The sequence below is a fragment of the Tasmannia lanceolata genome, unplaced genomic scaffold, assembly GCF_043159265.1.
Source record: "Tasmannia lanceolata isolate RefF3 unplaced genomic scaffold, GAP_Taslan_0.1 ptg000003l, whole genome shotgun sequence".
Lineage (NCBI taxonomy): Eukaryota > Viridiplantae > Streptophyta > Magnoliopsida > Canellales > Winteraceae > Tasmannia > Tasmannia lanceolata.
In genome coordinates, this window is record NW_027518680.1 from 18,108,669 (window position 1) to 18,159,875 (window position 51,207).

Below are 51,207 nucleotides of genomic sequence, written 5' to 3' on the forward strand. Positions count from 1 at the left end.
TGGTTCACGTCCAATGCTCGGCTAATAGTGAGGTGGACCGACTAGCCCGAGCTAGGGTGAATAAGACGTCGTTGGAGTTTTTTGCTTTTCTACGGGAAGTGATATATCTGCCCCTTTTCTTTACTCGGGACAGCTAGCTCTAGTGTATCTATGACTGTAGAGGGACTGATGTACTTCATGTGGGAATGATTCAACGGGCTTGATTGTCACGAGCACTGGAGCTGGCTGTCCTTGTAAAGAAAAGGGGCGAATTTACCATTTCCCCTTTCTATCCCTTTGATGTTTGCTTTGATTTTTTCTTTTGTAATGTTCTTTTCTCTTTCGCAATTTTGACCACTTCAGTGTAGGGGTTTGCCCCTATCATTTAATAGAGAGCCTACACCATTTTAAGAAAAGGGAAATGATACCCACCCCTTTATGGTTTATGTGAGAATGGTTCACTGCTTGAGGATAAATTCACGCCCGTAACGTTTTTCTTTGCCTTTAAAACTCAACGAACCTAACGAATAACGTTAAAGAGTGGGATTTTATCAATCAGAAGGGGGCGGCGGGATATCATTCCCCTAGGAAAAATGATCATTTTGTAAGCCACCAAGTCCCTGTTCGTTTTGTATTATGGCAAACGATTGTAAGCTCAAAACCTAATATTGGACTCAAATTTAAATGTAATTTTGAGTCCAATAATAGGTTTAGGGCTGACAATATTGTCATAATCTGAAACGAACATGGCCTAAGATAGACCTATAAATACTGCTTAGACAGAAATAAGACTATCAACGTATATGTATAAATTATATGCAAATAATGTGCCCTAAAACATTCACTTTGGACGAATGAGATTTTAGAATATTAGAATCATTCAACGGGGGAGATTTTTTTTTGAGTACCAGATGAATGGTAAACCCCATAACTTTGCCCTTCGAGAAGTTAGGGCATCCCCATCTTCATTACAGACGGTGCGGAATATAAAAGTAGCGCCTTACTCTTCTTCCGCTCAACCTCTCCTAGAGGAAAAAAGAAAAAAACTTAGACAAAGGTCAGTTTCGGTTCCTTCAAACACCCACAAAACCCTAACCCTAGATCCGTTCCAGAGCCATGGCATCAAACACGCCAAACTTAGAGTGCCGAATGTACGAAGCAAGATATCCAGAAGTGGACATGGCGGTGATGATTCAAGTCAAAACCATAGCAGACATGGGAGCATATGTTTCATTGCTTGAATACAACAACATAGAAGGTATGATTTTGTTCTCCGAGCTTTCTCGTAGGCGAATTCGAAGTGTAAGTAGCCTTATAAAGGTGGGTCGTCAAGAGCCTGTTATGGTGCTTAGGGTTGATAAGGAAAAGGGTTATATTGATCTTAGTAAGAGAAGGGTTTCTGAGGAAGATATTCAGGCTTGTGAGGAAAGGTATAATAAGAGCAAGCTTGTTCATTCTATCATGCGTCATGTTGCTGAGACAATGTTGTTGGATTTGGAGGTGAGAGATTTTGTTTTTTTGTTCTTTTGGGGTTTTTTTATATGTGGGTTTTTTTTTTTTCGTTTTGATGGGAGAGAAAGTTGGGTTTTGTCTATGTTGTTACTATTGTTTGTTATTCATATCTTGTTATGCAAACCCTAGGTTCTAATATCAATTTGGTGCAAACCTAAAGATTAGCGGCTTTTGGAGCTTAATGTGTTAATCATTTCTAGGCTCTAAATTATCAACATAATGAAGTATCACTTGTTCTGAGAATTGAGAATATGTGTTTGTAAATGGTGTATTCTTGAGATTAATTGAATGTATTGGCAGATAAAACCCAATGGAAACAAAATTCATCTGACTCTGTTGAACAACATGTGATTACTGAGGCCCTGTTTGTTTTGGATTTTGAGAATCGATTGTGAGTCCATAACTGATTATTGGACTCAAAATTAAATGTAAATTTGAGTCCAATAATCAGTTTTGGACTCACAATCGGTTCTCAAAATCTAAAACAAATGGGTCTAAATCGTGAAGGGATTGATATATTGCACGTATGTTCTATTGCAAGGGAGCGTGTGTGCTGGATTTCTGTTGGGCAATGACCTATAATTAACATTTAAGCTATTGCCCTTATGTATACATTTGCAAGCACATACTCATCATTAGTTTGATCATGTATGCATGATCACTATCATAGGAATGCACACATCATAGTTGCGGCGTTCCTCTACTCGCAGAAAACATCTTTTTTTTTTTTTTTTTGAATGGTAAATCGCAGAAAACATCTTATGGAAACAAAATTCATCAACTCCATTGAGCAACATATGATTACTAAGACCCTGTTTGTTTTGGATTTTTGAGAACCCATAGTGAGTCCAAAACTGATTGTTGGACTCAATTGTGAAAGAATGTTGTTGGTCAGTTACTTGTTCAATCAGAGACTACTGGGGATTTTTGAAAAATGCTTTGTCAGTGAAATCATTCGTGTGGCATGTGCTTTCTACAAGATTCCTTTTGGGGGCCGCCCATGGTCGGGGACTCGAGGGCATTCGATCAGACGGAGGTCAGTCCGATCGAACACCTCCGTGCCCTTTTTTGTCATTTTTTGAAAACGTGTCCAGTCTAGAAAGGGTTCTTTGGAAAAGTCTGTTTTGTCTTTTCTTTAAAACGGTTTTCCTGAAAAATCAATCGGTCTCAGGAGGTCATTAATTTCTTCTTTTAGTGTTCGAGAAACACAACTCATCATCAGAGTGCTAGACTGTGTATCTGGTTCAAGTGCCCAACACTTTACGACACCAATACTTGTAGAAGATACTGCATGCATGCTTGATGCTTCTTGGTCAAATAACTATTATGATTTTGAATGGTTAGCATTGCATATCCGATATCTGCAATTATAAATTTTAGTATGCAAAACTTTTAGATGCTTTAATCAATATATGAACGATACCATCATTATTATTAAAATTTAAATCCATCTTCTACCCTAAATCTGTTTAAATTTTATAATGCTTTATTTTTATATATTGTGTCTTATTTCATGGTATTGGATACCTGTATTTATATCGTATCCTGGACTTTAGGAAAATACTGAGTTGTATCTCTGCTTCCATTTCCGTGTCCTTATCCATATCCGTACCTGGGTATCATAGGCTACTATATTAACTGAGCGTTTGATAAAATGGTCTTCTACATGCATTACTTATAAGTCAATAATGAGTGTTGGATTGTCCAGTTTTATTCTCCTCACTGATTGCCTTTTAACATGGGTTGTTTTTTCCAGGATCTGTATATCCATGTTGGTTGGCCATTGTACCGCAAATACGGACATGCTTTTGAGGTGACATTGTAGGCCAACTTTTATGATGTTGACCTTGTTGTAATCTTGCTATTGAACTTAACTTTCTACTATGAACAGGCATTCAAGTTGGTTGTAAAAGATCCTGATTCAGTTTTAAATGCCCTTACTCGTGAGGTTAAGGAAGTTGGTCCTGATGGACGAGAGGTAATGCTGCTTTGCGTAGGTTTTTATGCTGCTAGGGAACTCGTGTATTCCCATTCTCACACGTGCACATCTTAAACAGGTGACTAAGGTGGTTCCTGCTATGTCGGAGGAGGTCAAAGATGCTTTGGTTAAAAACATTAGGAGGCGAATGACTCCACAGCCGCTGAAGATACGTGCAGACATTGAAATGAAATGCTTTCAGTTTGATGGGGTTCTTCACATCAAGGTCTTTATTGCAGCATTGCCTGTCATGACTACCTACGCTTTCTTCATTGAATGTTTAACACTTTTAGGTTTTAAGTATTGGTTGAAATGCTTTATGTTTGTTGGTATTCTTTTATTTCAAAAAAAATGTTTGTTGGTATTCTTCGTATCAAGGTTTCAACTTTCAAGTGCATCATTGCCTGCCATGACATGATTTCTTCACTGATTTTTTAACACTTAAAGAATTGGTCATGAGAACATCCTAGCAAGGTTTTAAATTTCGGTTTCGGGTTGGGTCGAAAATGAAATTTTGGTGGAAATTTCAGTGAGAATGTTATAATTTCAGCCGAAATTTTTAAATTTTGGTGCCGGCCAAAATCCGAAATTTCGGTATTTCGGCCAAAATTTAAAACCATGCATACTAGTTATTTTTTTTCATCTTTGATTTTGCAGGATGCTATGAGGAGAGCAGAAGCTGCTGGGAATAATGATTGTCCAGTGAAAATTAAAATGGTTGCCCCTCCCCTTTATGTTCTTACCACACAGACACTTGACAAGGTTGGTGAAAATTTTCATAATAATTTAAAGCCATTCAATTGCATAGGATAAATATTTGTGTCTTCTCGTGTTTGAATTTGTAAAATTAAAGAGACCTGTTATTTGTCAAATATGTATAGAATCTTTATCTCACTATTATACATGGAGCTTTGAGGTATTGACCCAATAATTTTGAGGCTGTGGGCCATCCTCGTCTATTTTGTGCCAGTACTTCAGCTAGCTTCTGCCTAGCTTGTTATTTGTTCGGAGGGATTCCGAGTCTTGTCAGTGAGTAAACACCAAGAGTGGGTTTCTTGGCATTTATCCTTGAAAATAAGTGATTCTTGATGGTCCTTCTGATGAGGGGCACTTATTCTAGTATCTGATATTCATGAAAAAGCTAACAGTATTGCCTATCACCTTTCCAGCCTTCACACTTTCAGGTTATCCAAAATACAACTGCTGAGAGAAGCAATGTGGGAACTAGGCCTGTTCATCCATTTGGTCAAAATCATAGAATTAGATGTAGAGAGGAATAAACTGTCAAATTGTTTTCTCGGTGATGTTTAGAAATTGCAATATCAGTTCTCTTTCAAAAAAGAAAAGAAAGAAATTGCAATGAGTTGCTGGTTAATTAGACAAGGCGGAGTCCATGAAGTCTTCAATTCGAGCATCTTTCGTGATTTTCCATCTTCACTTTCATCTTGTATCAACTAAAGAATTACTTCCTTTGAACAAGGAACCTCTAACCCTCTAACCTTAGGCTTCCTTTGAACAAGAAACCTCTAACCTTAGGCTCAGAAGCATAATTTATTGAAGCGAAAATTGTGATTTTAGTGCTGTATTTTTCTAATTTGTAAATTTTCACACGTCAGTTTATTTCAGAAATACCCATCTTAAACCAAAACCCAAGTAGATTATGCCATTTGGCAACAAAGCTTGAATAGATCTACTTCCAAACCACTTAAATGAACCAGAAATTGTGATTTTAGTGCTGTACTTTTCTATTTTGTAAATTTTCATGTGTCAGTGTATTTCAGAAATACTCATTGTAAACCAAAACCCTAGCAAATTATTCCATCTGGCAACAAAGCTTGGATAGAGCTACTTCCAAACCATCGGTTTTAGTCTTTTAGAGTCATTTTTTTTATATTTTAATAGTTGTATTTTTGCTCTTAGTTTTCTTCTCACTTTGCTTTTGATTCCAAATCATTTGCCACCTTCTTTCCTCCCTCTTTCTTAGTATGTCGTGCATGTTTTATTCAAGGGTTTCTAAGGTGGCTCAGATTTGTTGGGATAAGATGTAGAGGGCAAGAATTCAGCTAGTTGGCAAACTTAATTTCATTCGAGATAGACGGGATATCCCATAATGTTTAGGGGTTGATTTTAAATGTCACCAGTTTTTTGAGGGATCGATCCGGGGGCTCAAGGATTAGTCGCGGTATGGTCACCTTGGGTTATTTTTGGATGCGTATTGTAGCCCAATAAGTGCATATTTGCCCATTAGAACTTTTAGGAATTTTATTTCTATGTCATTTAGTTTCTAGAATTTTTATTTCCATGTTTTAGTTTTTAGGGCTTTTATTTTCCAGTTATTTTATTTCTAAGTTATTTCAGTTGCCTATATAAGGCCCTCATGTGTTAGGGTTTTCAGATTTTGATGATGAATTATTAAAGAATTGAGAATAGATTTTTCCCCTAACTTTTTCTGTTCTTCTTCTTCTTCCCCTCTTCCTCTCTTTTCTCCTCTTTCTCCTATTTCTCCTTGCTCTAGCCACATCAATTTGGTATCAGAGCAAAAGATCCCGAGATCCCAGCTCTCTTTCTCCTTCCCTATCTCTCTTTTCTTTCTCCTTCCCCCACGATCCCAGCTCTCGTTATCTCGCTCTATCTTATTTTCTCTCCCTATCTCTACCTCTCTTTCCCTGTTTTCTTCTCTCACCAAACCCTAACCCTAGCTTAGCCAAGCCACCCGTCCTCCTTTCCAACCTTAGTGACACCATGCAACAACACCCACCTCCATCACTTAAAACACCTTCTCCTTTGCCGGTCGGATCACTCCATCCTCTCGCTTCACATTGTGCTACGTGTGGTCCACCCTCTCCGCCATTGCACCCGAAGTTGCCCCCAACGTCTGTCAACTCGTGCCGCCTTCCCGTCGCGATCTTCGCACTCCGCCTGTGTCGCTCGTACCATGCCGTGTTCAGCCACCTGTTTTTCATGCGCGTTCTCTTCTCCGTTCCTCTCTAATACCGAGTCCTAATACGGTAAGGTAAGCAGTACCTTGTAAAGGCAAGTTACCTTATCGTTCATATGAAATTCATTCCACTCTTGATATCTCCACACAATTTTTACAGCAAGTGACACATGGAGCTTACTTTAGTAGATATATGAAAGTCATATGGTATTTAGAAAGGAAAAAAACCTTGGTAAAAGTAAAAGTATTTCATGCTGGAAAGGTACTGTTTGAAACAATGACTTGCCGTTTGCCACATGATAACTTGAGCAAACAGGGGAAAGAGATAAGGCTGAGAAGATTTGTATTTGTATTTACCTATCGAAAAAAGGTTGCTAATAGGTAAGAAAGGTAATTATTTCTGGGTGATAAGTGGTCACATGACCCACAGAAAAAGCCTAGGAAGGATACATGACTACTTATAAAGTGAAAAAAAGGAGAAGAGTCCACTCCCTCTCTTTCTCCTTGGGCACCCCCTTATATTATTTGGGTAATATATTCAGAACCCCTTTTTGCCCTTGTCACCCCCCTTATATTAATTGATTCTGTTAATAGACTTTTTAAGTGAACTATAAAAGGAGAAAAGAAAAGAAAAGAAAAGAAAAGGAAAAGGAAAAAAAAGAAAGAAAAAGAAGAAAAAATCAGTTTTCTCTCTCTTTTCCTCTACACTTCTCTCTATCCTCTCCATCTCGTTTTCTCACTCTTCACTCGGCAATTTCTACTCGAAATTTGGCCTCGTCATCAACACGAAAGTTGTTTATGTCAACTTGAAGAGTTTATCAACCTATTTCCAGTAGCCAACAACGAGATCAAGCACTACTTCGAGCAACTTTCATCATCCGTCGATTTTGCTTCGATCGCTGATTTGAGCAATCTAGGAGTCTAATTTGAGATCTGCGAAAAGCGTTGTGTTCCATTCGACATGACAGACAGATCTGACTGTTGATTTTCATAGATTCCATTTGGGGGTCATGCGACATTAATTCGCCTCACAATGACTGCACCATGGATTCCATATTTCTATGGTTCTGATGCCTACTATTATCCCTACGGAAATTATGATCTTGTGTGTCTACAATGGATCACGGCTCTTGATGCATACCATAAGTACTATGGTTATGATCATCAAATGACCATTCGTCGAGTCAAGGATACAGTATGCAGAGATGCCAAGGTGAAATGGAGGCAATTCTTGCGAGAGTGCAATTGCTTAGGCATTCCTTACTTTAGTCGATGGCAAGATGTCCGTGATGAGTTCACCAAGATCTATGCTTGAAAGGCTTATTATCAATATTGTCAGAGGCAAAGACAAGTCCAACCCCGAGGAGCCTGGGAACAGCACACTCAAGCTACTTTGGATCAGCACTCAGACATGATAGCTGAAATGAAAGCAACCTTGAATCGTATCAACAAACATCTTGGGCGTAAGGCTCTCAGAGAGGCCACGAGTACTAGGAACTCATGCTCAGCCTAGCAGTCTCCTTCCCATGTTGATGAGGCTACATCTCAAGAAGGGGAGGAAGATGCCACGACCGATGTTACCGACTCCCACGACATGCCAGACGCAGTTGATGCTAGTGATGGTTTGGATGTTCTTGGTGATGAGGCTGCCACTGATGATACAGTTGCGGAGAGTACCGAGTCTGAGCCTATTGCAGAGATTGCAGACACCGAAGCCATGATGAGCATTGTGACTGAGGATGCTGATTCTACAGTAGATGAGCACAGTGACAGGATTGACTCTACAGTCGATACTCTGATCGAGATGATTGTGGAGGTTGAGTCCGAGAATTTCGGTGCACAAGATGATCATCGTGAGGATGCAGGTGATGGCTTGACACATAGATACATGTGAGGTGCATGGGGATACCGATGTAGCGGATGGTCACACTGTTACAGATGAGATTTTAGCAGACGTTGTTCATGTGGATATGGTGATGCCTGTGGATTTTACATTTGACACGGCCGAGATCTTTTATGCAGTTACCACGAGTGACCATTTGCGGTCTATGATTGACCTCAGCCGGGTTTCCATGTTTCCAATCCATCGCACTTACCTGGATGGATCTCTTTCGATGGCCTATATCAGTTGTTACTTCGGCAACCTTTTACTCCTACGGCCAGAGTGGGTCATTTACTAGAACTCGAGGCGAGCTCTTTTGAACAAGGGGAGGATGATGCGTATTGTAGGCCCAATAAGTGGCATATTTGCCAATTGAACTTTTAGGTTTTTTATTTCCATGTCATTTAGTTTCTAGAATTTTTATTTCTGTGTTTTAGTTTTTAGGGTTTTATTTTCCATGTTATTTTATTTCTAAGTTATTTCAGTTGCCTATATTAGGCCCTCATGTGTTAGGGTTTTCAGATTTTGATGATGAATTATGAAAGAACTGAGAATAGATTTCCCCCCTATCTCTTCTCTTCTTCTTGCCCTCTTCTTCTTCTTCCCCTCTTATTATTCTTTTCTTCTTCTTCTCTTTTCTCCTCATTCTCCTCTTTCTTCTTTCTCGGGCCACATCATTTTTAGAAATGAAAAAAGCCGTATTGATAGATTCCGCAGACTTTTTGACCAGGAATTTGCTAGTTGATCTTCCTTTGATCGGACCCGGTATACATGGGAATGAAACAACAAAAGCTGTATTGATAGATTCCTAATCTGTTGCCTATATATCACTTCTTTCCCAGAAACTATCCAAATTAAAATTGCCAAGAGCGCTGTCCTCTTGCATAATATTGGTTCCAAACATTCATGATCTGTATCTGAATGAGTCGAATTACTTATCCCTCGGTCTATTAGTCTTTCAAACAACGCGAAAGTCCCGCTACATAGGGTAGGCTGCTTTGCTTGAGGAGAATCTTTTCCATGATAGAATCTTTTCTTTGATCATAGGCCTATTCTTCTTGAGCCTATGCTGGGCTCTTGGGGCCTCTCTCCCTTCTACCTCGACCTAGCTTGGATTGATGAGCCTTCTTTGGTCATTAGCTGCAGATAATAGTGGTCTAAAATAGGGGGTCCGGCTGATCGACATTCAACTTGGAGATAAGATTAGCTTCGTTAAGTCCAAATTAAAATCCCAGGCTAAGGAGGTTTTTGGAGAAATAGATCAAAGAAAAGCCTCTATCCTACGCAGGCTTGAGTGCTTCATTGAAGAGAGATCGCTCCCCTCGGATTAGTCTTCGAATAGGATTTGCCTTTAGGAAGGAGTATAATCGCACAATCTTATAGAAAGAGTTGAAGTGGAGCCGGAGGCCAAGATCTGAAAGGTGATAAAACACTGCTTATTTTCATAGTATTGTTAGCGCGAGGCGTAGCAATAGAATCCTAGCCATGCGAGCGAAGGATATTAAAGATAGACGATCAAACATCCATTTCTTTGAAAATAGTTCCTTCTTTGAAAGCTGTATCCCTCAGAGGAATGATGCCTTCCAAACCTAGAAACTGTGCATGTCGCAAAATTGGGTGGCCTAGTGCACAAGGCTCCCGCCATTGCATGTTGCGGAATTGGATGAGTCCAAAATTTGTCTTCAAAGACCCTTATGAGAGAAGAAGGTCAGAGATGCCGTATTCTCTTTGAAAAGTAGATAGAGCACTTGGTCTAGATGGCTTTTGCCTAGCCTTTTTCCAAGTTGGTTGTACTCAACTCAACTCAACTCAACTCAACTAAGCCTTTGTCCTAAACTAGTTGGGGTCGGCTAATGAATCCTTTAGAAAATTTTCACGAAGAAGGTGAAAGGTTCTACCCGGCTCAAATTGACCAAGTCTAATCCTGACACTGGATGGATCATTTTCTTCCATTCTCTCCTATCCAAGGTCATTTTTTTTTTTTCAAGTTGGTTGTGATTGGATAAAAAAAATGCCTCATGCAACTCTGAGTTTCATGATGGAGGTGTGATAAACAGATATACCTGAGCCACTTTCATTGCCTTAATCCTTAAAAAAGATGGTGAGAACCGTTTGGTCGATTTTTGACTTGTCAAGTGTCAACTAGTGTTAATAAAATCCTAGCTAAATTTTGGGAAGATAGGCTTCTAGGCATATTGGGAGACATTATCATCAATGTTCAAAGTGCTTTCATCAAAGGAAGAGAAATCGTCGATAGCGCGTTAGTATCAAATGATTTTGTCAGTATTATCATAGACCTGTCAAAGCTGGAGTTCTCTGTAAGTTTGACGTGGAAAAATCCTATAACAGAGTTTAGTGAAATTGAATCGATTACCTTATGAGTAGAATGTGTTTGGTAGAAATGGAGAGCTTTGATGATGAATTGTATGCCATTGGCGTGGTGCTCGATTTTGGTTAATAGAACCCCAAAGGCTTCTTCAAGACGTCGGGGGTCGTCATCATGGAGATCCTTTTATCCCCATTCCTCTTTACTATCCCAGCGGAGGGGTTGAGTAGAATGATGGATAGGGCCAGATCAAGAGGTCTGATTGAAGGTTTTAAATTGGTCAGTCGGGGGTTGAAATTTCTCATCTTCATTATGCCAATGTCACTTTACATTTTAGGAGCCTCGATACTTAAATGCTTATGAACCTAAAGGTTGTTCTTAGATGTTTTGGAGCTATGTCGGGCTAGAGGATTAATTTTTCTAAATCTCTAGTTATTGGTGTGAGGCTGGAAGTTCAGGAGATTGAGATGTATGCTAAAATCTTGGGATGCAAAAAAAAGGAGATATTTCAAATTCTTATCTCTCTTTATATTTTTGATAGACGACTAAAAGCCTATGGGATTCGGTGCTAGGAGATATTTCAAATTCTTATCTCTCTTTATGTATTAATAGACGACTAAAAGCCTATGGGATATGGACCATATGGTGCTCGAGAGTCGAGAGAATGGAAAAAAAGTTAGCTTCTTGGAAATTGTCCATGCTTTCCCTAGGTGGTAGAATCGTTTTCTTGGTCAATCTCTGTCTTTATTTCACTTCTCTTTTTTCCTTTGCCTGGTTTCCGTAATCCATAGAATATAACAATTCCAAAGAAACTTTATATGGAACAATAAAGAACGCACCTGAAAATACCCTCCAGTAAATTGGGACGACGTATGCAAGCCATTTAAAGGAGGTCCCGATTTTAGGAAGCCAAGGTTGATGAACAAAGCCTTGCTGTGAAAATGTCTAGAAATTCGGAGACGATACAGAGCACCTTTGGAGAACTGTGATGGATGCAAAATACGGACCCAGTTTTGGAGGATGGGATCCGATAGATGGATACAAACGTAATGGTACTAAAGTGTGGAGAGATGTTTTAAAGTTTAAGCCGATTTTTTAGAAAGGGATCCAATTCAGAGTGGGAGAGGGGGAGAAGGTTAGATTCTGGCTTGATGATTGGTACGGCAATATGTCTTTAAAAGATGATTTCCCTATACTCTTTAATGTGGCTCCCCATAACGAGTGTAGTGTGGTAGACAATCTACATTGTACTTCAATTGAGATGATATAAAATCTTTTCATTCTTTTTGTTGGGACCTTAGCTGGTTATAGAAAAATAGCAAAATATTAGCCCCCATAGTTGAGACTAGTCCAATGGGACTGTGGACTGTTAAATTGATTTTTGTAGAAGCTTCCTTGATTGGGGATTAGATATATTTGCTACCTTTCTAGCGAGAATCAACTCAATCTATATTAAGAGATAGTGTTTAGACAAAAGAATTTGGAAATGGACTTCCGTAGTTCTTTCATGATGCGCTCTTTTTTCCAATACTTGTTTCATTCCAATTCTCCTTGCCTTCTAGGTTTGTTTGGAGCATCCATGCCCTGATGCAATAAATGCATTTTGTTGGACCATTTTCATCAATAGAGTCCTCATAGTTGACCATTTACATCATAGACGTAAGATTGTTAACTAATGCACGCTGTGTCTTGATGACACCGAGTTTGTCAATCACTTGTTGCGTCACTGCGTCACTGCAATTACACTCATGAGCTTTGGTACTTCATTTTTGGTATATTCGACTTTAGTGGGGTTGTCCCCAGCCACATAGCCATGCTTGCAGAGTCATGGGTTTTTATCCCTTGGCCTCCCAGAGGTAAAGATTATTTGGGGCCTTTTCTTTGCTGTTATTCTTTGACTGCTTTGCAACAAAAGAAACGAGAGATTTTTCAAAGGTGTCTCAAAGCGTTTGGGATGGTTGCGGAGGTAGATTTTCTTGATAGAGCACTGCTAGGAAAATGGGATTCCGTTTTGTGGAAAAAAAGGGCATCAACCATTAGAGCCACGTCCACTAAAAGACAAAGGAAGGGAGCACAAATCCCCATTAAAGCAATAAATACACTTTGAAAATGGTCAAATCAACAGTCATGTCACGCTTGTTTTTATTTTCAAAATGGAATCCCGTTTCCAAACTGTTTTCCTTCTTGATAGTTGTTCAGTGGGGCATCATTCATTCCTGCCTTTAGATGAATATTAGTGACTTCTTTCTATGGGTCTTGGATATAAGGACAAGTAGATGCGTCAAAGAGGGCCCATGCCCCAAGTGGGAACCACTAGACCTGGCAAACGGGTGGGCCGGACCGGGTAAAAAATGACCCGGAATTTTACGGGTCACTAATTGATGGACCCAGACCCCACCTGCACGAGCCGGTTGGACCCGCGGGTCACCCGTTTCTTTTCTAAAGAATCTAACGAATGAATGTATTTGGTCAGATTCTGTTAAATATGGATGTTTTGCGTATTGTTTTATAATGTAGGGGTACTTTGGTCATTTCTTCTGAGATAGAACCTTCACATTTATGAGACAAGTATTTTGGTTCTCTCTCTCTCTCTCTCTCCCCCGGTTTCGTCTTTATCTATTTACTTTTTCCTCATGTCCTTATTCTGTTCCTCCTTATCTCACTCTCTCTCTCCCTCTCTCTCCCCCCGTTTCGTCCTTATCTTTCCTCATTTTACACTTTAACGGCAAATGGAAAAAAGCCTAAAAAGTTAAACTTGCTTTCTTATGGGTACCCGCGGGCCCACCCGCCCCGACCCAGTTTTGACGGGCCGGGTGGACCCGCGGGTCACTTTCAAATAGCTGAACCCGTAATTTACCGGCGGGCCGGGTAGACCTGCGGGCCCGGGTCGCTTTTTGCCAGGTCTAATCTCATCCAATAACCTAATGTCATGAAGAAGTGTCTAAACCTCAGCCTCATTAGTCTTTTGATCCTACCTAACACGAATAAGCCCAAATCATCTCCCTATCAAAAGTCCTCAGCAGACCTCTACTAGCGCATGAGGGTTGTCGAGACTTGAGCTGTCAAAGTTTAGTATCAGCTTCCCAGAAAGGGGTGGTTCCTAGACCTGGCAAAAAGTGACCTAGACCTGCGGGTCCACCCCGCCCGCCCGTAAATTACGGGTCCGTGTCAATGATTGGTGACCATCACCCGGCCCGTCAAAACTGGGTCGGGTCGGGTGGACCCGCGGGTGACCGCAAAAAAACAAGTTTAACTTTTTATGCTTTTCCCCATTTGCTGTTAAAATTTAAAACGAGGAACAGATAAGGACGAGAGAGAGAGAGAGAGAGAGAGAGAGAGAGAGGAACAAAATAAGGACACGAGGAAGAAGTAAATAGATAAGGACGAAACCGGAGGGGGGAGGGTAGAGAGAGAACAAAAATGCTTGTCTCTTAAATGTGAAGATTCTATCTCATAAGAAATGACCAAAGTACCCCTGCATTATAAAGACAATACCCAAAACATCCATATTTCATAGAATCTGACAAAAAACATTCATTCGCTAGATTCTTTAAAAAAGAAACAGGTGACCCGCCGGGTTCGGGTCCACCAATTAGTGACCTGTAAAATTCCGGGTCATTTTTTACCCGGCCTGTATGACCCGGACCCGTACGGTCGGGTGAAACCCGGCCTGCCCCACCCGTTTGCCAGGTCTAGATCAGATACAACTGGATCAAATTATTATTGAGGGAGATTCAATATGGTTGGATGACTGGGAGATGATCTTAGTCACCTGTGGAGACTCGCAGGTGCCATTTAGGAGATACAAGACGCCCTGAAGGGTCACCATATGGAGATCAAACACGTTTGCTGGTCTATCTTTGATGCGGACGCTGTCACTCACTCTGGGGTTTCTAGGGAGACAACCTATCTTCTTGACCAGCCTCTTGGTGCTCCAGCTACATATTGCATTGTTCCATCTTTTGTTGTTTTTGCCTTGATTGATTTCCATTTGTATTTTCACTTTTTCCTACTTTGTTTTGTTGTATTTGACCAGCTTGGACATTGGGTTTCATAAAAAGAGATTCGGGTAGCTTGGCTTCATCCATACATGATACATCACCCATCTGCCTCACAAATGAGCTCCCCCAAACTTCTGGTATGCCTAACTGATTTTTCGATTGCGCGACTGGGGAAATTGGCTTTGTTGACAGTCATCTCTTTGCTTGATGGGTTGGTTTGCTTGCGTTAATGCGAGTTTTGCCTAGTTATTTGTTTGCCGGTTTGCCAGGTGGTTGGAGGATAGCTTGTGCATCACTTTCATCAAGAAGAGTGGAGATTGGTCAGTTATTCCATAACAATCGCTGACTTCCACATCAAAAACGAAATGATTTGCCTCATTTTCTCTTCGTCCCATTAGAAATCATAGCTTCACTAAACTTCTGGACCTAAGTACTTAAGATATTGTCGCAAACCATAGGTTGACCCCTTCAATCTACAGTCCTTCGAACCTAGTCGATTGATCGATAAAAACTCTTCTTGCATGCCTCCATGAAGAAAAGAATTAAAAACATCTAGCTGAAAGAGAGGCCAATGGAGATTAGTTGCAAGTGAAGTAATGATGCAAATAGAGCCAAGTCTGGCAAGAAGAGAAAATATCTATCTATAGCTATGATTTCTGGACACGGACACGAGTGTCATGTATCGACACGGACATGAAGTGTCAGACAGGGCAAACTCCCAAAATTTAGAAACGGGGACACGGCTAAAATTGAAAATACATATAATCATGGTTTGTGGACACAGATTCATGTGACGAGTTTTGACACGGATACTAGGTATCTGACATGGAAACCCCTAAAAATCTAGAAATAGTGGCACACTCATACACGTACATACATATAAAGTTTCTGACATGTACATACATGTAAAGTTTCTGACACTTCTAGCAGTACACGTAAAAGTGTCTAAAGGAGTGTCGACACGGGTGTCGTTTCGTGTTGGACACGACACGACACGTGTGTCTGCAATAAATTCAAAGTGTTGGCCAAATCATAGATCTATAGTCAATGCCATAAGTCTGAGAGTGACCCTTTGCAACAAGTTGAGCCTTAAGATGATTAACAGATCCAGATACTTTATTGTATACCCACCTACAATCAACAGACCATGACAGCTCCCGCATATCATTAGCATAGAGTGTAGTCATCTCTTCTTCCATTGCCAACCAAGATGATTAAGACCAAAATGTGACAATTGGGCACATAAAGATAATTGATTAATGGAATAAATTTGTAAAAAAAAAAAAAACAGGAAGCAAATGCTGAAAAGGCATGAATTGGGAAGTGAGAAAAGTTGTACAACAACGCATACTTTTTTTTCAATAAATAATAAAAGTAAAAGGAAGATCTAAGGAATGATAAAGCAGGAGAAATGTCATTAGAGTATGAATTTTGTTGTATCTTGTTCTGGTCTGGACATTCTGGCATGAGTTTCTTAGTATGTGGTCCTTTTTTCCTTGTGGTATGTACTGGCTTTTCCCTATTGCATTTTATGAATATTCCTCACTTGTTCAAAACAAAAAGGAGTTTTTGGAAGATTCATGTGAACAATAATGTTTTTTACACTTCAAGTAGATGCTAATTTTTTTTGTTCGGTTACTCCATTATGTTGTTGGGTGTTCTCACAAAGAGTTTGATGTAATATATCATGTTGATCACAATAAGATAAATATACTCTTGCACTGTCAAAGCGAAAATCACCAATATTCATTCCAAATTGGGTTTTCACATCCATATGAAATTATTTATAAAGAATAAACCACTCAGAATGATTTCTACCATGTTGATCAGAATAAGATAAATATACTCTTTTGCATTGTCAAAGCGAAAAGCACCAATGTTTATGCCAAATTGATTTTTTCACCTCAATATGAAATTATTTATAAAGAGAAAACAAATCAGAATGATTTTTCATTGAAACCCCTGTCATTCTTGAACAATCTTCAATAAACATAACAAAGTACTTAAATCTAGACAAACTGGCATGCCAGCATAGGCCCCAAACATAAGGACACAACACCCTAAATGCTTACTTAACTCACAAACTTCACAACTCTGACGAGACTGAGAAAGGAGGAGCCATGATGTCCAAACTCTTGGGAGCGGGATGACCCAATCGGCAATGTCACTGATTTGGTTAAACGTCAATGTAAAATGCAATTCCCGTAATGCCTCCATTGAAGTAGTACAAACTGCCATATTCACGACCTCCATCAATCTTTTTCTTCTTCTTTAGATCCTAAAAGAGACAATGTGATGAGTAAAATATTGCATAACAATTAAGACAATGAGTAAGGTTACTCAGACATAAGATTGAAAGGAAATTTTGAAGCAAGTAACATAGAAGATACTGACATTTTAGAATTAGGACGGACACTGACTCTAGAAACTCTAGATGTGATACCATTTGCTAGAGTGATGGGACAAGATTAAGAATACTTATTTAATAAGAACATACCCATATCACATTCTCACCAATAATATGATTTGAGGCTCCTGAGGCATTAGGAAGCTGAAGACATAGAATGGAGTAATGTAATTTGGCAAAAGTGCTAGTGGAAGATTAACGAACCTTAGGAGTCTTGTGATTTTTCACCAATCATATTCTTCTCATATGAGAGTTACTATATTTCTATTACCAGCGGAAATGGACTTATGAGAAGAGGTGGTGGTCGGCAATGCATATGTTCTCTCTTAATTATATGACCTTTTAATTGGTTAGGCCACAATGAGTATACTTTTGTGGCTTCTCTGCCATGACCTGCCCCCTGAATCACAACCCCCATGGTTTCCTCTTGTCCTCTTCCACAACCGCAAACGCCACAACCTCCAACAATAATGAGCGCAAATCTATTACTTGTAGTAACATTAGATGGAGTTCCCCCATGGGGAGTGGAGACATGAAGAAGTATTATTTAATGTGAGCATCTCTTTGCTGCCCAAATTTGAGCTTTAACAGCTTCATATTACGATTTAATATACAGAGAAATATAACTACCCTGATGGTGTGAACATAGGGGGTTCTTTAAGGAGAACTTTGGAGCATAAACTGTGTATTCTTCAATAAAATCAGTGCCAACAATCCATTAACAGATTAAACATCCAGAGAATATTAAAATCACAACTTGGCTTTTGCAAACATTGTTAGCCTTAAAGCTAATTTGTCAACAAGATAAATTCAGCCTAGTAAAAGTTTGCAAACAATTAGCTCACACCAAGGAAATCGGATTTATAAAAAGGTAGTAGTGAAATGATGTACAATTATCAATTTTAGGACCCAAAAGAAACTAAAACCAGGGTAGGGTAATCATGCTAAGATATGCGTAGGTGGAGGGTTGGTCAAGGGGGAAAATGAAACAATACGAGTGCCAATAAGCCTGCTGATGAAACGGAATGATCTCGCCTGATCATGCGTGCCTTGGCCTTGAACTCCGAAGTGTAGGAGATCCCAAGAAGAGCTGGGGCAACTGCCGCGGCCACGGTCCGTCGAGGAGCTTACTAGCCACCAATGTCGCGTGTAATGGCCGATTAAAGTGGTGGAAGTGGAGTGAGGGCAGCTACAAGGGATGGAAGTGGATGGGAGAATATGAGCATTTTTTGCCGTTGTTGCTGAAATATCAGAAAAGGAAGCAGATGACAACAACTACAAAGCCGACAATTGTGGAGAAAATGTAAGAGAAGATAGATCAGCAGGGGACTGATCTTTAGATGATTGGATGAAAAGAGAAGGGGGCTGTCGGCTTTAGCCCGTTGGCGGTGCTGGCTGACAGCTATAGGAGGGGTTAAGATCAAGGGGAGAGGGATATAGGGGAGAAGAGAGAGGAGAAGGGGGGGAGGGTCAGAAACTGCAGGTCGACAGCAATGGGAAGGAAAAACCAGCACGGAAGAAAGAGGATAATAGAAAGAGTGAAGATAGAAGAAGGAAAAAGGAAGAGAGAAGGAAGGAAAAGAGGAGAGGAGAGGAGAGGAGAGGAGAGGAAAGCGAGGAGAAGCGGCAGAAAGAGGAGGAAGGGAGAGGAGTGATACCTTGTGGCTACTAGGGGCAGAGGGGCTGCTCCACGAAAATTCCAAGATCCTCTCTTAGGGCTCTCCTTGGGGTTTTTATAAGGGGCTGGGATTTTTAAGTAGTCGGCCATATTAGGCTGCTAATAAGATAAAAGCAAAGCCACTTTAAGTGACTTGATTGGGGCATGTGTTGGCCATGGTATGGGCAAGGGTAAATGAGTGATTAAAAAAATAGACGAGGTTTGGACCCTAGGAGATGTGGACCATCCCGACATCTAGAATAGTAACGTTCTAAAAATAGCAACATGTGATAGAAACTGGTCAAAAAATTGAAACAAGTCCAAAGTTGTAACAATCCTAAGCTAATCAAGTCTCTCATGGCTGGATCACATCACCGCAACTCTTCAAGTTGGTTCCCTTGAATTGATAAATCACTTATAATAGGTTGGTGCAGATTAAGCTCCTCCCACGTTCCTCTTAGAGTAGCATAAACTCTCCTACTTTCTTCCCCATAATGTGCAACTAGTATTTCTTGTTACAATTGATAAATGCATGAAATGTTCTTATCAGACGAATACGGGTGTATACATTTCACGTAGATTGTCTCAAATTTCTTTTCCTCTATCCAAAAACATTACATTACTGCTAAGAGAGTGATGCATTCATTGTATGAGGATGTATCAAGAGAAGGTATCTCTTCTTTAAGATATTTCAATTTCCCCCTAATGTCAAGTAAAACTTGTAACATTTGAAGCCCAAAAAATCTGATGGACCAAACAATAATTTTTTTTTATTTACCCTCCATTATAACCCAAAATGAATAGGGGTAGATCGTAATATAAATAACTTTCCTCAACAAGAAGATATAACCCAATTCTTTGGAGGAGCACACACTAGTGATTGCAATTTCTTCACTTAACAATCAAACTGCAAAACTAACATCAATCACGATTTTAGCACTTGACTCCAATGGTGGACAGTCCACACACACGCACACATGATTTCTCTTTTGTAGTTGGATCAATAAAATAAAATGAAATAGGGAAATGTGTCTCACTTATGGGTGTTTGTCATCTAGCACAAGTATAGTTATGAAATTGGGAGATGGTCATCAGACAAGAGCTACATACATAGTAGCATCCTGAAGCATAAGACTTCCTTCCTTAATGTTATTCAGTACAAACTACAAAGCCTACAAAGGTGGTATAATCTTTTTTTGGAGACACCCTCAGTGTAAAGATGTGCCCCTAATGAACCTGTTTCTTGATTTATTTGCAGTGGTTAACGCCAAAGAGGCAATGGTATAAAGATGCCATGATTCATTTCAAAGGATTTCAACCTTGATGCCCTATCCGTGGCGACACTTAAGCCGCTTTACTAGGGACGGACTGAAATACCCCATCTTAGTATTCTAAGGTGCAACTATTGAACATTCTAGCTTTTCCAACTATATGGATTGCTTGAGAGTAAATAGACACGATCTTCGTCCGAGAACCTTCTCTTCCATCGCCATTTTTCTTTTGACCGGGAAATCAATTGAGTAGCGAAGCTCGTGGATTTTTTGGAGAGAAAGTTTATAAGGGATGTTGGAGAGGACAAAGGGATTTAGACTTAGAACTCTTAAGAGATGTTGCCATTCGAAAAAAAAACTCTTTAGGGATGTTCACTCTTCAATCCTTCTACCATAATTTACTGCCACGTCAGCCTGCCTTGTCAGTTAATAGGATATGGAAGAGACCTACTCCACCTAGAGTGTACGTGATGCAGCACCGTGAAGAAAAGTTGAGGAAAGGGGAGAGAAATAGACGAAAGGGGATAGAATTAGAAGAATAGTGGAAGAAGAGAAGAAGAATAGGAGAAGAGAAGTAGAAGAAGAGAGTTAAGAATAGAAATCTGGGGGAGAAGCTCTCAATCAATTGTATTAATCATCACAGTTACAAAATAAACTGCAAAGAGGCCTATATATAGGCAAATAAACAACCTAAAAGATCGAAACCTACTAAAATAAGAATTCTTAAAAATAACATGGAAAATAAAATCCTAGAAACTAATAACACAGAAATAAACTACTAGAAACTAAATAATGCGGAAATAAATCCTAATATCTGCATCAGTATGCTTTCTATTGGACGATGATTCGTAATTGTATCTTGACAGTGGATCACTTTTGAAGCGGGAACGTCAAGAATATCCATAATTGCACACGTCAAGAATATCCACCATTGCGCCTTTAGTGTAGCTACTGGGGAATGTGTCGAGTAGATTTTCATTTATTGAAGGATTGCTAAAGGTCTTCCCTCTCCACATTGAGATCTTTGAGGGGTGTCTTTTCAATCAATGGCCTTTGAGAGGCTGCGCTTTATGGACTGCTAACATCTGGACTTTTTTTTATTTTTAAATTGACATTTATTATTCCAAAGAGTGCCAAATAAGGGACAAGCTGTCCCCTAACAAGCTACAACAATACCGCCCCCTACATACAGTAGGATTAGCTTACATATCTATTATATGCTACCCATCCCCATTCCCTATTCCCCATTACATTACCCAAAGCCTGACTTGTATTGAATACAAACAAAAAGTGCCAAATTTGTGGGCCCCACCAAGACAAGATCCATGTCCGCCATATCACACAGACTTATCCACCACATTCCAGCTGGCGAATTCGATTTTCAAAAATTCCGCTCAAAGACCTTAGAGCTATTGTGCGCCTCTAGCCGTGCACGATAGCCAACAACCCATCTTCACCACCCGATCTTGGGCGGCCTCCACAGGGCAACAACACCAAGTTCCAGCGAACCCCCATTAAATATGGCAACATAGCTGTTTCCGCCACCATCCCTTGCATTTCCGACTCCCACTAACCCCAAGAAGTCAGAATCCGACGACCTCCATTACCGCTGACCACCAAGCCCAACCTTAGGCCACCTCCCATGATCTTCAGTCCGGAACCCACGGCCTCCTACAATTAAATCCGGCAACCTCATTGCTAAATCTGGCAACCCACGGCCTCCACAGCCTCCAAATCCGGCAACCCACGACCTCCACGGCCTTCCACAACTCCAGATCCGGCCTTACGGCCTCCACAGCTCCAGATCCGTCTCCACGGACCAAATCCGACGTCCACGGGAGTCACTCTGAAGATCCGGATTCCACGGCTCTAAATCCGGCCTCCACGGAGGAGCCACAGCTTTCCATGGCTCCAGTTCCGGCCAACATCACGACTGTATGTCTGTGAGAGAGAGAGAGAGAGAGAGAGAGAGAGAGCAGAAGAGAGAGGCCGACTCGCCTCCCTCGGGTTTCCGTCGCCCTAGGGGGGGGGGGGGGGGGGAGCCAAAGAGAGAGAGTGATCTTGCTCGGTTTTCTTTGTTAACGAGGTGATCTCTCTGTTCGCCTCCTTTTCTTTGTAAACATCTAGACTTTTTGGAAAGAAAGAAATAATCGAATCTTCAACAAGTTGAAGAGTGCGCAGTCTACTTTCCAAAAAGTCCATGATTTGACTATTTGATGGCCCGGTGTCCTCCCTTGCTTCCGAGAAACATTCCCTTATGTGTTCTGACATTATTGGCGAGATATTTGCTAGCAAGGTTTTAAATTTCGGTTTTTGTTTCGCTTTTGATTTCAGTCGCCACGGAAACTAAAACATTTTGGCTTTGGTTGGAAATTTTGGTGGAAATCATGGAAACATATGTAAATGATAGAAATTTAATATTAAACTTTAGGAAATACCAAAATGAGCACAAAGTCACACTGAGAAATCATCACATAAGCAAGATAGCTATCCATAATGGTTTAACAACATTGAAGAGAGGCTGTTTTCGTGACTGGGGAGGGCTAGATGTACGCAGCCTGTGACCACCAGGTCACAATGGAGCAACCTTACTGTTGCGCCAAGGCTCGCCCTCTCCTCTAGGTGAAAGAATGGGATATTAATCAATGTGGAAGGGTTGTCAAAGGATCAGGAAAGGTTATTGAATTCCTTAGAGGTGGGGTTTGGGAGGTTAAAGAGAATCAAGATTGATGGCTAATGGTTAAAGAAGCAAGATGGGATTCTTGCTAGGTAAAACAAATTTAGAAGGGCTTAAGGGGAATTGGTTGTACAAGAATTGGGTAATTCTTGGAGGTTTCAAGAAGTAGTTAAAGGATTGTTAAAGAAACTCAAGAAGAGGGGGTTCTTGGTTACACTGGAACATTGTTAATAGGTGTTGTTGGGGAGGATGTTGATCGACTAAACATAAGAGGAAAAGGAGGCCTCACGTGGTTGAAATAACAAGATGTGGATGGCTGGTTTTAAAAGAATTTTCAGCTAAAACTACAGGTGGCTAGGGACTGTTAGGGTGGAATCATGGGCTGGATTTCGAGTAGCAAAAGGGTATGGTCGACTAGGTCTTGTAAGGCTGAAAGGTAGGCGAAAATTAATAGTTGTTAAGGGAAGGTGTTGCGGCAACTCAACAGTTTGGTGACAGTCGGCTGAGAACAGTTTGGGATTTGGAGGGGCTGTTGTGTCAAAAACTAAAACCACTTTTAGTGGCCTGCTGGAATGAGAACCAGAAATATCAGATTTGAACTAAGTTTTGTGCGACACAATCAGTTTATGGCTAACAAAAGAAGTGTGAAACCAGAAACAATTCCCCCAAGGAACTCTCTCTGGAGTTCTTAATTCAAACTTGAAGATAACAAAAGAAAATATTCCTAAAAACTTGAGTACTATTTCATAAGCAAATTCAGCCATGTGTAAAAATTGTTTAAATGGAGCAATTTTATTTTTCTTCAAAAATCAAGAGATTGGCAGCATGTGGCCTTTGATATTAAGCTTGCGACTATTGCATGATCTAAGGAAAGGGCGGGCATTCCCTATTCTACCAGGGAAATATTACGCAATTGGCTATCGGTGATCAACGAACGAGGTCGGAAGCATCATATCACCTAAATGGGAACCACCTCCTGATGGATGGATTAAACTCAATTTTGATAGCAGCTCTCTTGGGAACCCAGGGCCGGCGGGTTTTGGAGGTGTCTTTCGGGGTTCGGATGGCGCCTCTACTCTACTCAACAAAGCCTTTGTCCCAAACTAGTTGGGGTCGGCTAAAATGAATCCTTTAGAAAAATTTCATGAAGAAGGTGAAAGGAATCTACCCGACTCTAATTCTTTAGAAAAACTAGGTGGCGCCTCTATGATGTCTTATTCTGGTCCTGCTGGTTCGTGCGATGCAAATGAGGCCGAAGCGAGGGCTCTTTTATTTGGTCTTCAGTGGTATGCTAAGCACAATGTCGGACCGCTCATCGTTGAAGGGGACTCGAGCAATGTCATTGCTTGGGCTAGGAACCGATGCTCGGGTCCGTGGAGACTTGTTCACATTCTGGATGAAATTTGAGATCTAATTGGGTTAATTAAGCCACAAATATGCCATAGGAGACGCTCGGCTAATATGTGTTGACGGACGGATTGGCGAAAGAGGGGACAAGCCTCGTCACCGTGCGTGTCTCCTTATTTTACCCGCCTGAGGGGGATATCAATTCATAAGATATGTCAATATCTTAGATTTTGGTTACAGTGGTTTGTTCCGATTATCCTTTGTATTGGGGACGTCTTGTCCCCTTGCACTTTTGTGATTTATTGGAATGAAATCGTTATCTTTCAAAAAAAAAAATTGTTTACACGTGCCCATATATGTAGATTTTCATGGGGAATTCATACTTCTACTCAGCCTAGAAAAAGAGAAGACAAAAATAACCTAAAAAATCTTTACAACTTATAGTCAAACTCAAACTTGCTACAAAATCTCAAAGTTCCTAATTTTTCTCTCGTATTGGACAACCAAACTAAACAATTTTCCTAATTTTTGACCAACTCTAGACTTATCCTAATTCGTGTAAATATTTTAATTCCACTATCTTCATATTACAGATAATTCTGGAAAACTAACTTCTCAATTGTGTTATATTTTGAGCTTTAGATAACTGTTGAGTGGTTTTAACTTTCTTGGCCTTCTCTTTTTCAGTATTGTAATGCTATCTTTTTCTCTTGGGCAGGAACAAGGCATATTGGTTCTAAATAATGCAATCAAAGCTTGCACTGAAGAGATAGACCGACATAAAGGAAAACTTGTGGTGAAGGAGGCACCTAGAGCTGTAAGTTTAACTTTTTTGCAGATTAACTCTCCAATTAAACATGCATTTTTATTCGCTTAGGCCATGTTTGGCAACCATGAAATATTTTTCATGGAATATTAGCATACTAAGTGTTGAGATTGAGGCGGGGGGAGTGGGAGTGGGAGTGGGAGTGGGAGTGGGAGTGGGAGAGGGAGAGAATTGCAAGGTCATCAGTGAGGAGATGATGCGGAGTGGCTGAAAATGAGGAAATCAAAGACCATTTTGGGTTGGGTTTTTCTTTTCCCTGTTTTTGTGAAAAAAATTAGGAAAACAAGAACTCTATTTCGGGTGTAGTTTTTCTTTTCCTTGGTTTTCAGCCACTTCTCACCATCTTCTCACTCATGCCTTCTCAATTCTCTCCCTCTCCTCCCCTCCTTGTTCCTCTCCCACCACTTGATAAACTAATATTCCATAGAAAAAACTTTCATCGCCGCCAAAAATGGCCTTAAATAATTTTTTTTTCCAGATGCATACATGTTTATTCGTATCATCTCCTCATGACCTCGCAATTCTTTCCCTCTGCCACTTTCCTTGCCCCTCTCCCATCACTTCATACCCTATTTTTCCATGGAGAAAACTTTCATGGCTGCCAAAAATGGCTAAATTTTTTTTTCAGACACATACATGTCTACTTGTCTAGTTTCTGTCTTCCTCTCACTTTAAAAAACATCTTTTTTATGGGGGCAAATTGGTTCATTTTGGTTGCACTGAGACTGATATATGAGCGCAGGTGAGTGAACGGGATGATAAGCTACTTGCTGAGCACATGGAAAAATTGCGCACTGCAAATGAGGAGGTCGGTGGCGATGAGGGATCCGAAGAGGAAGAAGATACAGGAATGGGTGAAATTGATTTAGACAATTCTGCTGTTGGGATAGCAGAGTAAAATTCTGGTAACTAGACTGATTTGGCACTCTATTTTACAATGTTTGAGAGAGGTTGTATAGAAACGGTTTAACCGTTTTTTCGAGCTGGAAATATCCACATTTTTCCAAATTTATTTGGAGGATACTTCATCTTGTTATGAACAATTTTGCTGCTACTTTAAAATTTGAAGTATTGAGAAAAATCTTGACCTTTTGAGAATAATGTGGAAAAATATGAGGGTATAAGTTCAAGTGGGACCTATTTGTTCCATGATCCAAGCCGTTCATCTGTTTCACCTTGATATGGATGGGCCATGCAGCAAAATCAACTCCCATTCATAACAATGCCTAAAAGATGGAGGGTTTGGATCATAGAACAGCCCACTTGTATTTCTACCCGCTCATGTTTGCTCTTGTGCATCCATCAGGCAACCTCTCACTAAGATGGGTATTGGGTATTCGAAGATGTAGGGACCAAAATTTATTTATAAGAGTGAGACCTTGGAAATGTAGAGTTTTCTTTGGCTATTTAAAACTTTATAAATAAAACGTAAATTTCTTTATAGCTATTAAATATCTCATTCAGGTAAATTTGTCTTAGGGAAATGATGTCACCACTACCTGATGTTGATGATGGCACTCCTCACATTATTAAAAGGTTCTGTATGGCCCGCACCATAGGATGATCCAAACTGTTCATTAGATGGGCCACAGCCTAAATAGGTAGTGCCCCCCAAATCAGTTCCATAGGTTGATCCTAACCCTCCAATAGAGGGACTGTGTCTTAGAGGGTTAGGATCAACCTATGGAAGTGATTTTTGGGGCATAAGCTATTTAGGCTGTGGCCCATCTAATGGACGGTTTGGATCATCCTATGGTGCAGGCCATACCGTACTTTTTAATAATGTGAGTGCGATCATCAAAATATGGTAGTGGTGATATTGTTTCCCTTGTCTTATGGGGGTTAATGTGCGGACATTAATGTGTGGACTTCTCTATATTGTCTATGACTCTTCAGGGACTTGGACTTTAATGTGCAGACACTTGGGATTGGGACTTTCGGGACTCTGGTGGGGACTTTTTAGAGTGATGCAGACATTAAAATCACCCGTTAGTCATCAACAAATACATGAATTTGAAGTCCTAGAGTTTTAATAATCAATTTTTACAATGATCTCATGGATTTGTGGGCTCTACTAAAATATATAAGTAATATTGTGTATTTTTGGGTCTTGCTAAAGTAGTCATTTCACTTTGGATAGGGTTATAGGCTCATCTGTGTAGGCAAATAATAAGTTATTTTTTAGATTGATCTGAGCCGTCCACTTGATAGGGCTTGGTTTGGATCTCCTATAGCCCCAAAATCAAGCCAACTTTGCCGGCAATCTAAACTGCCCACTTGATAGGGTTGCTTTGGATCTCCTATGGAGGCCACAAGAGATCCAAAGCAAGACTTATCAAATGGATAGCCGGATCATTCCAAGGTGGGACACACAATACCTTTGTGGATGTGCCCTACCACATTTATAGAGTAAATCAAATATTATGACAAACTTATAACAACCAAATTATGAGGGTCTTAACTTCAATTAAAATTGTAGAAGACCCATCAAAATGATGTTTTAACAACTCATTAAAACCCATTTCTATAAAAGCTACAAAAACAATCATATGTGCATACAACCCATTTCTTTGGTGGGAGTGAAATGCCCACAACAATGAGAATGAGAGAGAGAGAGAGAGATGGCTGCTCTGCACAGTATAAAGTTGGGTGGGGAATCGACTCACACTATTGACGCATACTTTTTGAAGTAACACCTGTTCAAGCGTGACATTTTCTTGCTTGTTTACACTTGTAACGTGAACTCTAAGGTCCCGTCACGCTAAAGTACGCAGATTTGTGACTAATGGGTTATTTTGAAATTCCTCTGAAAAGTCACGCGCCACTAACGCGTTACTCTTCAAGTCACGCGGAGGTCGCGTGAATCCTTCCCAACTAAAAAACACGTATTTTGAAATTCCTCGAAGAAAGCACGTATTTTCCACTTGACTATATGACTAGAAAACAAGTGTTACCATGAGCAACTCTAGAATATTTAACACCATTGGAAATTTATATTTTATAAAATGGGAAAACTTGGGTTTTCCCAAGCTTTTTAAAGCCATAAAAGTGTAATTTTTTTTAATTATTACGTAGTTTTTATTTGAAATGAACTATTACATAACTTACAAAGGATTTGCTAGCATCCATCGCAAAAGACATTTCGTGTAGCGTGATGCATGTGAGAACAGCAACCTCACGAATAAAGACAAAATCTGTTGGAAAGTGGGCCTCTGTGGCTGCTCTCACATGCAACAAACATTCTCTGCGAAATGCCTTTTGCGATGGACGCTAGCAAATCCCACTTATAAATTTAAAGTGGGACGCTAGCAAATCCCTCTTATAGACATTAGAAAACTGTGCATAGTTCGCTATGCGGTGACACTATTCTACAAAAAATATATGTTTTTTTACTGGGATTTGCTAGTGAGACCATCGCAGAAGGCATTTCGCAGCTAGGCTGTTGCATGTGAGAGCAGTCACATAGGCTCACATTTTGTCTTATTCATTTAATTCATCCGAGGTGGCTGCTCTCACATGCAATAGCCCAGCCGCAAAATGCCTTCTGCGATGGTCTCTAGCAAATCCCTTGTAATAAATATCTTACATGTTCTCGCATATTACTTTTTTTACATAAAGGTCCTTTTAAGGAGATTTTGTTAAAGTTAGTGTCTGTATAACTAGGAGATTTTTTTAAAAAAGGGAAAATGATCATAAAAATGTTCTTTTTGCCTGAAATTGTCAGAAAAGGGGGCTGTTTTCTAAATTACAGAAGAAGGAAGGAGGGGGAAAACTTAGCCCATTTCCGGACGAGAATACCCCCCCCTTCCCTCTTGAAGTTTCCTCATCCAATCATCCCTTATGAATGTTTGCCAAAAGTCACATTTTTAACTTGTTGTCATGATTGCTTACTTTTTACCTTCTTCAACCTCTTCTCAAAGGCAAAAACCTTGTATCCTCTTCTCACACTGGCATGAAAAATCCATTTTAGTGTTCTTTCATTCGGCATCAAACCCATTTGTACTACCTTCTTCAATCTCTTCTTAAAGCCATATTTAAAAACCTTGTATTGCTCATCTTCTCAAAGTCCCATGAAAAACCCATTTTAGTGTCTTCTTGCATTTGGCATCAAACCCATTTGTACTTTTTGCCTTCTTCAACATCTTCTCATTTGCATGCTTTATTCCACGTAGGGAGGGGTTTTGGTTCCATTTGGCATCAAATTTAGGGTATTCTCTCCCTCTTAACTTTGTTCTTTGAACATAGATGTTTGAAGTGCTAAATAGTGGTTCGGAGTGCTAAATGGTGGTTCCCTAATGTTAAAGCAGTTGTTGGGAGTGCTAAATAGTGGGTCTAACTATCAGTGGTTTGGAGTGCTAAATAGTCGTTCTTTAGTGTTAAAACAATGGCTCTTTATGTTAAATAGTGGTTCTTTAGTATTAAAACAGTGCTTGAGAGTGTTAAATAGTGGTTCTAATTAACTAAATAGTGGTTCTTAGTGTTAAAATAGTGGTTTTGAGTGCTAAAAAGTGGTTCTTAGTGTTCAAATAGTGGTTTGGAGTGTAAAACAATGGTTCTTTGTGTTAAATAATGGTTCTTTATTGTTAAAACAGTAGTTGGGAGTGTTAAATAGTGGTTCTTAGTGTTAAATAATGGTTATTTAGGGTTAAAACAATGCTTGGGAGTGTTAAATAGTGGTTCTTGGTGTTTTTGAGTGCTAAGTAGTGGTTCTTAGTATTTAAATAGTGGTTCTTAGTGTTTTTTAGTGCTAAGTAGTGGTTCTTAGTGTTTAAATAGTGATTCTTAGTGTTTTTTAGTACTAAGTAGTGGTTCTTGGTGTATAGATAGTGGTTTGGACTGCTAAATAGGGGTTCTTTACAGTTAAAACAGTGGTTTGGACTGTTAAATAATAGTTCTTAGTTTTAAATAATGGTTCTGTAGTGTCAAAACAGTGGTTGGGAATGTTAAATAGTGGTTCTAATTAACTAATATTGGTTCTTAGCGCTAAAATAGTGGTTTTGAGTGCTACATATAGGATCTAATTAACTAAATAGTGGTTCTTAGTGTTAACATTGGTTTTGAGTGTTAAATAGTGGTTCTTGGTGTTTAAATAGAGGTTAGGAGTGGTAAATAGGGGTTCTTTAGTGTTAAAACAGTGGTTTCGAGTGTTAAATAGTGGTTCTAAATGTTTAAATAGTGGTTTGGAGTGCTAAATAGTGGTTCTTAGTGTTAAAACAATAGTACTTAGGGTTAAAACAATGGTTCTTAGTGTTAAAACAGTGCTTGGGATTGTTAAATAGTGGTTCTAAGTAACTAAATTGTGCTTATTAGTGTTGAAATAGAGGTTCAAAGTAACTAAATAGTAGATCAGAGTAACTAAATAGTGGTTCTTATTGTTAAAATAGTAGTTCACTCATTCCTATCTTATCCTTGCAGGGTTTGTAAATATGGTAGAGCGAAGGGCTTCCTTTCTTATCCTTTCACTGTAATTACAACTTGATGAGCTAAAACGTAAAGAGGTCGACTTGTAGGTCGACATGTTCAGTGCCATTACAATCTGATGAGCTAAGAAGTAAGGAGGTTGACTTGTAGGTCGACCTGTTCAATGTAATTACAACCTGATGAGCTAAGACGGAAAGAGGTCGACTTGTAGGTCGATCTGTTCCCAAAAAAAAATTCACATTGATGTGTCTCACTTAATTTGACATCAATGGCAAGGGACAAAGAATGAAACAGACAAAGATGAAAGGGAGAAATATATGCCAAAAATAGATCCCACAAATAGGTGCCACACATTTACATTAACTAACTTTAGAGATCGCCTTTCATTTACATTATTTATATATCTTCAAATCACCACCACCAACACCATCACCACACTGACTACTCCATATACTCTCCTTTCGTTTACAATCAGAACATCTCTTCTACTTAGTATTTACTCTCCCATATACTCTATCTAAGATTAGTGCTACATCCCTCACTTGAAAGGGTACCTTCCCACCTATTAAGAATGAATTGCTTTTACGTTGCTAGGAATGTAACAAAGTGGTCAAAATTGCCTTGTGCAATTTGACACCTTCTAGGTTAAGCAAATGACGAAATGAGCTTCTTTGTATCCATTTCTCATGGGCCTTCTTAAGATTCAAGGACTGGATGCAGTTGTGAAACTTGGAAGGACAAAATCTAGATATAACGTAACTTGGCTGCACAAAAAGGAATTATTATAAAAACAGAAAAATTTACCAAAGACTTAAAATGAATGAAAACTAATGCATTAGGATCCAAGTTACTCACCATGATCACTAGATGGTGAAAGATCACGGTCCGTACTGATAAGTTTCTGCCTTTCTCTACAAAAAAAAAAGTATGTTAAAAGATGTGAAATCAAATTATCAGAATATGAATTCAATTTGAAAGTAACTAAGACACTAAATTTCAACTATCTCCTCTTCTCGCTATTTAGATGGAATCAAACCCAATGAAAATAAATTACACCTATTTAGATTGAATCCAATCCAGTGAAAACAAATTAGAACCTATTTAGATGGAATCCAACCCAATGAAACCAAATTACACCTATTTAGATTGAATCCAACCCAATAAATCCAAATTAGACCTATTTAGATGGAATCAGATCAAATGAAAACAAATTAGACCTATTTAGGTGGAATCCAATCCAGAGAATACAAATTAGACCTATTTACATGGAATCCAATCCAATCAATCCAAATTATAACCTATTTAGATGGAATCCAAGCCAATGAATCCAAATTAGACCTATCTAGATGGAATCCAACCCAATGAATCCAATCCAATGAATCCAATGTTTGAACCACTATTGAGACCCTCTAAACCATTAACAGACCCTCTGAACCACAATTACTCCCTTGGACCACCATTAAACCCTCTCAACCACTATTTACAATGTGTGAACCATTGTTGAGGCCCTTTGAACCACTATTACACCCTTGGAACTACCGTTACCCTCTCAACCACTATTTACAATGTTTGAACCATTATTGAGGCCCTTTGAACTACTACTATATCCTAGGAACCACTGTTAGACATAATTACAGTGTTTCAACCACTATTGAAACCTATGAACCACTATTGGACCCTTGGAATAACTATTGAGGCCCTCTTAACAACTATTAGACACTTGGAACCACTATTACACCCTTGGAACCACAATTCAGGCCCTCTAAACCACTATTAGACATTAGGAACCACTCTTGAGAGGTTTGAACCTCTAATTACAATGTCAGAACCATGGTTGAGGCCATTTGAACTACTATTATACCAAAGGAACCACTATTAGACACTGGGAACCAACTCTTAGACCCTTGGAACCATTGTTGAGAGGTTAAGAACCTCTATTACACCCTTGGAACCACAGTTGAAACATCTATTACACCCTTGCAACCACTATTACACCCATGGAAACACTATTTAGGCATTTTGAACCACTATTAGACATTTATTACACATTTGGAACCACTATTAGACATTTGGAACAACTGTTGAACCACTATTGAGGCTTTCTGAACAACTATTGACTTTCAGAACCACTATTAGTGGCTTTCTAGACTACTATTGAGTTTCAAAACCACTATTACACCCTTGGAACCACTATTGCAACCCTCTAAATAGTGGTTCAGAGGGTGTTTATAATGGTTCCAAGTGTGTCAATAGTGGTTCCGAGAGCTCAATGGTGGTTCTGAACCAGAAATAGTGGTTCCGAGCCAGAGGAAATAAAAAAAACGACACAAAAAAATATGTTTGTTGAGAACCAGAAGAAGGAGGTGAACATGGAGATGGAGGGTCTCAAATTTCACCATAAACCCAAAAGAACCCTAAACCCATATGGAAAAACGAATAAATTGGAGAAAATATAAAATGAGAAGGGACTAACCTCAACTTCGATCGCTCCAGGGGGTGGTTCTCGTTGCTGTTGTTGCCGCCGTTGCCGATGGGAAACGGAGAAGACAAGGCAAGCTACAGTGAAAATGGAGTTGGAGAAGATGAGGTAAAAAGATGAAAGATGAAAAAGTAAAAAAATACATTAAGGCTATAAAGGGCATTCTCGTTCGGAAATGGGCTAAGTTTTCTCCCTCCTCCCTTCTTTGGTAATTTAGAAAATAGCCCCCTTTTCTGACAATTTCAGTTAAAAGGTACATTTTTCATTTAAAAAAATGATAGGGAGACCAACCTTGTTCGAAGTTCCAAACCATTCATTTGGATCAACCCAATGTAAACAGGTTGAGCCCCAAAAACCATCTTCAAAGGACGATTCTAAGTTTCTAACCCTCTTATCTGTAGAAGGACGACACATTATATAACTCTACCCAGCACAGTTATTTGGAAGCCTTTAAGATTTATTTACATTTAATCTTACAGGAAAATGTTTTTGGATTTAAATATGATTAATTGCAAATGATATTTATAATAGTTTTAAATATGATATAGCTAATGACTTCCAAAGAGACCTCAATGTCTCATTTGTAAATAAGATTAAATCAAATCAATCTTATTACAAGAGAAAAACCACTTTTGGGGGCATCCCAAGAAGCACTTACTCTCCTAATCTTATTACAAGAAAAAAAGAAATAAGAAAAGGAAAAGGAAAAAAAAAGGAAATGGAATATTATAACAACTAAGGGCCACTTTTGTTGGCATCCAAAGATGCCCTTATTCTCCTAATCACAACCTATATTTCTTATAGGGTGCTGATAAATTTGCCCTCTATCTTTTACCCATTCACCCCCTTTTAACCATTTTACCTGTTGTGAAGCCCACCACAGCCATTTCACAGCCTCTACTCTCTCTCTCTCTCTCTCTCTCTCTCTCTCTCTCTCTCTCTCTCTCTCTCCGTCCAGTGTAGTTAGTGCACCGTGTGTAGGGGTGTGCGTGTACGTGTGTATGATGCGCAAGTGTGCCAGCCTCTTTGGAGACAAAGATTGGAAACTCAATTCTAGGGGTCGACGACCAAAATGGTTCCGTGCCCGTACCATGGGATTGGATTTCAGGCCATCCAATCCCAGGAGATGGAAACATTTTCTGCTCGAGGTCAAATATCAGTAACCTCCACTGGACGTCCCTGTTAGAAAATAGTATTGTAATCTGTAATTTTTTGGATACGAAATATACAAATATAGCTCCACAGAAGATGAACAGATGGTAGAAACCAGCAATAATTAATCTGCAGACAAAACAAAAGAAGAAATGACTTATCGAGTTGAGGCACGAAGGATCTTCGCTGTCCTTAAGGCAAATCTTGCCCCACTATGAAGAATCAACGGTGCAGATGGGCGTCTCGACGTATGCCTCCAAGATACAACAACTCTCGCTCCAGGGGTGTGCACTCACACAACCCGGATGCCTTAGAACTCGCTTATTAGTGCCAAAAATGCCTTGATCAGAAAGCTTTGGGGAAAAACAACAGTTGCAGAAAGCAGAAAGGGAGAAGAACGAGAAGAGGAAGACTTTCCGCTTGGGATAGATTTTCCTCTCTCTAAATCCGATTTTTATAGAAAGGAAAGAATCTGTTGGAAATCGAAACGTTGCAATACTTATTGCGTAATTAATGTTTCCTAAACGGCCCACTAAGCACATGGAGACGTTTGCAAACGGTAACAAAATCATTATTTTAAGAAAAATATGAGAGGAAAAAAGAAAAAGTAAAAGAAGAGCTTCGGGCCCACACGCGCGGCCGGCCGAGCCGTGCTGGGCCGGGAGGCGCGCGTGTGTAGTATGGTCTAGCCCATCGAGCCACCCGACGGCTCATGCGCGAGGGTCTCTCTTTTTTCTCTTCTCATTCACAAGACAATGAGAGTGGAAGTATATATATGGACACTCTTTTCCTCATAAACTTCCCATCTTGGACTAAAGGTTTTCACAAGACCTTAGCCCTTTTGGAGGGAAGTTCAAATTTTGGGAGAGACTTCCAAAAGCCTAAAGTAAGTCCTAAAGGGGAAACCACAAAAAGACAAAATAGAATCCCCTCTTGTAAATTTTGAATTATAAAGAACTTTAAAAAAATTAAAAGTCAACAGTCCCTGCACACTCGCTCCTGTCGCCCTTAAAGTGACATTTGATCCCTTTTTTGGCCTTATAGGCCAAGCTTGTTCATCTACAAGGTGGTCGTGGAATCGGCTTCCTCAATTTTATCAAAATGTATAGCCTCAAGTCAACATGCATTCCCCTGTAATCGGTCTCCAATTTCAAGGGGCAGATATTTGAGCAGTAGAATCTAAGGCTTCTAAAATATAATAGGTATCGACCACAATTCCTCTTTAGTGAACCACAAACCCGAGGAAAAAATATTATGTTCATGCGGTCGTTGCCATGTCCCTAGACTATGCTGCCGGGTTGGAGGTGTGACACTCGTATTTTTGTTATTATCTTTTACTACAATCATCCTCCATATACACTCAATCAAATGGGAATATTTAGATAGAGAATGCTTTGAATGTGCACTCTTTCCATATTGCAATCGTAGGGGGGCATGGGATATACTTAGGAGAAAATTTTAGACAGAGATATAGTCCATTTAGATAAAACTACAAATCTACAAGGTCCAACTGAAATTCTTTTTGCTTGAATTCTTGCAAGTTGTTGGACACTTTTCCCACAAGGATGATTTAGACTGGATGAAGATAAACAACGATATAGAATTACATGACAAAAGTAACTATGGCTATAAGAGGGAAGGCCTTCATGCTGAGCAATTTTCACATAAAATATATAACATCGGTGGTCACAGAGAAATGATATAATAAAAGTAGAAGGGATATAAACTGTCATGCCCCAAACCCCACCCTGGGCGTAGGACGTGGCATTGCCGTACACCTGCAAGATATCCCACAAGCATACAAGGCTACAACGCAATAACAGAAATAAACCTGGCATTCCATAACAAAAATATCAAATTCTCAAATAATGTAGACCCAACATAGCCAAATCAAATCTCAACTCTCCCATGAATCAAAATAAATAAACATAGACATAGTCTTACACATTTGTTTACCAATACTCACTGTCTGAAACAAAAGCAAATAAGCTAAATAAAATCCCCAAGCTCCTAAGGTTCCGAAACTAAGCTTCTTCTTCCTCGTTCACCTCACGATGATCACAATCTGAAAATGTTAATATAACCACAGTCAGCTGAAAAGCTCAGTACATAATAACGCACTACAAAAGTGGGACCAGGCATGCTAGAAAAGAGAGGTTCGTAATAGAATAGAAGGATATAAGCCACAAGTGAGATAGTTAACACAAGTTCAATGTTGAGGAGTAAGGTTCATAAAGACATAGGTCAAAGTGTCACAACAAAAGAGTCACAACGTTCAAAGGATCAAAGGCCAATAATGAATAAAGTAGGTACAAGCTACACAAGGCATATGTATTCACAAGTACAATAACTAAAAAATAAAATCCATAAAGTGATGGCTCAAATTGTCACAACGAAGGGAGTCACAAGTCCTGAAGGTCACTGATGGGAGTCAATATGGGTACGATACCACCTCGAGATCATCGGCTTAGTCCAAAAAGAAAGTTATTTTCACCCCGACTGCCCACGGATCCACAAAGCGAGTTATTGCTTACACCGACCGCCCACGGTGTTGGAACTAGTTCCTAGGTTCACATACCTGTCGACAGGATCAGCGTATAGCACCCACTGACGGAACCCAAAAGCCAAAGTACTATCCCCATTGGTGCGGGCGCAAAAGTTCACATATACCTAAGCCTCTCAAAAGGTGTCCAAAGTTCACATAGTCCAAAAGGTGTTCAAAGTTCGAAGTGACTGTCTCACATGAGTTTCATAATGGTTTCATAAAGTAGAGAGTGTACAATATTCCGAAGGTTCATATAGTTAGGAAAACTGAAAGGGGTTCCATAAGTCCAAAGTAATGCCTCTAGCATGTGTATCAAATAACAAGATTCAATAGAGTTCATTCAAAGAAAGGAGTTAAGCATGCAAGACCCAAGTAAAGATCTGAAATTCTATGCAAAGGTTCACATGTTCAAAAGATGTTAGGAAACTATGATAAAAAAATGTGATATTGAATGGTAAATTGCAACACTAGAGTAGTAATAAATTACGTACTTCGGTTGAAGTTCGAAATCCTTTTCACAGTACACTTTGGTTACCTACAATCAATAGTATGCGTATTCCCTATGAGTTCCATCATTAATATCAGTCTTATGAGGCATATATATCCTTCCACGGACACAAGACACCTTTTGGAGCCCAATCGAAAAAGAATCAGTAAACTATCCTAGGGTTCTTTTTAGTATTTTAGAATTATCATCATTATAGAGTCTCCAAAACTTTTTAAAACTATTTTTAACAGAAAGAACGCATTTCCAGCATGTCCGTAGAGTAGAAGAGCATAAAAAACGGAAGAGAAACGAAAAAGTTATGATTTTTCGAAGTTTCACAAAATTTCAACGTTCGGACGTCCGACTGGTGTACCTTAGGACGTCCGAAAGCCTTCCGAAGATACAAGCCAGAGAAGCAATTCTACTGGTACCCCTTCGGAAGTCCTAAACTATGCTTCGGAAGTCCTAAGGTCGCGGATTGGGTTTTATTTTTGCAAAAATTCCAGATTCGTCCCGAAAACTTCAAAAGGCCATATAACTTTCTCGTTTGACCTCCGATTCGCGCGTAGTCAGATCTATTGGATTTGTATCAATGAGAGGAATCCATCTAATCCAATTTCACGCTTCAAAGATAAAAATTATTTATCATAATTTAATCTAAACTTTTAGGTTAAGTCCTTAAAGACAAAAAATTTTAAAATCCAAACGATCCGATCTTAGGTCCGTTAGGGTTCCGTAATGAAGCGAACCCTAAGGAATCAAAGATTAGTCCTCAAACACATCTTAAATGAAATTAAAACCTTTACTTTCTGACTGCAAAATTCTCCTAAGATGTGTATTTATAGGCTTTCTTAAAGAAGCCCTAATCTAACTCTGACTGACAAAAAAGCCCCTCTTTAATAGAAGGGGACTAATTTTTTTTCCAAAGGGGTAATTTCAGGTATTTACATTCTACCCCCTTACAAAAATTTCGTCCTCGAAATTTACTCATTAAGTTAGCTTCTTATTCTGAACAATAAGCTGAGTTGTAACACACAAGGCAGTATAATTCTATACTTGATTTTTCTTATTCACTTCACACACTGGACAACCTCTTAGAAGGGGCCTCTATCATCAGGCCGACACAAGGTATCCTAGGGAGAATATGTAATTCTAGGCTAGGATTCACACGATATTTACTGAGTTTGCTCCACTCACTAATTTAGTTAATTTTGACTTTCAAACGTACAATTTAACAACACACTTATAGGTTTCAAATAAAATTTTTATTTTCCTTTCTATGTTCATTACATTACTGAAGGTAGAATCCAAAATGTGAATGGTTCAATGATCCATAGCAACAATAAAGATCTCTCACTGTTTATCGAATAAAATTTTAAGCTAGATTTAATACATACGAGATAGATCTCTCTCTAAACACGGAACAAGGGATAAAACTTAAATGGTCATAATACAATATAATTCAGAGGGTTTTAGCCGAAGGCATAGATCAAATATAAAAGTCCACATAGTCAAAATCTGATAAGATATGAGGGATTCAAACGTGCATCACAAGTCGATTATCGGAGTTCAGTTTTTCATATTATGATAGGATTCAAAAGGCTTTAGGAGATGAACATGGATCACTTAACTATTCTAAATGTCACACATTCATATTCTAAAAGGGTTAAGTGTTCTCTTCTCTTCACACATTCATATTCTGAACATGGATTCAAAAGGGTTTAGGTGTTCTCTTCTCTTCACACATTCATATTCTGAACAGTGGATTCAAAAGGGTTTAGGTGTTCTCTTCTCTTCCCATACGAAAATTTTCTTTTAGGGCTGCAGAAAACGGTATAGGGTTTCTTAATGGTTGTAAAATTCTCCTAAGATGTGTATTTATAGGCTTTCTTGAAGAAGCCCTAATCTAACTCTAACTGTCACTGACAAAAACGCCCCTCTTTAATAGAAGGGGACTAATTTTTTTTAAAGGGGTAATTTCGGGTATTTAAATTAACAAAGGAAAGAAGTATCATATATTACGCAGTTGGGTAAGAGGCATCCATGGCAATACCACAAAGACCTTCCTTAGCGTCAATGTCCCTTTGCATCCTTATGTATCCTTCCTTCTTCACCCCATCCATTGCCCGATGAATTCTTCACTATCCAATATTTGGTCCCATCGTCACTAGTTCCATAACCCACTATTACGAACCTAGATCGGTTCGCAACGGATTGATCTTCTCAGAGGGAAGATCGGCCTCTTAACCCGCTTCGAGGGAAGGGTCGTTCCTCCTTTCTTTGCAAAAACACAATTTGGAGATAAATTTCTTCATTCCTCAAGAAAGGCTACGTATAAGTTATTTGTAGAAAATCCATAATCTAGATAATCCTTATCTTTAAGACTCCTACACATCACAAACCTGCAAAGCAAATCCTGCCAACCAATAAATCTAAACTAATTTATTCTAGCCCAAGTGGGACCCAAATTTATTCTAGCCCAAGTGGGACCCATAGAGGCACGTAACATTCCTCCCCTCTTGGAATCAACCTTGTCCCCAAGGTTGAAGAATAAGCGCGAATCAATTGGTAAAAAATCAAATCTTGCGCATTTTTCAAAAGTCTTTTTCTGTCTCACTTCTTCTCTTTGTCTTGCGATTTGTCATCATTTCACATGTCATCGCCAATGGTCGCGGCAGCTCCATCTTTAAACGGTTCTCACCGTATTGTTCATCAAAGCTCATTCGTTGAGTCTTTTTTGTCTTTTTGGAATGATTGGAACATTGAAGCACAGATGGCGGAGAGTGAAGATCTTTTCGATGGCGTTTGATAGTGTGAGATGAAAGGCGTCGAGGCTTTTTTGCCTTTTCTTCTAGCTGAATTTTTTATGTCTTCTTCTTTAGTCATCTTTTCTGTTTCGTCATGCATGCCTTTTCGATCGTTGTCCCGATTTTGTTCAAGCCTTCCACAAACCGTCGATGTCCTTTCATCATTTCAAAAACGAGTGCTTTGATCTTCTCAAGATCTCCACGTATGGCTTCCCAAACTCCGAAGGCGCAGCCCTGACGCAAGGTCGACTGCTCTGATACCACTTGTTACGAACCTAGATCAGTTCGCAACGGATTGATCTTCTCAGAGGGAAGATCGGCCTCTTGACCCGCTTCGAGGGAAGGGTCGTTCCTCCCTTCTGGGCAAAAACACAATTTGGGGATAAATTTCTTCATTCCTCAAGAAAGGCTATGTACAAGTTATTTGTAGGAAATCCTAATCATAATCCTTATCTTTAAGACTCCTACACATCGCTGTAGACACCCCCATTTTGCTATGCTTTGAAAAGCAAGAGATTCAGAAGTTTCATCGAGTCTTGAGTCTGTCATCCGCATTAGATTAGGTATTTTTTGCATTTTTAAGGAGTTTGAAGTTGATTCGCAATCCTAAAAGTCTCTAGGGGGTTCCATTGGCCTCCGGAAGATGAAAATTCAAGTTTCTGATCAAGTAGGAAAACCTGCTATTTTTTGAATTTCTTAGGGTTTTCCCTATTTTTCATCAGTTTTTGCACTACAGGGGTATTTTGGTCATTTCCAGTGTGTCCCATGTGACTCCCAAGTTGTGTCTGAGAAATCTTGAGTGATTCCATGAATTAAAAAAAAAAAACTTTCTAAATTTAGAACTTCTCAGGGGTTTCAATTGATTTAGAAATTTTGTGAGACGAGGGCATTTTGGGCATTTTCAGGGGATTCCAAGTGATCATGTTTGATATCATCCACTAAAAGGAGCCAACTTAAAAACTTTCTATTTTAGAAGTTTGACCATGAAGACTTTCCATTTTTAACTTTTTCCTTCAAGGGCAATTCGGTTTGAAGGTATTTTGGTCACTTTTTAATATGTGTTGATCAAACGAGGTCATTTGGGCAAAAATAGTTTTTCCAAGGGGTGAATGAGGTAAGGCCATGTGTGTAGGACCCACCATGTGCATCACATGGTGTGGGCCGACCATTATAAATTTCGAATTATTCTTTGAAATTGGTTGGATTTCAAAAAAGATGAGAAAGAGAAAATGGCTAATATGACCAGGTTACTAAAACGGCCATAACCTTTTAACCACTTGTCCGAAAAATTTATAGTTGTACTTGTTGAAAATGTCTCTAGAAGCGTCATAAGTTTCTAGTTTGCAACTTCTCGTGATTCTTCCACGAAACAAGTAAAAAATGAGCTTTAAAATCAAGCAGTGCCATTTGGATGGGAATTCCAGCCCATTAAATTTTTTGTAACTCTTCAACCGATTGGCCCAATTGAAAGAGTAAATATGCGTTGGAAAGGTATTTGAAAGAACTACAACTTTGTAGTTTACAACATTTCCTAATTCTGCATCTAAATAGGTAAAAAATGAGCTCCAACGTTGGGCAGTCCTTTTTGGACGAAAATATTTCATAAAAGGGTGTGTTTCCCATATGTAAAAGCTTCTAAAATAATCTTAAAAGATCTCTTCCGTATAATTAGAATGAAATTCTTGCTTAGTAAGGAATCCTAATTAGAAAACATCTCTATCTTATAAAGTAAAGGAAAGAAAGAAAGAGGAAAATATTGGAAACTTACTAAATATGGAGTCCTCACAAAGGAAACTTCTTATTCAATTCAAACTCTTGATTTTCTATGTAAACAACACACCAAACCCTAGATGGGGAGCTTGCAAAAACGTCCAAAATGGCCTCCTTCTTGGAAAAACGTCACATCTTGATTGGGGTGTGGAGATCATCTTCTTCAAAGTTCTATATTATTTCTTCCATCTTTCTTCTAAATTCAATATATTGGAGATTATTGGATTATTCTTCAGGATTTTTTCAGCGTTTATAAGGGTGTGAAAGCGAATATCCTGGATATACACACCCTAGAGACAAGGAAAGCGATCAACGGTTAGTATTCGTCTTTCACATAAACTAGGAACTAGAAAAGCGTGCTAGATTAGATTTTTAGTTTTCTTTGGTTTTATGATACATATGGATGTGTTTATAATTGAATTTTTGATATGATCTAATATGAATCATATTCTTTTTAAATTCAAATTATTGCTGGAAAATTAGTTTTTCTTGATTTAAGATCAATTTTCTTTCAAATCTCTTTCGATATGGGTTTAAACTCGATTTTCAAAGCAAGTGGTTTGAATCAATGGTTTTCTTCAAACCCGATTTTTTCTGAGATTAAAGCATAATTAAAAAATTCTAGTATCCTATATTTCCAGCTAAGTTGGATTCGTTTTGACGCCGATTTAGCTGTTCGAGCAATTGCCTAGAAAAAGAGAATTTTTCGAAGAGAAAAATCAAATATATAGCAAAACAAATTGGAATTGGCTGAAATTTTGATTCCAGTAGTTTTTATTATTTCTAGCTCACTCAAAAATTTTTGGGATTTTTTTATTTAATTTAATACCTTTAAAAATTATTTTAAAATTGAGTAAATTATTAAAAATACCAAACGAATTCGAAAAGCGACGAAACTTTTCAGATCAATATCTTAAATATATTTGGAGGTTTTTATGAATTATTTTTTGAAAAATCACTTTTTTCATGGTTTTCTATTCGAAGCATCGTTATACGTGCGATTAGGGTTTTCTATGTAAAACTGAGATTTTTTTAAAAATTTCTTTTCAAATCAGTTACTTATGTTGCTAGGATGATGTAGAAAAATTTTAATTAATTTTTAAAAAGTTTTGATTTAAATTTCAAATTTTTATGGTGTTTTGAGTTTAAAGTTTCTAGGAAATCATTGATTTTTCATTGAAAATTGAGTTTTTAAAAATATACTTATCGTCAAAAGTTGAAATTTGGAAGAAAAATAATATCATTCATTTTTTATCATCTGTGAATTTTTCATGATTTTAGGATTACAGTAATTCTTTGTTTTTGATTTGTCTTTCAAAACATCCAGATTTTGTTAGATTTTAAATTGGTAGCAACTCATAGTAAAATTTGATGAAAATTTTACAGTAGGCTTTTAATATTATTGATTAAATCATTAAAAATTGAATTTAAGTACAAAAATGGTAAAAAATTTCAGAATATCTTAAATTTTCAGTATGTATGTAATCCTTAAGCCACTTAAACAGAAACCTTAAAAGCAAATAACTTCCTTCCCAAAGTGCTAATCTGGCCTAAATTTTGAGAAAATCATTAAAAATTGAATTTAATGCTAAATACCATGAAAATTTCCAGAATATCATAATTTTTCAGAAAACATGTAATTCTTAGGTGGGTGAAACAGAAACCTTAGGAATCATTAATCTCCTTTGTAAACTTGCTATTCTAGATGCAAAGATTGTATTTATAATCGTATCCTAATTGCGATCAATCCTTAACAGTTTAAGCATTTAAATTGTAATATGTTGTTGGCTTCGAGGTCGTTGTCCATGAAAATCCTGAGAATATGCCAGGCAGTAGTATATTCTAACTTATGTGCCAAATTGTATGAGGATGGAAAGAACAATTCCCTTCCATGAATGCAACCCAAGTATGAGACTTGTCAGCCTTTAGAGCCTTAGATTCTCCCTGAATTTTAGGTGTGAGGAACCCTTAAAAAAATAGAAAAATCATTAACTTAATAATAAATTTGGGTTGGACAAACCCAAGTTCAAGTTGATTTTGGAACTGTTGGATTGCGGTCCCACCTTGTAGAAACCCTTAGAGTCCATTTAGGAACACTTATGTCACGTTGTGTTCTAGGTCTTAGGGTGTCCTAGAGTTGGGAATCCAGCCTCTTGACGGCCGGTTGCTATTGGTAGCAACTGAGCCTTAGATTAGATTTCACTAGTTAACCTTTTTTTTCCTATAGGACATGCCTAGTTAACCTAGGATGTAGGGCCCACTTGCATTAGTCTAGGGGATGTTTTTGCACTTAGATAGGACCATATAACATCTTAGATGGAGTCCTAGGATAATAAAACCTACCCAACTTGAATTAAATAATTTCTCTAAAACTGTTGAAACAGTCTATCAAGTCTAGACGGTGTCCTAGATGTCTTAGGCATGTAGCTTAGTTTAGGCCACCGAACTACGTCGACTCTGATCCCAGTGAGGCTTGGGTACATAGGCAGCTTGGATGTTTGGATGGCATTCCATGCACGAGTCGACCCTGCACACTCCAGTATGGTTTTTAGGATTTTATTCTGTTTATTTCTTTTTCATTTTTCAAACCCTAAATCAAATTGATCAAATTACTTAGGATTTTTTCCAAAATTAGTTCTAGGAGAACTTTCACATAGATCGAATCAAACATATTTAAGAGAATCAAAAGACGCATCTAGGAATCACATCAAGATTAGATTTTAGGGTGCATGTCACATAGATCACATCAAAAGAGTTTAAATGAGCCTTTTAAAAGAAATTCAAGAGAGTTAACCTTTGGAATTGAAGACCGGATTATCGGGCAAGAATGGTGCATGTGGTGATAATTTCCCATATCTTCCATTCTCGTATTCAGGTAACGAATCTAGACTTCTGGGATCGCAGATCATTGCAATGTCACTTATGGGTCCTAGGTCTCTTACCTAGGTGGCGACTCTGGTCATTCTCTTTTGCGTGAAATTCGGATTGCTTTTGTGATCCCAAGTTCACGAAAAAGATGATTTATATCAATAATAAAAGGCACACGCTATTCGCGTGGGTACGAGAGACCAAGAGAAATAGAGGCGGTTTGCGCCCTTCTTGCGGGATCAGGTCCCACAATCACAAATGACTACAAAGCAAATTCTACCAACCAATAAATCTAAACTAATTTATTCTAGCCCCTGTGGGACCCATAACAGTAACACCATGGTCGAGATTGGTACCACAATCGCCTGTAAAGACACCACTTGAGTAGAATTGGAAGGCATAACCACTAGCATCAATAGCGACAGAAATGGGTTGGTTCGGTTGTAAAGATACCACTTGAGTAGAATTGGTGTTGCAAGTCCCATCAACTCCCTCATAAGGATAGTTGGTTTCGGTTGTAAGGCCTTGGTTGTGTTGAATGAATTTGAAGGCATCATCCATGAGACCACCCTCACAAGCTTGATCCTCACCTTTAGTATCACAGTCGACTACCTCCCTGTTCAGATAGAGAAATCAACTTACCCGTCTTGAGTTGGGAAATTCCTTCCATAGCCGTAACTGCTGAGAATGCCCAACAACACCCTATGTTCCACATTTCATTATAGGTAAGTATTACTAGATGTTAAAAGTATAAAAGATGAAATAACATCTTCTCCGACAGCTTAAGCTTTTTGGAGCAATTGGTTGTTTCAAATGGTATCAGAGCGAAGGTCCTGTGTTCAAAACTCCTTGGTATCAAATATCCGCATGTAATGACCAACCCAAAAGAGGGGCCCACATGTGCCATGCGTAGGCCAACCCTAAAGAGACTAGCCACACGTGAGGGGGAGTGTTAAAGTATAAAAAGATTAAATAACACCTTCTCCAACAGCTTAAGCTTTTGGAGTAATTGGTTGTTTCACACTAGATAACAAAATCATGTGTTTTTATATTTTCATAACAAATTGATAGGCAAAAACCATGAAACTTAAGTTGATAACCTAGAATATAACAAAGCTTACCATATTGCCCTTGGTCCTTAATGGGTGTTACAGCACCTTTCTTTCTCCAGTCCATACTAGATGGCACCGTACTGACGTTCTCAAACGTGAATGTGGACATTGTTTCAAGTGCTCTTGTTAGGGAGGGCCTAAATCCATTACGAGAGGCCCTGAACTCTTCATTACTTTGGTCCTCATATTCGTTCACACTTAGCTTCTAGGGTTTATCCCCAACATTGTTGAAGGATTTTATGAATTCGACATTGTCCTTAAATATCTTAAAACGTTGCTCCTTCTCCGTTGCATCCTTGTACACACGCCCGTAACACGTCATCCATTGCTCATGCTTCTCAGACATGGGTGGCTGAGCGAGGGTGCGGGAGATGGCTTGAGAAGCCCATATTCCTAGAACGAAGAAGGTAACCAAGTAGAATTGGGAAGTTGAAGCCATGTATAAGGAGATTGTAAATGATATGATGATGAAATAGATTGTGTAAGATGGTCTAAGTTTATATAGAGGTAGAGATTAGATGGAAAAGGGTTCCTAATGTTTATATTTATTATGGTGGTGAGAGGGACTTCATTAGTGCCCGGGCAAGTGTTCTGATTTGAACGGGGAGAGTGAAACATTTTTGTTTTTGTTAGCAAAACGGGAATCCCGTATGGAAAAAAAGAAGAAGAGAGGAGAGCATTTCTCGTGACACGTGTGCAAGAATCCAAGGAAAGGGGCATGAATCCCTACAAAAGCTAAAAATCACTTTGAAATTGACCTACTGATTAGCATTAGTCGTGTATCAATTTTATTTTCTTATGCCATTCCATTAAGGAAACAAGATTGGAGATCCAAACTCAAGAACCGTTCATGAATTCACAATAGTTACCCGTGGGCCTTCTACCTCCACACGGCATTGCTCCGTCAGGCTTTCGCCCAAATAAAATAGATAGACCTTTCTCTTCGTCTCAGGTCGATGGATCTTCTCAATTGGAAGATCTCCTATATGGAGAATACACATTCCAGTTGACCGAGCCCGAGAAAAATTTCAGGGTAGCAAACATTATCTAGAATTTCTCTTAGATTTGAACCCATAGCTGATGATGGAACTAGAATAGATATTTTTAAACGTGATCCCATTTTAGAAGTGTTTTCGTTTTTTATCATGAAAGAAATTATCAACCACCGAATTTGGTTTCATATTATATACTTCTATTGGTAGTCTACGGAGCCCAACTTTTATAGTTTATAATGTTAATTTTCCCACACTATATCTTTACATAACTGTCCTTTTAAGGTGACTAGGAATTTTTTTTTAATTATAAAAAAAGTATAGCTAGGCCCACCCTGTTCGAAGATCCAAACCGTTCATTTGGATCAACCCAATGTAAACAGGTTGGGCCCCAAAAATAGTCTCCAAGGATGATCCTAACCCTCTAATCTGTTGAAGGACTTCACATTTGAGAAACTCTACAGATCGGAGGTTAAGATCATCTTCTAGAGATGATTTTGGCCCTATTTACGTTTCGGGAAATCCAAATAAAAGGTATAGATAGTCGAACAAGGTTACAAGGTGGGCCCGCTTTACTTACCGTAAAATATACCATCTAAGCATGGTTTTGATCTTAAATCATTTGTCTTATCTGATTTACTTATATTCTTTTATGTAAGACCCATATGTCATTAAGCCTACCAAAATATAATGATACCTTTAAATATGTAAACAAAGGGAATTTTGAAGTTTCTTAGGATGCCTTTAAAATTTATTACATAATTTTATGTGCAAATGTTTTTGGATTTAAAAATGATTAGTTGCAAATAATATATAGTTATAATAGTTTAAGATACGAATCATACGATGTAGCAATGACTTAGAAATAGACCTCACTGTCTCACTTGCATATAAGATGAAATTAAAGTATTCTTATTACAGATAAAGAAAATAAAGAATGCTCTTTTGGCAATCCAAAATTGATCAAAGTTGTGACTTGCATCTACGTATTAGGGGATGGTTAGTAAAGTTTGATGCATTGCAATTGTTTGAAACTTCAAGGGGAAAACCGCTAATGTTTGTTAAAGTATAAAAGAATAAATAACGCCTTCTCCAATAGCTTAAGCCTTTTGAGTAACTTGTCATTTCACATGTTATCACAGCAAAAGGTCCTGAGTTCAAGCTTCCTTGATGTTAAAAAAAATCCACATGCATTGGCCAACCCAAAAGTGGGACCACATGTGGCCAACCCAAAAAAGAGGGGCCACACATGAGGGGGAGAGTTAAAGTATTAAAGAATAAATAACCCCTTCTCCAATAGCTTAAGTTTTTGGAGTAACTCGCCGTTTCACAATGTTCACAGGAGTATATATACAATTACTCTTCTATGTCATTGTTAACTCGCTCCAGTCCCGTTTATCTCGGCCGGTGTTGCTTATCTTTGCCGAGTGTTTGCTTAATTGCCCTCTAAAGTTAATTAAAACACCTTTGACTCACGGGTTATGACTGGGGTTGCAGCTCGGGTCGTGCGGGTCGGGTTTTCAAAATCCCTACTCTACCGGAGAAATTATCTCGGCTCTAACTTTTTATTGGAAAACCCGAGATTAATAAACTCGACCCTACCCAAAATAGTTTCTTGGGTCGGTTCGGGTCTGGTTGGGTTTTTATTTTTTAGCTTAGGATAGTGACTAATTTCAAAGATTGTAGAAAAAAAAAAATTGGACATAAAAAAATCTCTAAATTTATCTCATCAAGTGTAAATATTTAAGAAATAAACTACTTTTTTCACATGACAAACATGGTCACCTCAACGAGAACACTTACACCAATATATTGGATCATAATGTCAGGTTATTCAAGAGATTTAAGAAAGTCATTGTACACCTATATAAGTCGGGTTTCAGGTTTTTTTTTTTCTTTAAACATGACCCCCCCAAGATTGGGTCAGGTTTTTCAACCTAAAACCCTACCCTACCCTACCCTACCGAAGATCCATGATTTCTAAACTCGTCCCAAGTTATTTTCCACTCGATGCAAGTTAGGTAAAACCCGACCCAAGTTGCAACCTTAGTTATAACTACGGCAACCGAGTACTCGCCTACATGCTTCTGATGGGCTTGAGTTAGTGTTTTAGAGGATAAAAATTGGGCACTGATTTTTTTCTCCCTTTGTAGGATAATGCACCCCCCTTTTAGTGTGAATTGTGGGCAGACTTTAACGCTTTTTGACGTTTTGACGTCAAAATCACGTTAAAAGCAGGGGTGTTGAGACTAGTATTGTACCTGCATTATCTGAAGAATGCAGGTAAAATAGAGAAGCTGGATCAACGGGTGTGAAGGTTCCAGAAATAGTGACATTGGTGAGACCGGACGTGTTCTCGCTAGAAGTGTGAGGGTGATGGTTGACATCAAAGACGGACGAATTAGCAGCCATGAGAGTGATGGAGACAAACAATTGAATGACCAAGAAAATGAGCCGTAGACTTCTACAAGGGCGAATTGCAGCATGAGAGGAGAAAGAAGAGGCCACAAGGACGAGTGACTCTGATACTATGTAAAATAACGTTTATTTTGAAAAACTCCACTATGCCGTGAGGCTTGGGAGAGATATATTTATATACAAAGCATACACAATTGATTGCATCAATGGCAATCTCGTTAATTTAGGATACAAATTTTCAGGGCAATCAACAAATATGGAATCCTCAATCAATCAACATGCTATAAGATTACTAATATGGGAAAACACTTCTCTCAGCTCATTTGCAATCCAATATATATAGGGAATCTTTTATCACAACCCATTTAGTAATCTAATGTATATATGAACAAATACCATTTGGGTTGATTGCTATGTTCTTTGAAGGAAAGAATCACGAGTATTGCCAATTTGGTTGAAGGGAAGAATCACGTGTCGTGATTCTCATAATAAATATTTGCCTATGGCCCATCTACAATGGGACCCACCACTTGATTTGTTTTGAACTGCTGATCTATACCCTCAGGTTGTTGTTTCGAGGATTGGTATCCTAAGAAATCTCAACACAACAACGGGAGAGGTATTTAAAAATACCTCAATTTTTATTATTTTTTGTTGCTAAATAAGCTTTGAATAAAAAGAAAAAATAAGAATATGATGGCAAAAAAGACTTACTCAGCATTCAAAATTCAAACATTTTTAACATTTTCTTTCTTCTAATTTTCTACTGACTAAATATGGATAAGAAAAGATATTAAAGCCTTCTTAGATGAGATTCAAAAGCTTATATTTGATGGGAAATGATATTTCCACCCCTTAATGTTTGTCTTTTCCTAAAATTTGTAGCATTTCACCCTTTTTTATTAGGGGTTTCAATTGACCTGAGTGGTCTATAGATCAAAAGGATCCGTGTTAATAACTCGAATCGATTCGAAACTTGGTTGATCTTCTCACATGGAAGATCGACCTCTTGATCCACTTCGAGGGAAGGATCAATCCTCCTTTGTGCATAAAGACACATTTTCTGTAACAATTTTCTTCATTCCTTCAAAAAAGCTGTGTACATGTTATTTATAAAAAATCCCTAATTTAGATAATCCTTATCTCTAAGATTCCTATACATTCCAAACAACTACAAAGCAAATCCTACCAATTAATAAAATCTAAAGTAATTTATTCCACCACAAGTGGGTCTCATTTAGGCACATAACAATCCACCCGCCTTGAAATCAACCTTGTCCTCAAGGTTGGAGATTGCAGACCAATTGGTGAAAAATCAGATATTATGCATTTTTCAAAAGTCCTTTTCTGTCCCCCTCCTTTTCTTTTTCTCTTTTTCTTTCGAGTAGTCATCATTTCGCAAGTCATCGCCAAGGGTCGCGGTAGTTCCATCTTCAAACGGATCTCGTCGTGTTATTTGTCAAAACTCTTTTTGCCATGCTTTCTTGAAATGATTGAGATTTTGATGCATTGATGAACGATGATGAGGATCTTCTATATGGCGTTAGACGGTTTGGGAGGAACGGTCGATTTTCCGGCGACGAACTCATCGAATTCGACAACACTGAAAATCATTGATGCCTTTCTTCTTTGTATTTTCTTTTCTTCTATTTGCTTTCTATCTCCTTTTCTCCTTTCTCCTCTTTTTATGTTTCGCCGTTTCTTTTTCATCGTGCCAGACTCCTCGATTGCCATGCTGATTTTGTTCAAGCCTTCCGTAAACTGTCGGTGTTCTTCCATCAATTTCAAAACAAGCACGTTGATATTTCGAAAATCATTATGCATGGAATCCAAAATCTGCGAAGTTGTAGCTATGGTGTAGGATGAACCGCTCTGATACCAATTGTTACGAACTCGAATCGATTCATAATGCTATTGATATGCTTAGAGGGAAAATTGACCTCTTTATTTACTTCGAGGGAAGAATCAATCCTCCTTTGTGCACAAAGACACACTTTCTGTAACAATTTTCTTCATTCATTCAAAAAAGCTAGGAACATGTATAGAAAATCCCTAATCTAAATACTCCTTATCTCTATGAGTCATACACATCCCAAACAACTATCAAGCAAATCCTACCAGTTAATAAATGGGGATGATTTTTTCTCACCCCTTATAGGATAAATCACACCCCTTTTAATGTGATTTGATGTCAAAAGGCGTTGAAGTCTGCCCACACCTCATGTTAAAAGGGGTAATACGTTGAAACTATGTGAAAACCATATGTATCGTCGAATCCATTTGGATGGTTAAGGATCGAAAAGCCTTGAAAAAAGTTTTCCACTTCCCATTTCCCATTTTATTGAATAGTACATT

At 38.7% G+C, this 51,207-nt stretch overlaps 1 protein-coding gene and 1 pseudogene across 2 annotated transcripts; one reads left to right on the forward strand and one right to left on the reverse strand.

Moving 5' to 3' along the window:
* The first annotated feature begins 883 nt into the window (after window positions 1-883).
* LOC143853235 (eukaryotic translation initiation factor 2 subunit alpha homolog) lies at window positions 884-26,954 on the forward strand. Of its 2 annotated transcripts, none has more exons than XM_077362972.1 (8): window positions 884-1,479; window positions 3,248-3,304; window positions 3,383-3,469; window positions 3,549-3,695; window positions 4,127-4,231; window positions 24,694-24,792; window positions 25,544-25,706; window positions 26,698-26,954. In XM_077362972.1, the coding sequence occupies exons 1-7, from the start codon at window positions 1,096-1,098 to the stop codon at window positions 25,697-25,699; spliced, it is 1,035 nt and encodes a 344-aa protein (XP_077219087.1). In that variant the 5' UTR covers window positions 884-1,095; the 3' UTR covers window positions 25,700-25,706; window positions 26,698-26,954. The 2 variants fall into 2 exon arrangements, with proteins under 2 accessions (XP_077219087.1, XP_077219090.1); XM_077362975.1 differs by having other exon boundaries at window positions 26,720-26,954.
* Window positions 26,955-38,903: 11,949 nt separating this feature from the next.
* LOC143861712 (senescence-specific cysteine protease SAG39-like) lies at window positions 38,904-45,881 on the reverse strand (annotated as a pseudogene).
* Window positions 45,882-51,207: the final 5,326 nt, after the last annotated feature.

Bases quoted from the DNA above. Each gene is read 5' to 3' on its own strand.
- LOC143853235 (XM_077362972.1), top strand. From the start codon at position 1,096: ATGGCATCAAACACGCCAAACTTAGAGTGCCGAATGTACGAAGCAAGA. The intron at 3,470-3,548 runs GTAATGCTGCTT...CATCTTAAACAG, and splicing joins TTGGTCCTGATGGACGAGAG to GTGACTAAGGTGGTTCCTGC. The intron at 3,696-4,126 runs GTCTTTATTGCA...TTGATTTTGCAG, and splicing joins ATGGGGTTCTTCACATCAAG to GATGCTATGAGGAGAGCAGA.